Source organism: Carica papaya, chromosome 9 (assembly GCF_054855325.1).
Source record: "Carica papaya isolate Zhongbai chromosome 9, ASM5485532v1, whole genome shotgun sequence".
Taxonomy (NCBI): domain Eukaryota; kingdom Viridiplantae; phylum Streptophyta; class Magnoliopsida; order Brassicales; family Caricaceae; genus Carica; species Carica papaya.
The window spans coordinates 23,961,800-24,029,921 of record NC_142317.1 but is presented as its reverse complement, the minus strand read 5'-3'; the positions used below and the strand labels follow the sequence as shown (position 1 = coordinate 24,029,921).

Genomic DNA, 68,122 nt, shown 5'->3' with positions numbered 1-68,122 from the left:
TGGCAGCTACTGAAAAATTAGGGCGGCCACAATATAAGATATATAAATATATACATAATCTTTGGGGCCCACTGGAAAAATTATGGCGCAATAAATATACATAAGATATATATATATAATGTGGATGAAAAAAAAAAAACAAACAAACAAAGAAAAGGGAAAGTAAAAATTGGGGCTGTAGCCCCTACGCCAATATGTGTATATATATATATATATGATATATGTATAAGCTGTTAGAACAAAAAGTGTTGTAGTCCCTGCCACCAAAATATATGTATATATGAGAGATATATATATAATATGAATGGTAAAAAAAAAAATAAAAAGGAAAGTTCAAATTGGGGCTGTAGCCCCTGCTACCAACTTATATACATACGAGATAAGTATATATATATATATAATGCGTGGGTGGGAAAATTTTTGAAATATTTTATTTATATATATTTCAATAATTTTTGGAATTTTTTTATTATAATAATTGTAAATATATACCATTGAAATATTCAATTTTTATTGATACATGTATACTTATCATTTGTGTAATTTTGAATTAAATATCACATGTGATGTAAATTTATTAGGACTTCTTGTATGTAGTTAATTTTATACTAGTGATTTTTTTGCTATGACTTTTATAATTATTTTGATAATTATATTCTGTAATTTAAAAATGAGTTCATGATAATAAAATTTAAGATATTTTGTTAAATAACTTGCCATAAAAAAATAAATTTACTTATTTCTTTTTTATAAGGATCGACCTAATAACTAAAAGACTTATAGTTCGAAAATAAAATAAACTTATTTGTCGCATAACATGCATATGTGAAAAGAATTATTTTAATTTTATATTAATTTTCTGGACCACTCGAAAAATATGAAACTTTATTAATTCTTTGTCATTATGATGATTGAACTCAACTATACCAATAAAAACTAACTGACAACCAGATGAGTGTTTAGTATAAAGTTATTTATGGAAGTTGTATAGGGGTATTAGTATAAAGTTATTTATGGAAGTTGTATAGGGGTACAACCAGATGACTTTTAAAATATATGTGAGAATCGATTTGACCACCAAAAGGTTCATTTATATTATTATAGGATTCCTTTATTCCACTAAATTTAAATATAGATTTTTTAAAATTGTTTAATTTATTTTGTAAAAATATCACTTAAATAAAAGTCATTTCTTTGCGATATATATCAATGTGTTCTTATATTATTGCATTTTTTTTTCTTAATTTTAGATTTCTCAATATGTCTGTTATATCATTGCGTGACATACTTGATGTCAACATGTTGATTGGAACAAATTTTGATGACTGATACCGAAACGTGAGAATTGTTCTCATGCATAAAAAGTTTATTGATATGATCAATAAACCTGCCAGAGAGACCCCACCTGAGGATGATGCTGAGGCAATCACAGATTTTCAAAAATACTTACCATATTATCTTACTTCCAAATGCATCATTCTTACTTCTACGAGTTCTAAACTCTATAGGAAACATGAGAATATGGATCCTTGAGCAATCATCAAACATCTTAAGAAGATGTATAGTGCACAAAGTAGGATAACTAGATACCAGCTATCTATGTCCCTGTTTGGATCCAAGTAGACTATAACACCCCGAAAATCTTTGCGCTTAATTTGTAATTACGAACCCCTATTTATTCAGGCCCTAAGGCCATTTAAACTCTTTAAAATATTTCATGATTTTAATTTTTGCATAAATATCGTATTTCATATTTTAAATTTTTATTTATAATTTATTTAAATAATTCTTAAAATTTATCGTTTTATTTTGTCGTAGAAAAATTATATTTTTGTTGTTATTATTTAAAATAAATTTTTAGAAAAAAAAATGAAGAAAAGGAAAAAATCCCACGGGAAAATGCATGCGGGAAGGGTCCCCCTAGCGTGGGCATCGCACCCCGTGCGCGCGGCCAACACTGGATGTGTGCACTATGCGCATGTCCTATCCGTGCGAGCGCGAGGCTCGGTCTGCGCACACATCCAATCTTGCACAAAAGGGTGCAATCTGTGTGTGTTCCATTGCGCGCGAATGGGCTCAGCTCCGTGCGCTTTGTGCGCGCGCCGTTTGCATAGTAGGCTTGCACGCTTAGGTCCAGTGCACCTGCAGACTGGGCCTACAAATCACAGCTGACTGGGGCCGCGCGCTGCTGCCTCGGGCAGTGTGCGCTGCCCCTTTGGGCGTCGTGCGCCGCCTTAGGCGGCGAGCCACCACCAGCTCTAGCAGTGTGCTGTCATCGCTCGGGCGACATACTGCCATCGTTTGGGTGGTGTGCCTCTATTTTTTGTGCCACCATCACATCACGTTGTCCGTCTGTCGGTCACATCCATAAGTTATCACATTAATTCTTTTCTCATTGATTTTCTCTCTCCTTACCAGATTTTGCCACTTGATGCAAATCCAACGGTCTCTATTTATAAAAAATAGGGACCATCCCTTCACCATTTCCTCATCACTTCCATTTCATTCTTCCATCCTCTAAGAGTTTAGATAGAGAGGGAGTAATCTAAAGAGAGAGGGAGATGAAAAGAAGAAGAAAAGAAGCAGGAAACTTCAAGATTTCGGTAAAAAATTTAGTATTTACTTTTAAACATCCTAAGGAGCATTTCTAGAGTAAAATTATGAAGTTTGAATTTATGATTTGCATGATTAAGTTTAAATGTCTAAACGAAGTAAATTTTACTTGATAATGCGTGTTTTATGATTGTATATGAACTTGTTAATTTGCATGAAATTTAAATGATTTAATGCTTAAAATCAATATTGATATGTGAAAAGGTGATTAAGCATAAAATGGTATATAGACATGAGAAACATGTATCTATATTAACATGTATAATTCATAAAGTGTTTCGTTAGGCTTCTTATCTTTGAAGGGTTCCTATTTCCCGCTCCCCCACTTGATCTGAAAAGATGTGAGATGGCTGCTCTCTATGGATGACAGCGTACCCTCTGACGAGAGTGGTGATGCGATATTAGTAGGGGTCACCTTTGGCGAAGTACGACCTTGACCATAGTTTTACTGATAAGAGCACTATGGTTGGCACGACCGTGGTCATAGATCGTGTCGTGATTTGACAAGCCGCAAATGTGTTGTTGGCTTGTTAAGCCTCAAATTACTGTTATAACTAAATTGGTTATTCCACATAAGTAGTCAAAAATCCGTACTGCCCTCAATATATGAAAATTAGAATGACTTCGTAAAAAATGACACAAAAAATGGTGCATATAATGATTTATTTGATTTTTTCTATTATCAGTATGATTTATTTGATTGATATGAACATGACATGATGGATTTGATATTTTTTAAAATAAATAATTATTTTCATAATTTAAGAAAGAATCCTGACGTGATTCTTGATGGTAAGTGTTGATGATGTAATTATTTACTTTTAAAATCTTATGATGTTATTTAAATACTATTTTTCTTAATAAGTATATGGAACTCATCCCTTTCCATGCCCCTCTAGATGAAGAAGATAATGAGGAACCGATCTGTAACGGCCCTGGAAATTTAAAATGAAATGTATATTAAAAATATCAAATGCGGAAGCGAAGTCAAAAATTTGATTAACATCCCTTACACTAAAACCAAAAACGTGCTCACAATATAAAAGATCAAACTATCTAAAGGAGAAACTTGAAAGTAAAAGCTACGAATATGACTATGGAGTCTTTAGGCGTCCCCTTCGTCGTCCTCCTGCGGAACCGGCTCGGGAACAATGTCTTCCTGATATGAAATGATTAAATAAGGAATGAGCTACACTAGCCCAGTAAAGACATCACGATATCTCACCGTCACGGAGGTAAAGGTGGGTAGAAAACACAAAAAGACCAATGGAGCATAATTTACAACAAATCCTTTTATCAATAATAAAACCTTTACCATTCACTTACCTCGGTGAAATTCATAAAAACAATATACGAAAGCAATAACATCATCATCATCATGAAATCATATATAAACTGTATAACATAATACTTATCAAGCCTTTCGTAATTCAATCGTTACACAACATATTTTCCTCATTTACCAGCCCACTAGTATCCATGGGGATCCATAGGGGTCCCGCTACCCGTTAACCCTTAACACTTGAAATCATATTCCAGGGCCGTCCCCATACCCCGTCCGGTATGGGCGCCAAAACTATAAACCTCATTAGCCCGTCCGGTATGAGGGTGAAACGGGCCGTCCTCATACCCCGTCCGGTATGGGCGCCAAAATACATAAGATCTCCATACCCCGTCCGGTATGGGAGACCACAATCCCGGTAGGGTTCCCTACGGACCCGGTCCGTCCACCATCTCCCAGGATATCTAGTCAGGCTGACCACATTATACAATTACCCATTTACATAATCTATCATTCTCTTTTCCCTCAGTCAGCATCATCAATCCACATACAAACAAGCAAAACAGTAATTTATGCCAAACAGACAAACATACAGCATCAATATCTCAGTCATTCAATCCATAATCGGTAAAACAGTAAAATATGCACACGAAACTGTAAAATGAAAACATCAAACCTCATACTGCACTTAAAACTGTAAAACAGGCCAAATAACAGTTAACCGACAAACACACTAGACTCGGGCTCCATTAGTGACCTTAAGCAATTTCACACATTCGTTGATTCATGAAATACCGTTTTATCATTTATTGAACTTTAATACCGTGATTGGAAATAGGGTGAGGGGTCCTTACTCGCTTCGGGGTCCGAACACGGCTTCACAGTGCGCCTACAGGCTATCCCTAATTTTTCCTGAATTTTTCCCGGGGAACTGAAACGCACTACTGGTACCTGCACGTGTTCTAAAAAATCCCAAATTAGGCCCAGGGCCCCTTTCGGCCAATATCGCAATTCCGGCACGGCGGCTCCGCCGTGCTCCAACGACGGCGCCGCCGCAAACGGCGGCGATTCGCCTCGATTTGGCTGTTTTCAGCCGTTTCTGGTCAAATTTGGCCACACTTGCATCGATCCTTGCGATTAAACAACTCTAGGGCCCTTGGGGGGCCAAAAAATTACAGAAAACAGAAGCCTACCGGCTGCGGTGCTCTCGGGTGCGGCGGCTCTCCGGTGAAGTTCGTGTTTTGGTGATTCGGCTCCAATCAACCTATAGAGAAAGGAATGGTGATCACGGTGATATAAAAATTGCATTAAACGGAGGCCGGGAAGGGCCTCATCGGAGGCAAAAACCGAGGAGGGGCGCGGCAGCGCCGCTGGGTTTCGGCCGTGTTTTCCGGCCGTTTGGCCGGGATTTTAGCTCTGATTTGGCCACAGGGGAAATCAGCGTGGAAAAACGAGTCGGGGGTATGAAATTTACCTCGATCGGCGGTCGGAAATCCCTCTGGTGCGGCGGCGGGTGGCGGCGGCCGGCTTCTGGTTCGTCTTCTCTGGCGAGGGCAGGCGGCTAGGGTTTTGTGGTCTGGTGTGGGGGTCTTATTTATACCCTTTTGCCTTTTGATCTCAGCCGTCCATTTTGATTTAATCTGGGCCGTTCGTGCGGTTGCATCTGGGCCGTCCGATCGCGCATACGCGGATCGCCAAAGTGGCCCGTCCCGGATCGACGTGGTCTTGCCACGTGGTAGGTCCCGGTTGGCCAGGACTGCTGACGTGGCTGCTGACGTGGCCCCCCCCCCCCCCCCCTTTTTTTTTTCCTTAATTTCCCAGGCGCTACACGATCACTAACCTACCCTTTGAAGTCTTTGACGATCCCGTGGATTCATAAATCTCGAGTGCATGACTTGTCCCTCACTCTGATGAGTCCTTTTACATAGTGAAAGAGGTGGCCCTCCTTATATTTTGTTGCCACTTTTGGCCTCAGTTATTTATGTAATTGGAACTTATATATTTTGTAAGGAATTTGTAATAAATTGCTCCACTGCATACAATTAATTACTATGCACTTGTAATATGTTTTTGTATATGGGACCCTTATGTCTTAGTTAACATCTGGGATGTCACATAGACTACAACCTCTCCAGTTGGGCCCCATGTTTTGAACATAATTAGTCTTATTGAAGAACTTCAAAAATTAGGGCGCACTAGGTAAAGAGATTTCTCAAGATTTGATTTTGTAGTCATTACTTGAGTCCTTTTTACAATTATTATTAATTTGAACATAAATAAAATAAATTGTGATCTTCATGAGATGCTCAATGTGTTGATTGATTATGGGAATCAAATTACATCTGAGAAGAAGAAAAGAATTATCATGTTGGTTAGTAACTCTTCTAATAAGAAGGGTAAGGATAAAAACAAACCCAATAAGAAGCCCACTGCACCTAAAGTTGGTATGATCAAACCTAAAGGTAATGGAAAAACTAATCAATATGATGTTGAATGTTTCTTCTACAAGAAAAAAGGACATTGGAAGAGAAACTGCAAAGCGTATCTTGCATCTCTGAAAGATAAGAAACAATATGAGACCTTAATGAAAAGTATTTTCATAATTTCTTTAACTTCTATTAACCCATTTTGTACAGGTATTAGATATCAGTAGTCATTTTAACATTTGCAATACGTTGCAAGGACTACAAATTAGTAGAAGATTTAATAAAGGAGAAATTAATCTTCAAGTTGGAAATAGTGCAAAAGTTGCAGCCCTAGCTGTAGGATCAATATCTCTTATGATGTCTATGGACAAAATACTTTTATTGGAGGATTATAATTATGTTTCAAAATTTGTTTCGAATATAATTTCAATATCTTTTTTAGACCAATATGGTTTTTGTTTTATTTTGAATAATGGAACTTGCTCTATTTATCATGGTAAAATGGTTATCTCCAATATTGCATTTACGTCTTACTTGATATGAATGAAAATTTAGTTTCGTATATTTCTAGTCTTAAGAGAAAAAGAGATGATTAAGTAAATCATACATATCTTTGGCATTGTAGGCTTAGTCATATTGAAGAAAAAAGAATAAACAAGTTGTACAAAAAATATTACCTTCACAAACCTGATTATGAATCTTATCCAACTTATGAATTTTGTCTCAAAGGAAAAATGATCAAATATCCATTTATTGGAAGTGGAGAAAGAGTTTCTGAATTATTGGAATTAATTTATACTGATGTTTGTGACCTCATAAAAATTTGAGCCAGAGGAGGATAGTCTTACTTTATCACCTCCATTGATGATATGTCAAAATATGTATTTGTGTTTCTAATGTGAGTCTTTTGAAATGTTTAAAAGATTTCATAGTGAAGTTGAGAAACATACTGGTAAAAGTATTAAAGTGCTAAGGTGTGGAAGAGGAAAAAAATATCTTAGTGATGATTTTACTGGATATATAAAAGATAATAAGATTCCCTTACAATATACCCCTTCTGGAACACCACAACAAAATGCTGTGTCCGAAAGAAGAAATCAAACTTTATTAGATATGGTAAAATCAATGATGGGGTTTATAGATCATCCAATTAATTTATGGGGATATGCTTTGGAAGCTGAAGTATATTTGTTAAACAAAGTACGCACTAAATCAGTCTCTACAACACCACATGAGATATAAAAAGGACGTAAACTGAGTCTTAAGCATGTTAAGGTTTGGAGTTGTCCAATTTATGTTAAGAGATAGCAAACCAATAAACTTGACTCAAGATATGATAAGTGTAGATTTACTGGATATCCCAAAGAAATAATGAGATATCATTTCTATCACCCATATGACTATAAAGTGTTTGTGGCTAGAAGAGCAATTTTTTCAGAAAAGGAATTTCTTTTAGAAGGAAATCATTGTGAAAGAATTGAACTTTATGAAGTTCAAGAAACTAATGAATTGATATAATAAGATGATCATGAGAAACAGGTTGAACAACCTTTACTAGATGTTTTGAAGATGATAAGGAAGTTGCCATCTCCAATGGTTGAGGTTTAAGAAACAAATTTTGTTCAAGAACCAGTTACTGAACCTGTTCAAAATCATATTGAACAATAATCTAATCTAGTACAAGGTGAGCAAGTTGTATACAAACCTTTTATAAGGTCTGCTAGACAACATCGTACACCAGATCGGTTTGATATTGTGGTGCAACATGATGTATTAAATGAGGTTATTTATGATGATGACGACCCCAAGACCTATGAAGAGACTATGCAAAGCTCTGATTATGAGAAATGGATAAAGGCCATGAAATCTGAAATGAAATCCATAAAGGTCAACTAAGTTTGGATTTTGGTTGAAACTTCAAAGGATATAAAGCCTATTAGTTGTAAATGAGTTTTCAAGAAAAAGATTGGAGTAGATAGAAAGGTGGAGACCTATAAAGCCCGCCTTATTGTTAAGGGATATCTTCAAAAAGAAAGAATCAATTATGATGAAACATTTCCTCCTGTAGTAATACTCAAATCAATACGGATTCTACTTGCTGTAGCTGCCTACTATGATTATGAGATATGACAGATGGATGTGAAAACAGTTTTCCTAAATGGTGAGTTGGAAAAAGATGTGTATATGACACAATATGAAGATTTCATATCCCCGTCTGATCATGATAAAGTATGTAAGCTACAAAGATCCATTATGAATTAAAGCAAGTATCTCAAAGTTGAAATATTCGTTTTAACAAACCAATTAAAAAGTTTAATTTTGTTAGATGCAAAGAGAAACCCTGTGTGTATAAAAAGATTAGTGGGAGTACGATTATTTTTTTAGTACTGTATGTTGATGATATTTTATTCATTGGGAATGACATACCAGTATTATCAAATACTAAGATTTGGCTATTTGAACAGTTTTTTATGAAAGACTTGGGAGAAGCAACTTATATATTAAGAATAAAGAGCTATAGATATAGATTTAAGAAGTTGTTTGGACTTTCCCAATTTATATACATTGACACCATCTTAAAAAGATTTAATATGGAAAATTCGAAATGGAGCTATCTACCGATAGGCACTAGAATTACTCTCAGTAGAGAGAATTGTCCTAAAACCTCTAAAAAGAGAGAATGCATGGGTAGAATCCCATAACTAATGTAGTGGGAGCTATCATGTATATCATGATATGTATACATCCTGATATGACTTATGCACTAGGAGTAACTAGCTGATATCAGGTGAATCGTGGTGAGGAACATTAGAAAGTGGTAAAGACCACTCTCAAATACTTGAGAGAAGAACTAAAGACCAATTCATCATCAATGGAGAATTTGAGTTAAAATTGGACGGTTATCCCGATACAAGTTTTGATTTAAATAAATATGATAACAAATCTATATTTAGTTATGTGTTCACCTTAAAAAGTGGTACAGTAAGTTAGAAAAGTTCCAAACCAACTATGGTAGCTAATTCAGTGACCGAAGCAGAATATATAGCGGCAAGTGAAGCTGCTACAGAATCTATTTGGATAAAAAAGTTGTTAATTGAACTTGGTATGGTTCCTTCAATAGAATGTCTAGTTCCATTACTGTGTGACAATACTGGAGCTATTGCTCAATCAAAGGAGTCGAGATCGCATAAAAGATCCAAACACATTTTGCGAAGGTATAACTTGATTAGGAAAATCATTGAACGTAGGGATGTTAAAATTCAAAGAGTTGATAGAAAAGAAAATGGAGCTAACCAATTCACTAAGGCTCTTGGTGCAAAGGAGTTTGACAAGTATAAGTGGAAGTGGAAATGAAGTACATGACAAATTAGATCTAGTGCAAGTGAAAGCTTGTTAGGGATATAATTGTTATGCACAAGATCTAATTATTCGTGTAATGTATTGAAGATATTTTAATTGATAATTTATTTTAATATATGACAATAATATTTTTATTATTATATTTATTATCTTATTGTTTAATTTATACGATAAAGTTCTTGATTAAATTTAGAGACTTTACATCAATATGGAGATCTTGATAATTGTAGAAAAGTTTTTTTATGATTTAATTTAAAATATTCTTAGTCATTGGATCATTAAAATAGAACATTAATAATTCGATAAAACTAATATATACGTGATAGTCTCTATAAGATAAAGATTAATTGATCTCATTAACTAAATCACATATATAGATAATGCATATGAAGATATGATCATTGAACCAACCAAATTCAGAATTCTTAATAGTTAATATTATCTTAAACTATTAATAGAATATTCTCTTAAAATAATGAGATGTAAGAATTTTCTTTGAACTGAGATCATCATAGTAATTAATAGTCACTTATTATACTTTGATTCTAAACATCTATAGTTATAGAACTATAGTTGAAAGGATATTGGGTGTGATTAAATACTTATAGAATTAGTGATTAATCAGGACAAAATCTACCAACTTTGAAGACAAGTTTAAGAAATATGTTGTCATTTATTATAATGACTATATTAAAACCTTGGACAGAACAATTGAATCAAAAAATAAAAGAGTTTCTTATATTATTCAATAGTCAGTTATAATTGATATGAAATATAGTTAGTTACCTATTGGAATTTGACAATTAAACGATATTATAGGGTTAACCCGAAGCAATAATGAGGAAAAAAAATATTACATCATTCTTTAGCAAGTTCTTAAGAGTAATTATACATTTAATGTTATCTACTCATTAAGAAGTGTTGCTAGCGGCAACCTTGATTAATAAATTGGTTTGACCAATTCGCTACCGGTTTAGTATTGAACCTATGAGGTCGCATACTAACGAGTGTTCTAACTTTTATTAAATTAATTAATTATTTTAATTATTTGATAAATAAATTAGAGAATTTAATTCAATCAAATAAATAAAATATTTTATCTAAATCGAATATTATTATATTCTTTACTAGCACAGATGATATAATTAATATTGAAAATAAATCAAATTTTTCTATTTTAGAAATAGAAAATTAATGTTTATGTTTTTTGGTTATTATATTATTAACATAATAATATAATATGTGTGGCTATTATAATAATAGAAATTATTATAAAATCCAATTTAGAATTGGATTGATTTATGAAATTGTTTTTATTAAATAATAATAATAATAAAAGGCAACATATATATGAGATATATATATATGTATAATTGAGTGTTGAGAAAAAAAGGAGAATCCAAATTGGTTTGGACTTGTTGAGGAAGAAATTGGACTTTATATATGATATATATATATATAGATATAATTTGGTGAAAAAAAAGGGGCATAAGTCCAAAAAGGACTTGACAACTACCCATGCCACTTATATATATGCGATATATATAAGAAGGTGATTGCTAAAACCTAAGAAGAGAAAAAGAAAACCTTGTAGCCACACGCACACCAAAAGAAAAAAGGAAAAATTGAGTGAATTTTTCTTTTCAATTCTGTTAAAATTTTGTGAAAAAATTTTAGCACAAATATTATTCAATTTGTTGCGTGTTTTTTTTATTAATGCAAATGTCAGTTTCAGTGTGGATACACATAGAACATTCTTGTTTTCGAAGAATTTTAATTTAAGGACCCGCTGCTAGGTATGTTTTAGATTTTATCTTTAATCTGCAATATAATTTTGAAGTACAAATAAATCAGATTTGATTATTTTATATCTTCCGCTGCATATTATGAACACATTACAATCCTTCACTACCTTTGTAACAGCCCCGGAAATTCATAATGAAATGTATATTAAAAATATCAAATGCGGAAGCGAAGTCAAAATTTGAATAACATCCCTTACACTAAAACCAAAAAACGTGCTCACAAAATATAAAAGATCAGACTACCTAAAGGAAAAACTTGAAAGTAAAAGCTACGAATATGACTGTGGAGACTTTAGGCGTCCCCTTCGTCGTCCTCCTGCGGAACCGGCTCGGGAACGATGTCCTCTTGATCTGAAATGATTAAATAAGGAATGAGCTACACTAGCCCAGTAAAGACATCACGATATCTCACTGTTACGGAGGTAAAGGTGGGTAGAAAACACAAAAAGACCAATGGAGCATAATTTATAACGAACTCGTTTATTAACATAAAAACTTTTACTGTCCACTTACCTCGGTGAAATTCATAAAACAATATACGAAAGCAATAACATCATCATCATCATGAAACCATATATATAAACTGTATAACATAATACCTATCAAACTTTTTGTAATTCAATCGTTACACAACATATTTTCCTCATTTACCAGCCCACTAGTATCCATGGGGATCCATAGGGGTCCCGCTACCCGTTAACCCTTAACACTTGAAATCATATTCCAGGGCCGTCCCCATACCCCGTCCGGTATGGGCGCCAAACCATAGACCTCATTACCCCGTCCGGTATGAGGGTGAAACGAGTCGTCCCCATACCTCGTCCGGTATGGGCGCCAAAACACATAAGATCTCCATACCCCGTCCGGTATGGGAGACCACAATCCCGGTAGGGTTCCCTACGGACCCGGTCCGTCCACCATCTCCCAGGATATCTAGTCAGGTTGAACACGTTATACAATTTCCATTTACATAATCTTTCATTCTCCTTTTCCCTCAGTCAGCATTATCAATCACATACAAACAAGCAAAACGATAATTTATGCCAAACAGACAACATACAGCATCAATATCCCGGTCATTCAATCCATAATCAACAAAACAGTAAAATATGCACATGAAACTATAAAATGAAAACATCGAACCTCATGTTGCATTTAAAACTGTAAAACAGGCCAAATAACAGTTAACCGACAAACACACTAGACTCGGGCTCCATTAGCGACCTTAAGCAATTTCACACATTCGTTGATTCATGAAATACCGTTTTATCATTTATTGAACTTTAAAACCGTGATAGGAAATAGGGTGAGGGGTCCTTACTCGTTTCGGGGTCCGAACACGGCTTCACAGTGCGATTGCAGGCTGTCTCTAATTTTCCCTAAATTTTTTTCGGGGAACTGAAACGCACTACTGGTACTTGCACGTGTTCCAAAAAATTTTAAATTAGGCCCAGGGCCCCTTTCGGCCAATATCGCAACTCCGGCACGGTGGCTCTGCCGTGTTCCAGCGACGGCGCCGCCGCTTGCGGCGGCGGTTCGCCTCAGGTTGGCCGTTTTCGACCGTTTCTGGCCGAATTCAGCCACACTCGCATTGGTTCTTGCGATAAAACAACCCTACGGCCCTCGGGGGGCCGAAAATTTACGAAAAACCGAAGCTTACCGGCGGTGGTGCTCTCGGGTGCGGCGGCTCTACGGTGAAGTTCGTGTTTTGGTGATTCGGCTCCGATCAACCTGTAGAGAAAAGAATGGTGATCACGGTGATATAAAAATTGCATTAAACGGAGGCCGGGAAGGGCCTCATCGGAGGCAAAAACCTAGAAGGGGCACAGCGGCGCCGCTGGCTTTCGGCCGTGTTTTCTGGCCGTTTGGCAGGGATTTTGGCTCCGATTTGGCCACTAGGGAAATCAGCGTGGAAAAACGAGTCGGGGGTATGAAATTTTCCTCGATCGGCGGTCGGAAATCCCTCCGGTGCGGCGGCGGGTGGCGGCGGCCGGCTTCTGGTTCGTCTTCTCCGGCGAGGGCAGGCGGCTAGGGTTTGGGGTCTGGTGTGGGGGTCTTATTTATACCCTTTTGCCTTTTGATCTCAGCCGTCCATTTTGATTTAATCTGGGCCGTCCGTTTTTTATTAAATTTGGGCCGTCCGTGCGATTAAATCTGGGTCGTCCGTGCGCACAATTTATCTGGGCCGTCCGATCGCGTGCACGCGGATCTCCAACGTGGCCCGTCCCCGGTCGACGTGGTTTTGCCACGTGGCAGGTCCTGGTTGGCCAGGACTGCTGACTGGGTCTGCTGAAGTGGTTGCCGACGTGGCACGCGCGTTTTTTTTTTTTTTTGTTTTTTTCAATTTCTTCAATTTCCCCGGGCGCTACAACCTTTGTAATAACAAAGAGGGTTGTTCTAAGGAAGCTTCGACTTTAAAAGATACCCCAAAGGTCATATCCAGATGTAATGGTTTTGGGTCGAATATGATGATGAACCCCCTACTGGGTTCTAAATGTGTAGTAGCTAGGAATATGTGATGGATTCAAAAATGTAACAGACATAAAAAAAAAAACTGAATCTAAAAGAGAAAAGAATAAAAAATCTATTTGACTGTTATCTCTAAGGATTTTTTCTTGCTCCAACCTGTGAATAAATATTAGTGAACCTCCCTGTGAATGATTAGTAGTTTCATTTGACAAGAGCGAAATGATATATAGGATCACAGTGGCAAAGAACAACTATGGTCATAGATTATACCCAAGAAAGTTATGGAAGTGACCCTAGAAAGTTATGGAACTAACCTAATATCGTTATGGAACTGTTCCAAAATGGAATTGGCCTCAATGGAGAAAATGAAATAATTTGGTCATTCACAGTGGTAGTTGAGAATCTCATCTGCCCTCAGTAGATATGTTGGAATGGCTTTGTGCAAATGTCAGTAAAAGACTTATTAAAAACACGAAAATAGTCGAGGTTAATAGATGATGGTGTCTTTACTGTGAACCTTGGTTTGAATAGATTTTGTTAGATTTCTTGACATGTTCAATGTTATCTCTATCCTTACTGTGTTGTTATGATTACTTGTTTTCATAAATCAAGTTATGATTTTCTCTAAGTATTTAAAGTGTGCTCGTTCGTGGAAGCTTATGAGGTAAGTCAATTTTATTGTGAAATTTATGCTTTTTCTTTAAGGGTTAATTACTTTTTAAACCTTAGTAGTGTAGTTTAAATACTATTTCCTTATTGAGTTTACATGAAACTCACTCCCAATTCGTGCCCCCTCCATATAATAAAAACGATGACGCGCTTAATGTGTTGCCCTTTGAAGCTTTCCTAGATCCCTTCTCGAATCCTTAGGATAGTTACGAGTGTGTCGTAACACTTTCATTATGATGAATCTTCTATAAACATTTAGATGACTCTATTTTGTATACTCATATTTTGACAGCCATTGACCTCAAGTATAAAGTGAACCTTGATTTTTGTGTAATAGATTTTTATTTTCGCTTCAATGTTAATGTACTTATTAGCACTCTAATGTTTCTATTATCTAGTTCTCTTCTACCTTCCGGTATTTTGGATGTCACATGGGTTCTCCATATCTAGGTTTCAAGATTTTTTTCTCTTTTTTTTTAACCTCTTTTTCCTTTTTTCTTGAATAATGTTACCTGCATTTAAATTTTGCTTATAACTTGATTTTTTAACTCAAAATACATTTTAATTTATTATAAATTTAAGTAATAAGAGCATAAAAAATATGATAAAAATATTAAACATTAATATGTGATAGGAATTGTTGATTATATTATCAACTGTTAGAACCGATGTTTAGGATGGCTTCCACATTGTTTAAGATAATTTTATTTAATTTGAATATTTCAAAGTAGCATTTCCTAATTTTTAAGAGTTCATTATTTCTTGAATTGATCATGAGTAATCATGGCTTATTTTTAGGATCATGGACTTAGTGGTTGGTTAATTTTCAAGCATTTCTTATATAAGTTTTGAATTCAATGAAAAACTAACTTTTCCCTTTCTTCAAAGTTGTCTTTATTTTCTACTATAACTTCACAAATAACAATAAATAGTATCAAAGTGCTTTTATTAAGGGTCCTATAAGTGTTTTAGATTGAATCTAAGTGATTGGCATGGATGCAGAAACTAGATTCTCATCGATCACACCTCCAATTTTTTATAGTGAAAATTTTCAAATATGGGTTGTGAAGATAGAGGCCCATCTGGATGTATTGGACCTCTAGGAAATAGTACAAGAAAACTATGAGATTACTCTGCTACCAAACAATCCCATAATAGTGCAAATTAAAAATCACAAAGAAAGAAAGATAAAGAAGTCGAAGGCAAAGGCTTGCCTATTTACAAGAGTATCATCGATCATTTTTACCAGAGTCATATCGCTCAAATTAGGAAAATCAATCCAAGATTATCTCAAATCAAAGTACGAAGGTCATGAGAGAATCAAAGGGATGTAAGTGACGAATTTGATTAAAGATTTTGAACTACAGAAGATGAAGGAGTTAGAAATAATCAAAGAGTATTCTAACAGGCTTTTAAGCATCACCAATAAAGTGAAATTGCTCGTTTCTGATATACCTGACTCGTGGATCATTGAAAAACTACTGGTAACGGTGCCTAAAAAATTTAAGACTACCATTATGGCCTTAGAAAACACAAGGAACTTGTCTAAAATCTCTCTTATAAAGCTCTTAAATGCTTTATAAAGACAAGAACAAAGAAAGGTCATGAGGCAAGAAGGAGCAATTAAGGGAGCCGTGCCTTTGAAGCATCAAGATAATGTTAAGAATAAAAAGAATAAGAACAAGAAGATAAGTACTGGTAATTAAGCAGGTGCTAACAACAGTGAAGGAAAATGTGGAAAAGTTGGTGGAAATCAATCAACATGCCATCACTGTGGCAACAATGGCTACCCTTTTTTGTTAGTATTAGAGAAGATCTGATGAAAAATGCAGAAAATGTAATCAAACTGGTCATGAGGATGTCATTTATAAAATTAAGATTGAATAGTAAAACATGGAAGCTTAGGCCACTAATCGGGAGGAGGACCAACTTTTATTGCAATTTGTTTTATAAGTTGTGAATCAAGTGAAAGTTGGCTTATTGATAATAGTTGCACAAACCACATAACATATAACAAGAATCTTTCAGAGAACTAAAAAGCACAAGCCACGAAGGTCAAAATTAGAAATGGAGATTATATCGCAATCAAAGGAAAAGGAATGATTTCAATCACATGGTGTGCATGTACGAAACTGATTTTTGATGTACTCTATGTCTTTAACATTAGTAAAACTTTGTTGGCAAAATTTGATAAATAGAGTTTTAAGGAAGAGAGGTTTTGTAGATTAAGGACATACAAAATTATAGAAATTGCTATTTGTTATATTATTCCAGAACTGAAAATGCCTTTATATAGGTTTACAAAACAATTAAAATGCTAAAAGTCCTCACGAATCTCTAGAAATTCTCATACTAATAACAAATTGATAAAAATAGAAAAATAAAGAAAACTAATGTATATAAAATTAGGAAATATATGTAGAAAACTATTCTGCATAAAATGGGGAAAAATCTACAAATATTTGCAGCGTATTTTGACTCATTCTTGAATTAGTCTTTAAAACTCTCCCTTGATTCAAAATTGCACACACCAAAGAAATTTATGAAATAGATGAACTTGTATTTGGATAAGGCTTTAGTGAATATATTAACCCATTGCTCGTTTGTGCTGCAGTACTTCAAAATAATATACCCTTTAGCAACCATATCACAAAAAAAATAGAATCAAATACCAATATGTTTTATTCTATTGTGAAAAGTTATATTCTTTGCCATGGAAATTGTTGCTTTATTATCATACAATATCTCTGTGGCTCCTTTTTTCTTTTTATGTAATTCTGCTAGCATTCTCCTTAGTCAAATGGCCTGAAAAGTTGCTGAAATGACTACTATATAATCAATTTCTAAGGGAGACATTATTGTTGTGGCTTACTTCTTTGAGCTCTAAGTGATTACTTTTGATTTAAGAGTAAAAATATTTGCTAAAATATTCCGTCTGTTATCCAATGACTAGCCCAATCACTATTCGTGAACCCACATAAACTGAAACTAGAAACCTTTGAGTACCAAATGCCATAATCCATAGTTCCAGCAACATAACACAAGACTCACTTCGTTGCTCCAAAATGAAAATTTGATGGACTTTGCATAAACCTAAAAATTATACCAATAGATAATGCAATACCGGATTGAGTTTGAGTTAAATAAATTAATCCTTCAACCAAACTTCTAAACCTTCTAGCATCAACCATTTCTCCCCCAACTTCACATTGCAATTTTTTATTTACATTCATGGGTGTAGTTGTATATTTACAATTATCATGCCAAATTTTTTAAGAAGATCGTTAGCATATTTTGTTTGGGAAATAAAAATTTCATTTTCAGCTTATTGAACTTCAAGGTCAAGAAAATAATGTAGCTGACCCATATCCAATGTTTTAAACTCATGCATCATATGTGATTTAAATTCAATCACAAGAGAACTAGAGGAGCTTGTATAAATGATATCATCAATATAAAGACAAATAACGATAAGATCATTTTTACCTTCCTTCTTTAAATAGAGAGTAGGTTCATTCTCACTCCTCAAAAACCCATTTTATTAAAAATATCCATCAATTTTAGTATACCATGCACGTAACACTTACTTTAAACCGTATAATAACTTCCTCAACTTGTACACTTTCTTCTCTTTGCCTTCAATTATGAAACCCTCTGGTTGGATTACATAAACCTCTTCTAATAAATCACTATTCAAAAATGCAAATTTAACATCAAATTGATAAATAAGCCATTGTAATTGTCTACTTAATGCTAAGACAATTCTCACCATTTTAAAGCGAGCCACTAGAGAAAACGTTTCTTCAAAATCAACACCATATTATTGTGCATAACCTTTCGCCACAAGCTAAGCTTTATGTTTTTCTATACTTCCATGAGCAAAAAAAATTTTTTTAAACACCCATTTCAAACCAATAGTCTTTTCCCAGTAAGTCCACAATTTCCCACGTTATATTCTTTTCAATTGTTGTCAATTCTTCCATCATTGCATTTTACCATTCTTGTTTTTCTGTTGCTTCTTCATAGGTTATAGGATATTAAATAATAAAAGCGAATTGGCAAGATGCATATATGTTCCTCAAGGATCTAAACTTTATAGGTGGTGTCTTATCTGATGAAGAACTTTGACTTGATGATATTGAGTTTGATGAATTTGGTGACGCCATAAAGGAACCAACTGTTGAATTTGTAGGTGTTGGCTCAATAATTTTATTTGAAAAGATTCCAAAAGGAATTTATTGCGTCTTCTCATCACTTCCATGCTAATTCCAACTTGTATTTTCATCAAATACTATATCCCTTCTTATTAAAATCTTTCCACAATAAGGATTATATAATCTACGTGTTTTAGAATTAGTACAATAACCAATAAAAATACATTTTTTAAATTTCTCATCAAGTTTATGATGAAATTAAGAATTTACCAAAACATAAGCTATGTACCCAAAAATCCTTAAGTGACTTGCAGATGGTTTTCTATCATGCCAAGCTTAAAATGGAGTTTGATTCATGATAACCCTTATGGGAGATAAATTCAACAAATAAACTGATATTACTATAACTTCATCTTAAAATTGATTGAAAAGTCCATTTACTTGTGACATGCTCTGCACAATCTCCATAACAATTTGATTTTTCTGCTCGGCAATACAGTTTTGCTTCAAAGTATAAGGAGTTGTGAACTCCCTATCAATGCCATGTTCTTCACAAAAAAGTTTAAATTCTATGGATAAGAACTCTCCACCTTTATTGGTGCGAAGAGCTTTGATGTGAGTACCATTTTCTTTCTCAACTTTAGCTTTAAAATGATTGAATTTCTAAAATGTTTCTAACTTGTTTTCCTAAAAATAAACTAAACTCATGCGACTAAAATCATCAATAAAGAATAAAAAATAACGGCTTCCACTAAAAGATGCAGTATGCATAGGTCCACATAAATCAACATACATTAATTCAAGACACTTTGAAGCCCTCCAACCATTTTCTACTAGAAAATATTTTCTACTTTGTTTCCCATAGATACACCATTCACACAACTCAATAGAATCAAATTTTGGCAACCCAAAAACCACACCTTTGTCACATAGCAATTTCAGGTCTTTGATATGTAGATGCTCATATCGAAGATACCATAACTACAAGTCATTTAATCTGGCAGTGACTAGAACCATATCTTGCACACTTAAGGCTTGCAACGGGAACATCCTATTTTCAGTCATGTTGACATTGACCATCATCTGGCCTGATTTCTTATCTCTAATAACACATACACCATCCTCAAATAATATTGAATAGCCTCCAACTATTAGTTATCCCACATTTAATAAATTATATCTCAAAGCAAGTGCAAATTGAATATTATGCAGGAGCTTTACTTTACCATTACTAGTTTCAAGTGTCATTATACCTTTCCCTTCAACTTGAATTTCTTTTCCATTTTCAAGTTGAACCTTCACTTTTTGTGTTTCATCAAAATTTTTTAACAAAGATTTTGTGCCAATCACATCATTTGAACATCCACTATCTATAAATCACACATAACTCGAAATATTATTAGTAGCAAAATAAGCCATAAAAGCTTACTTTCTTCTCGATTCTCTGCTGTATAATTCTCTTGTTGATCTTTATACCAACAGTCAGCTTTTATATAACAATATCTCTTGCAATGATAACATTGAATGTCATTCTTGTGTTTTTTTTGCTCTCTAGACTGCCTTTGTTGTCCATCAGATCAACCTTTGCCTCTGCCTCGATCCCTGCCACGGCCAGGAAATCCTTTTCTTCATCGGCCTTCACTGGTTGAAGTTTCACCTTCTCTAATTTTTTTTGGCTGCCTTCTTAACTTGAAATTCTTCTTCTTCATTCTTTTGAAGTTATCGATTAATTTTGGCCTCATGTGCTTGTAAAGACCCCACTAATTCACCAAAAGAAAAATTTAACAAATCTTTTTATTCTTTTATGGCAGTAACTACATGGTCAAATTTACGAGTCAAGCGTCTCAATACCTTTTAAACAATTACTTGGTCCATAATCTTCTCTCTATAAGATCGCATTTGACTGATTATTGCCATAGTTCTTGACAAAAAATAAAAAATATATTGTCCATTTCTCAAAGTCACCTCGAAGTTATTATAACTTTACCACGATCACCCTTGAATCACCTTAAACTCTATCCATAGAATCAATGAAGCCTACTTCGATGTGGTTGTTGCTGCAACACATGAAAGATGCTATCATGGATAGCCTACTGAATGATTACTAAGGTCTTGGAGTCTTTTCTTTTGTTGTCCTTTAATTTATTTTCTTCATGTGGATTTGGATAACCATGTTCTTATTAAATATAATGCAGAAATTAGTAAATCACATGTTTTCTTTATTTAGTCACATGCTCTTCTATGTTTCAAATTATCTAAGCTAATTAACTTAATCTTATGGTTAATGGGTAAGTGGTAGATATTTTAGGGATGTGTTTATCATGGGTATGTAGTTGCTGATCTTGTGGGTTTATGGTTGCAGTTTTGGTCTATAAATTTGTTGGCTGTGAATAACAAAATCTTGTCAGTTCTTTAGCATCTTTTTGTCTGCTCACTACCTATTTGATAAAAGTTCTAAGTGAAGTTTCTAAGTTGTTGCTCTTCCTATCTTGATTTTGTAGTCAAGCAGAGAAGTCCTTTGTAATTTATAACCAGTTTAAAGTTAACATCTGGTATCAAAGTAAGGTTATTTAGGAGATGACAAACAACTCCATGAGTATGAGTTCAACTGTTCCCTCACTAACATTATTCAAAGGAAATGACTATGAAGTATGGAGCACAAAAATGAGGATTCTCTTCATTTCTCAGGACTGATGGGAGTTGGTTGAGAATAGTTATAATGAAGTAGGTGTTTCAGCTAAAGTTATTAAATAATATAAGAAGAAAGATGTTAAAGCTCTTTTTTCTATTCAACAAGCTGCTGATGACAGTAGCTTTCCACAAATTGCAGTTGCAACGAAGTCTTAAGGCATATGGAATGCACTACAAATGGCCTATAGAGGGACAATCAAGGTTCAATACTCAAATTGCAAACACTTCAAAAAAAATTTGAGGAGTTTTTTCATAAACAATAGTGAGATTATGGAGGCCTATTTTTGTAAAATACTAGAGGTTGTTAACCAGATACACAAATATGGTGATCAACTATAAAAGCAAAAGTTGTTGAGAAAGTGTTATGAAGTCCTCTAAAGAAATATGATCACATAGTGGCTGTCATTAAAGAATCCAAAGACTTGAGTCAATTAACAACTCGTGAATTTTTTGGCTTATTACAATCTCATGAAGGTAGGCTAAATAAATGTGAAGAGCGTGGTGCTGAAAATGCATTTCTTATAAAGATTCATTCTTCCAAAAATCCTAATGAGTCAAGTAATAAGCAAGGGCGTTGAGGCTATGCTGGCCATGGATAAAGAGGAGGTAGAGGTGGTCGAGGTGGTGGACATGAAAGCTATAATCGCAACCAAGATACCAAAAACAATGGTAAAGCTCAAAATCAGAAGCCATAATATTTTCATTCTAAGAAAATTTGTCATATTGCAAGGTTTTGTCGACTTAAAGTTGAATAATCAAAATTTATCCAAAAGAAGGAAAAAAAAGATGAGATTGAAAGCTTGTTTATGGCTTAGGTTAGTGGTAATAAAAGTTTGTCAAATATTTGGTATGTGGGTAGTGACTACAGTAACCATATGATTGTAGATTTGAATGCTTTCATCAGCTTAGATAAGAAAATCGAGAAGCGAGTGAAGATGGGATATGGTATAGTTCGTGAAACATGCGGAAAAGGGACTATCTAGGTAAATTTTAATCATTTCACCTACATTAACAATGTTCTTTATATACCTGATTTGGGTTCAAACTTGTTAAGTATGGGACAATTTCTAAAAGAATGGTACGCATTTGTTTTTGAAGATATGACACGTGCTATTTTTTCTAATAAAACTAAGAAGCATTTGATGTTCAAGATGTCTATGGCTAGTAACAACATGTCTTCCCTCTCTTTGGAGTGCAAACATCAAGCACTTGCAGTCTTCTTGATGATAATGATGGTTATGGCACAACAGGTATGGGCATTTAAACTTTAACAACTTGAAATCTTTGTCTAATCAAGCTTTGGTGGATGGTTTGCCTGTGATTCAGCATGTGAATGACAAATGTGAAAGTTGTATGTTTATATCGAGATGCATTTTTAAAAGGATTGGTAATGAGAGCATCAAGTCCCATTGAGTTAGTTCATGTCGATTTATGCGGGCCTATGAGAATTTTCTCTCTAAATAATAGCTTATACTTTATTGTGTTTGTTAATGATTATAGCAGGATGACTTGGGTTTATTTTGTAAAAGAAAAATTTGCCACCTTACCTGTCTTTAAGAAATCTAAAAATTATGTTGAGATATAAAGTGGGAATACTTTGAAGATTCTCATAACTGATCGGGGAGGTGAATTTATTTCAACTGAGTTTAATGATTTTTATGATGATTGTGGCGTTAAAAGACAATTGACAGCTAGTTACACACCTCAACAAAATGGTGTGGTGGAGCGAAAGAATAGAAGTCTAGTGGAGATCGCAAAGTGCATGTTGAGTGCAAAAGCTCTTCCAAGATTTTTTTGCGCTGAAGCTATTCACACGGCTACTTCTCTTCTCAATCAGAGCTCTACATCAACTTTGCGAAATAAAACACCTTTTAAAGCTTGGAATGGATGAAAGTCAAAGGTAACACACTTTAAAATCTTTGGTTGTATTTTTTATGTTCATATTCCTTCTTAAAAAAGACACAAACGTAATAAAAATAGTATTAAATGCATATTTGTTGGCTATAATGATGAAACAAAATGGTACTAATTTTATGATCCTATCACTAAAAAGTTAATTATCGTGATGTTGTGTTTGATGAGAAAAATTAGTGGAATTGGAATGAGAAACAGGGCTGTCCAGAATTGTTTGAAGTTGTTGATGATGTATGCAATACTCTAGCAGCTTCGGCAAATAGTAATGGTAACAATTCGAATCCTTTTAAACCATCTAGCCCAACCAACCCGTCAACAAATGCATCTTTAAATTCAAGCTCAAGTGATACACCTCCAAGAAAGTGGGGATCTTTGAAAGAGATTTATCAAAGAATTGAACGTTGTCAAATTGCACAAATTCAAGAACCTAACTGCTTCAAAGATGCTACAAGCTCAAAAGAATGATGTGATGCTATGGATGAAGAAATAAATGCCTTATAACGAAATTAGACAAGACATGGCAACTTGTTGAATTGCTTAAAGGTAAATAACTAGTTGGATTAAAATGGGTCTATAAATTAAAGTATAAATTTGATGGCTCAATTCAAAAGTATAAAGCACTGCTAGTTGCTCATGGTTACATGCAATATTAAGGTATTGACTTTAAAGAGACATTTGCACCGGTAGTAAGATTTGACACCATAAGAGTTGTTCTAGCTATAGTTACACATTATAAGTGTAGTGTCTATACATTTGATGTTAAACCATCTTTCTTAAATGGTTTTTCGGATGAGAATGTATATGTAGAGCAGCCACCGGGCTGTGAAATGAAAGAGTAAGAGACAAAGGTGTGCAAATTGAGAAATGCCTTATATGGCCTTAAGCAAGCTCTAAGGGCCTGTATGTGAAAGCAAGAGGAGTTGATGAGGTACTTATTGTTTGCCTTCATAGAGATTATTTAATCTACATTAGCAATAGTCCTTCATTGTTAGTTGATTTCAAAAAGTTTATGATTAAAGAATTTGATACGACTGATTTGGGTTTGACGAGATATTTTTTGGGACTAAAAATATATTAAAGTGATGCAGGATTTTTTATTTATCAACAAAAGTATGCAAATAATCTTAGCAAGCTTAAATTGTAAGATTGCAATCTGGTGAAAACTCTAATAGCAATAAATCAAAAGTTCAGTTCTAGAGATGGAGAAGAACTAATTGATTCTCATGTTTATTGAAGCTTGGTAAGCAGCCAACTCTATCTCACTAATACTCGGTCGGACATCTTGCAAGCTGCTAGTCTTTTGTCTAAGTTTATGCAAAAACCAAGAAAGATACACTATGGGGCAACAAAAAAAGTGTTAAGCTACTTAAAAGGAAAACTTCATATGTTTTATTTTATAGCACTAGTAATTTGAATTTGTATGGATATTCAGATAGTGATTAGGTATATTGTGTTGATAATCGTAAAAACACCATATAATATGTTTTTAGTTTGAGATCAAGTGTCATATCTTGGAGCTCAAAGAAGCAAACATCTATAAATCTATCATCATCAAATGCTGAATACATGATTGTAATTTCAGTAACTTGTCAGACAGTGTGGTTATAAATAATGTTAGAAGATATGAAGCAAAAGTAAGAGGTAACTATGATCTATTGTGATAATTAATCTACCATTGCCATGATGAAGAATCCTATTTATCATAGTCGCACGAGACATATTAAGAGTCGACATCATTTTATTAGAGAATTGGTGGCAAAAAGAAGTATTCAGATTGTATATTGCAATATGAATGACTAGCTAGTTGATATGTTTACAAAACCTCTTCTTTTGGAAAAGTTTGAGTATTTTAGACAAATGATTGGTCTCGTAAATTTTTGTATTATGGGAGAGTGTTAAATATAATGCAAAAACTAGTAAGTCACATTTTTTTATTTAGTCACATGCTCTTTTATGTTTTCAATTATCTAAGCTAATTGACCTAGTCTTATAGTTAATGGGTAAGTGATAGATATTTTAAGGACGTGTTTATCATGGGTATGTAGTTGCTGATTTTATGGGTTTATGGTTGCAATTTTAATGTATAAATTTGCTAGCTAGGAATAACAAAATCATATCAGTTCTTCAGCATCCTTTTTCCTGCTCACTATCTGTTTGATAAAAGTCTTGAGTGAAGTTTCTAAGTTGTTGCTCTATCTCTCTTGATTTTGCAGTCAAGCAGAGAAGTCCTTTGTAATTTATAACCAGTTTAAAGTTAACAGTTCTACCAAGTCCCAAAGATCTTAAGATTTGACTATAGTTCTTATATTTATACTCTAGAATTCATAAACTTCTCCTTTAAAAATGGGAATAAGTGGTTGTGCAACACTCATTGCATTACCATTACTTGCCATGAGTTTTATTTCACTCACTACTCACTTAATTTGCTTTTCTCTCTCTCTTTACTCACTTAATATTTTGGCTCTGGTACCAAAATTGTTGGAACAATTTGAGAAATAGCGTTTTAAGGCAAAAAGTTTCTACAGATTAAGGACACATAAAATTTCATAACTGAACATGCCATTATATAAGCTTACAACCAAACTGAAATGCCAAAAATCATGACATAATCTCTAGAAATTATGTATTTAATAAAAATTAACAAAAGCAAAAAAACAAGAAAAACTAAGCTGCATAAAATTAGGAAACATCTGCAAAAAACTATTCTGCAAAAATGAGGAAAAATCTGTAAAATATCTACAGCATATTTTAACTAATTTTGGAATCAATCTTCAATAAAATTTTCTCAGTGTTGGGAAACTAATTGAGAAAGGTTTCAAAGTGTTTTTTGAAGACAATCACTAGTTGACTAATGACACAACAAACCAGGACAAGTTCAAGGTCAAGATGAAAAGGAAAAGCTTTATTTTGGATTTCATGAAGTAAAAAGAATCAACTTATCCAACAAAGAAAAATGTCACTAAGAGTTGGCCATTACCACCATCGAGTAATGCGTAAGCTAAATTTGAGGCAAATGGTAAGGATTTGAAAAGCAGGACAAACATTTATTTCTAAAATCAACCTGAAGAACAATAAAAAAATTGCAGCTGAGACACACGGTTATTGCAGGTCCAATAAAGACTCTCTCTCTCAATGGTAGCTTATATTACATTATATTTATTAATGCTCTAACAAGAATGTGTTGGATTTTTTTTTTCTTGAAATTCAAATATAAAGTTTCTAGCACATTCTAGAAGTTCAAATAAGAGCAGAGAAGGAAAGTGGGTGCATAATCCAAAGTTTGAGGTCAACTAATGGCACTGAGTACAACTCAAATCAATTTAAGGCTTTTTGCAATAATGCAAGAATAAAGCAAGAATATAACATCAGTTAACAGCACCATACACTCTACAGTAAAATGGCATTAGTGAAAGAAGGAATAGGTTCAGCATGTGTGGTAAGATGCATGCTGCATGACAAAGATTTACCAAAGTCATTTAGGGCAAAAGTTACAAATACAGTTATTTTTCTCCAAAACAAACCTTCAACCACAACAGTAAAACACATAACACCATTTGAATCATGATTCGGTTATAAACCCACGATGAGCTTTCTAAAGTATTTGGGATCTTTTTTTACTTATGTTCCTCAAATGAAGTGCGAAAAACTGGATAGAAGATTAATACCTGGAATTTTTGTTGGTTACAGTATAGTTTCAAAAGCTTATAAGATTTTTCATCCTCAACTAAAAAGACAATCATAAGTCAATATGTATACTTTATGAAAAGTGAAAAGTGGAATTGATTTGAAGATAAGAACTCTCATCCAATCCCAACTGAGATGAAGATCCATTGTCCTATTTAAGAAAGGGAGAAATAGGGCATAGATGAATGGGAGGACAAAGCTGTAGATGATGTTCCAATCGGAGGCACTCATTTACTCTCTAATATTTATCAGAGATGTTGTGTGTTAACCAGCAAGTGTTGATGAAACAAAGTTGGATCAAAATTAGATGGTTGTAATAAAGGATGAGCTACACTTGATCGAGAAAAGTAAAATATGGCAACTTGTTGACAGACCTCAAGATAGAAAAATCATTGCGGTCAAATGAGTTTTCGAAACCAAGCTCAATGCTAATGGCTCCATCAACAAGTACAAGCAGAGGCTTGTGGTCAAAGGCTATACTCATATTTTTTTAGTGGACTACTTAAAGTCATTTGCACAGTGGCCAGACTAGACACCATCATATTGCTACTTAGTATTTTAACACAAAAAGATTGAAAAGTACACCAATTAGAAGTTAAATCAGCATTTTTAAATGATTTCTTGTAAGAAAAAATATATGTTGAGTAATCAGAAGGCTTTGTGAAGAAAGGAGACGAAGAAAAAGTTAATCTCCTTAAGAAGACTCTTTATGGTTTGAAACAAGCTCCAAGAGTTTGGTACAACAGAATGGATGATCGTTTATTAAGTTTAGGCTTTGTAAAAAACCTATTTGAATCTACTCTTTATGTCAAGTACTTTGAAATTGATATTCTTATTATCTCTCTTTTTGTAGATGATCTTTTAGTGACTGAAAATAATGCAACTTTAATTGATAAATTTAGGTTAGAATTGAAAGCTTCTGAGATGATTGATTTTGGATTGATGACTTATATTTTTAAAATAGAGATAAAAAAAAGTCAAGATAAAATGTTCATTTGTTAAAAGAAGTACAAAGGAAATTCTCAAGAAATTTTACATGAAAGATCGCAATTCAATTAACATTTCTATGAATCAAAAAGAAAGATTAAGCAAGGAAGACAAAACTAAGAAAGTGGATGAAGCACACTTTAAAAGGCTGATTAGGTGTCTGATGTATTTTACAGTAGCAAGGCCTGCCATCTTGATTGCTATGAGTATTTTATCCTGGTTCATGCACTCTGTAAGTGAAATGCACTTGAAGGCTGCTAAGAGGGTGGTTAGATACATTAAAGGTACAATTAACGTTGACATCAAGTTCAAGAAAACCAAGGAGTTTAAGTTGTTTGGTTTTTCTGACAGTGATCGGACAGGATCCATCGATGATATAAAAATGTATTACTTCAGTTTTAGATCTAAGATCTTTTTCGTAGGGTTTGAAAAAAATAAGAAATAATAGCTCAATCTAATACAGAAACAGAATTTATTCCAGTAACTACTATGGTAAATCAAGCCTTATAGATGAGGAAGATATTGAGTGATCTTCATCTAGAGCAGAAAGAAGATACACAGATTTTGGTTGATAATTAAACTGCAACAGCTCTCTCTCACAATCTAGTTTTCCATATCAAAACTAAACATTTCAATATCAACTTATTTTTCTTAAGGGAAGTGCAAAAGAATGGCTTTGTCACTTTAGTTTATTACATAACTGATGATCAAGTAACATATGTATTTACCGAACCTTTGCTAGTTAGTAAATTATAAATAATTAGAAAGAAACTTAGAGTTTGCAACATCTAAACAAAGAGTGTTAGAAGTGATGTTTAGGTTGGCTGCCACATTGCTGAAACTATTTTTATCTAATTTAAATATTTTGAAGATTTTCTAGTTTTTAGGAGTTTATTATTTCTTAAATTGATCATGTGTATTCATAGCTTATTTTTAGGATAATAAATTTAATGGTTAGTTAATTTTCAAGTCTTTTTAATGTAAATTTTGAATTCATGAAGAACTAATTTCTCATTCCTTCACAGTTATCTTTATTTTTTGTTATAACTTCACAAATAACAACAATCAACTATGTACATGCAAATTCTAGAATTCTCGAAGGTTTTTCCGGTAGCAATTGGGCAGAATGTTATGATGATTTTAGAAGTACAAGTGGATATGTGTTTACTCTTGGCTCAAGGGTATTTTTATTGATATCTAAGAAGTAAAAGGTAGTAACATAATCAATAGTAGTAACAGAATACATAGTTGATCCTGTTGCTACTAAACAAGCTTTATAATTAAGGAAGCTCTTGGAAGATTTACTACAACCTCGAGCCAATCCAACAGTAATTAGGGTTGATAAATAATCTTATCAATCATGATTGAACCAAACATATTCACATGCTATTAGACAAACACAAAAAGAAGACAATGAGTTTGATTCACTGTTGTTCAAATCATCAACTTGCTGACTTATTAATTAAATCATTGGGGAAATTAAGGTTTGAGGAATTAAGAGCTAAATTTGGTATATCTAAGAAAACTCTTAAGAATGAATGTTAATATATTCATGTATGCTTGGATGGATACATGAATTTAAGGTGCATACAAAGTACATGAATGTATATTTTACCATATGCATGTATCTTTTTTCCTAGTAAATTCCTTTCATATTTGAACACAATATGATAAAGAAAAATTAAATTTCTATCTATATTAATATATTTATCGTAATACATTATAATTATCTACTACATGGGTTTCTTTTTACTAAGGTTTATTTTATTTTTATATTAATTATTTAACATATAGAATTTTACTATAGTTCACGTTGTTTAAGTATGATATAATTAAATATATATATATATATATATATATATATTACATTCTATAGTAATATATTTGTTAAGAAATTTGACCGCCGAATACCTGAAATTGAATTAATATTATCTTTCTGGCCATTAATACTTTAAAACCATCTTACGCTAGTAAATATGAATATTGACTGGCCATATTATATACATGATAAGGAACGGCCATAAAAGTCGTGATAAGCCATAGTTGATAACTCTTTTTATATTTTGATTCACTACTGATGATTAAACAAAATACAGAGCTCACTCAAGATGTTCTTTCTATGTGTGCAAGAACACCTTAGTTGCTCCTACAGCTGTGTTAGACTTAAGTTTATCCACTGTTTTGTCACACGATTTACATGCAAGTCTCATCAATTTTCATCTTTATCACCGACATTCTTTTTACAAAAATATTGTAATTTTCTTCCCGGTCTAACATGCTTATCCTCACGTATTTTGGGCTAAACCCAAAGTGTTTCCCACTTCTTGTCAGGATTTTCTTGCTCCTTAGAAAGCTCTCACAATCTGTTATCTCCCCTTCGCATTTTAACCATGCAAAAGCTGCATGAACAAACATGGTAACGGTTTATTCAAGGCCAATAAAAAAATTTTCAATCATTCAGATAATGACGTACCAGGTTGAGGCTCAAATTTATAGCCAAGAAACTTGCAAAATTCGGAGGGAAAGTCTGGCAAACTGAAATGCCCACTTTGCTTCACTGCTTCTCTCAATTGCTTCCACCTTGAAGACATTTCATTGTAGCTGTATGTGAAAAAAGACTTGCCGTTTCTGTCAGAATGTTCGCTGCAGCTGTCAGAAACAGTTTTCAATACCTTTGCTGCTCGAAGTTGTGAATCCTTGGATACACCTATGGTGTTGATCTCTATGAACTTGGTCATCTTTTTTGCAACTTCTCGATCTTTAATAAGGGCCCATCTGCAAAAGGAAAGAAAAAGGAAAAAAAAAAAAAAAAGAGTGAATATTGAAAGAAAACCACGAAGAGGAATGAAGTCCTTGTAATGGAACCCTGCTGAAACATTCTGTGTTGTAGCTCTGCAGCCAGAATTATAAAAGGTTTTGACTAATGATTTTTGTATAAATATGTAACATCTATGTCCCCTCGAATCAAATAGCAATTGTGTAAAAAGAAGAATGAGCTAAAATAAAACTATACAGGAAGAAAATTTATTACATTCAACATACCCAATTCGCATCCCAGCATGGCCGGTGCTCTTGGAAACAGTGAACAGCATTAGGTCGTGGTCTGCTGGGGAGACTATAGGAGTATATTGTGGCCAGTAGTACGCGAGATCGTGAATCAATATCCCCTCACTACGGTTTACCACAGAATTCCTAACAAAACCATCTGGGTTGTTGGGGGATGTCACAAGTTCTATATATGGACCTTCTATATTGAAACTACCCGCATCTCCCGCCCATTTATAGAGCCCAGACTTCAGGCAGTCAGTGATCAATGGATATGACTGCACATAATTAACAATATACACATTAAAATAGATAGGTTATACAAGAAATGGATAAGAGTATTGCTTCATGGAAATAGCATCAAATTGAGAGCTTTCTCATATGTGGTTTGAGCAAAATCATGTTAAAGAAAATTAGTACAACAATTAAAAGAATCAGTACTAACAAATCAAACACAGCAAAACTGCAAAACATACTAATGCAGTGGGTTTAACATCCCACTGGCATGAAACAACGAAAAATAGAGAAGAGGGAATAGGAGGAAGTTAAGTTCTTTCAAATATCATAAGAAGACTTCATATTTAGTCAACTTTAGTTTCAATTAATGCTGCTTAATCACCTGTTTCGTTATGATTTATAACGTATTTGTTTACTATAGAACGATATTTTTGTCTTATTAAGTAAAACCTTACCTTATGTTATCCTTGAGCTAAATGAGAGTAAGGTCAAAAATTTCTTTTTTTACTCAGAGAAGAAAACAAATATTATAAATAAAGCGCCAAGTAGGTGCCACACATATAAGATAGCCTTACCTAAAAAAAGCAAAATATCTATAATATTTCTTAGATCCTCTCTTCCGTTAAACAAAATAGTCTAGGTCTGAAACCAATGGTCTCTAATAGAAGCAAAAAGGCAACAAAATGCTTTGGAAAAACCATCTTGTTCCCTTCTCCCAGATCATCCATATAATCGCAGAAGGCGACAAAATCCTAAATAACGTTTGATTGTAATCCTACTTTACTCTATTTTACTTTAGCAATCATACTGTTACTTTTCTAATCAAATTCTCCAACAAAATGTCAGTCATAGGCTCAGCAATATGGAGACTATTTTTAAATGCTTCCAAATTCGTTATTATTAAAAAGAAACCAGTTATATCAGTTTTTACAATGCCAATAGATGTGGTGAAGGATATCGAAGATATTTTGAGATGGCTTCTTCGGAGCAATATGGAAGGAAGCAGGAGTTCATTATGTAGAAGAAGATAGTGTGTCTCATACTAGGCACAATAGTGATCTTAGTTTCGAGGGATTTCAATAGCTGGTTATTGCTAAATGGTGGTGGAGGATGGGAGGATGAGGTTTCGCCTTGGAGAAAATTGGAAAGTGGGATCTATGGCTATCTTTGCTAGGTCCTAAATTAGGCCAATATGTAATTTATGTATATGGGTGGGTTCAAAATGGGAACGGGTAGGAATGTGTTTGATTGGGAGAGGGATATTTAATTATTGTTTCTTAGACCTTAGATCGTAAAGGTGAATTTATTTGCTTGCCTTCAATTTTATATTCATGAATTTGGGCTGCTAAGGCTTTATTGGATTCCAATATTCTAGTATAATATAGTTATTCCCATTACTGTTTCTAATATATACTACTAGCTAGTATTAATTAATTCTTTTTGCTGTCAAAAGCTTCTAGAGGAGATCAACAAAGTTAAATATATAACCAACACACTTGTAGGAAAGAACCTTTCAATAATAAAAGCAAATATGCACACAAATCCAGTGTATCCAGTCATTTATACAGGAATGGGAGCTAAGATTATCTTGTTCAATTATAAATAGTATAATGAATTCTGTGCAAGACTGAATTATTAACAATAAAACAAATCTGAAAAGACTGAACACTTAATACTGAACTTACACTATAGTATGGGACTGCAGAGACAACGCTTATTGGTTGAGGTGCATCGGGCGGAGAAAGAGCATAGAGTGCAGCCTGATAGAGCTGCGTTGAACCTGTCCCGACCACAATGTAGCGTGCATCAGTGATCGCATTGCCCACCACATTGTGCAATCTGACAATCTCTCTGCCAAATTCCGGCTCCAGAAACCAGCAAAGGTTACTGATATCAGAAAAATAGCTCAAGGATTGCCATCCAGGAATCACAATGGTGGTTTTCTCACCCATTTCTTGCCAATATTTCTCATACATTGTTGGATCCCCACTGCATTCACCAACATATAATATTAAATGTTACCATACAAAGTTACCATTCAATGTCTCTATTAACACTAAGTAATAATTTACTGTGAAATATTACTAAATTACTAGGAAAAATTAGAAAATTTCACCAAAACTATGAAACCTATTATAATTTGGAATAACTGGTAGCATATTTTGAAAAGACTCTTTTAAGTGGTAGGCCCTAGTTCTAATGAATGATGAGACATGGATGCAGAGCTAACATCAGATAAAGAAGATTAAGAGAAACCCCACTCTCTTTCAAAAAAGGTAAAATTAGTGTGCAAACCCAGTGCACCAGCTCTATTCTAGCCTTTTAGATCTTGTGAAGAGCCAAAAGGGTGGGTGCACATATCCATCTGGCCCCCCACAAACAAAAGTATACATACATTCATGAGCCACTTGCTATCAAATCTTGAATGGTTTTTTTTTTTTTCTAAGGTTTTAATTGTAGACATTACTGAAGAAGGATTTTGCTGGTTAAATATGCATAAAGTAATTAATAATTTTATTAATGAAGTAGTAGATGCACATAAATGGTCATACACTTTTTAAAGAAGACACACAAGAGCCATAATTCATAACTCTGAACTCACGCCTTGGTGACAATTTAAAGTAAACCATAATTGAATTTGTATAAATAAATTTTTTATTCTTATAAATAGATTGAGTACCAATTATGTGAATTTAGTCTTTTGGCAAAAGCAAGCACCACCGCCCCTCAACTTGGGAACAAACACAAGACAAACAAACAAACATAATTACTTCAACCACAATATAACAAAATCTCAACAAACACCCCCCACTTCACTCCCCTATCAAAACCCCAATAACACACTCACAATTTTTTTTTTTTTTAATATTTAAAATTATCAATTTTTAGGAAAAGAATATATAAAGTTTGAGATTAAAATTAGAGAGAAAAATTATATTATTATATATATATATAAAGCATAATTAAATAAATTGAGTAAATAAAAACAAAATTCTCAAGAATTATCTTCTGAAATCACAAAAGCAGTGAAGTAAACAATTGTAGATACCAAAATTTATTCTATAAAAAGTTGCAGAGACAAAAGGAAGGGGCTGCTGCGCACGTTAGGGAATCCCATCACTGCATCAGCAGCACTACTACCAAGCAGCGGCACCAGTACAACAGCAACCAAACCAAGCTTTGAAATAAGCAAACTATTTATTTGCCTTTTCCCAAAAAAAAAAAAAAACAAAATGAATCAGTAACTTTTATTTATTTATTTTTACTCTTGAATAAAATATCACTGACGACCGTATTTCCCCCTCCAGTAATTCTGACACTTGCCTTCACGTGTTTCTAATTTATTTATTTTGTGTCCTAAAAATATTTGTATTTTTAAAATGAAAATGAAAATGTTAATTTAATAAAATGATGCTGATTCCTTGCTTATTTAAATATCATTTTTTAAAAAACGATTAATAAATTATTCTTTTTATGTACACTCAGAATGAAAAAAAAAAATTAATTGTTCTGGTCAAATTTAATAATATTAATCTCAAATTATTGTACTTTTTTAAAAAATAAGGACAGACAATAAAAAAACAAAATATATATATATATTGTCATCCCCAACTTAAAAGTTGGTTCTTTAATTAATTAATAATAGTAAGATAGGATAGTAAAATGTTTTTGGAAATATTGCAACGTGTACGAATTTGACGTGGAAACATTTGAGATTTTTTTCAATATTCTTAAAGAGTGTATAAAAAAAAATCAACAGTGAACGTTATAGTAAATACATATTTATTTTTGTTATTAATATTATATTTATAAACCAGTCATAAATTTTGTTTAATCACTTTATTTTTTATTATTACCATATCAATATGATTTTTAACTAATTATTACGCTTCTCTTGTGCTAAAAAAAAATAAAAAAAAAAAAAAATAATACGTATAATTTTATCTCACTTAATTACTGAGTGATGAATTTTAAAAATTCTTTTCTTAAGTATTTCGTAAAGTTAATTACAAAATATTAATTTTGAAATTAGAAAATAAAATCCTTTTGACCTGACAAGACTCCTCTTGAATTGATTTGACTTATTTATTCAGTCAAATAGTTTATAAAATAACGACTTTTTAATTTACTAAAAAACAAAGTACTACCCACATAATCATATTAACTTAATTTCATGATTAATAATTATTATTATCAGATAATTCTATTTGAATATATTTACAAAGTAGTTATATTTTCTCAAAATTCTTAAGATACTAAAATTTTTACTTATGTTTTTCCCCATAAATTTTATAAGTTAAAAATTAGTACATCATTTTATTTATGTAGATTAATTAAACTAAGAGAATGAAAAATAAATTTAAAATAATATATATTTTTTAGTTAAAATTTTAAATTATAATGTTTTCAGACTCTCAGTTCATAATAGAAGCTTTTTTTTTTCAAGAATTAAGTAACTAATCGTTTTTTAATGAATTCCTGCGTCTGTTCCAATCCAAAAATGACCCTAACAAGAATAAGAAGAGCTGCAATGACTCCGACGAGCAGTCGCCGGAAAAAGGTAATGAAGAAATGAGAAAGGTAACTTACTGGTCAAGGTTGACGACTCGGCCATTATCATCGTCATCTCCCACGCCGGTACTGTTATCTGAAGAAAACAGAGGCCGCCTTCTCTTTCTGTTTTCCCCGTCTAAATCTGTTCCAAATTCTTGTTTGTGCCATGACAGAACAGTAAGCCCCCTTTCTCCATCTTCATTCATGAATCTCAAAATCAAGCTCAAATTCAAAGCGACTGACATAAAAAACAAGTTCCTCAACGAGAAAACACTCAAAATTTTAGCCATCTCCCTCGCGACAGACCTTATTCTCAGGAACCAAAAGCTTTATAGCCAAACAGAAAAGCAAGCAAGGCTAGAAAGCAGAGAGTATTGAAACAAAACAGAGTGCCATGTCGTTGAAAAGAGACATACAATGAGGAGTTACTGGAAAACAAAATCTTATAATGAAGACTGCTTTTGCGGTTTGGCTTCTCGATTATCTCAGCAAAATATGAAAAAATCGCTAGCAGTCTCTGATCCAGATTCCAGACTCCAGACTCTTCTGGTTTTTGTGCGCGAAAATCGAAAGTTTCTTTTCCGGAAAACTAGTTCGAATTTTGACTTGGTGTTACATTAAAAAAAAAAAAAAAAAACAAAATACGAACATGGATTACCATAGCAGTTTTAGAAAAAGAAGAAAGAAAAAGAGCAGAGTAATCCAAATATCAATCCATTGGCCAGGAAAACAACAAAGAAGAAAAAGAAGTTGAGAGAAAGGAAGAGGAGGAAATGAGGGGAGAAGAATCCGGATTGGAAATCCAAACTCTTCCGACCAAAACTGTCAGGGATCTCGAAAAGAATAATGCAGGAGACGATATTATGAAGTGAAATATTTATATTTGACTTACAGTTGATTTGACTAAAAGGAAGGAAAATGTCACAGTAAATTAAAAGTTTAAATGCTATTTTATTAACCATTGAAGATTAGTTTTTGAAAAATAGTGATTAAGTAAATTGGAATTAATTATCAAGTAGATTGATAATTTAAATAACTCATATTTTGACTATTATAACAGAGAGAGTTTATAATTTATAATTTATAATTTATAATTTGTAGGGTAACAACAAATCTGGATCATCCTTATGATGTTTAGATTTTTCATTTTTTTTTTTTTTTGAAAATATAAAGATTATGATTAATGCTAAATATCGGATCTATGTTTCTGTTTTTAGTTGGTATCACATTTCTAACATAAATTCATATGCCCTTATTTTATTTTATTTCTTTTTTAATTAAAATTCTCATTAATGCTAAGTTGGATTAACACTAAATAAACTCAGACATATTATTTAAGGGGAAAAAAACAAAATATATTATTGCTTACTTTTTATCTTGGGGGTTTATATGTTTGTGTTTGTTTGTTTGTTTGTTTTGTTGGGATTAAATTTCAAACATAACTTTTTATATTTTATATATATATATATATATATATATATTTTCTTTATAAAAAAAAAAAAAAGAAGAGAACGAAAGTGTCATTCGTATTAATTTTAAATTATTTTTTTAGTAAATTTTTTCAAAGTCATAAAATATAGAGACTAGATTATTTTTATTAATAAAATTTATTATTTATCTAATAGGTTAGATAAATCTTTGTTAGTATTCTAATACAATAATATGCGTACTTAATGAAAATTAGTTTGTTATCTTCTCACTAAACAAACTATAATAGTAGAGTAGTAATTATATGATCATTTTCTATCAAACTATATTGATAATCATAGTGTCCTTAATTATTTGATAAATGATAAATATTAATTTATTCTACAACCCTTAGACTCATTATTCATAAATGTATTTTTTATCATAAAAAAGTCCTTGAACTTTTTAATTTTTTTTTTTTCAAAAATATTGACATCATTAACTTTAACTTTAAAAAAAAAAAATTCAAAAAAAAATCATTCTTCTCATAAGACAAGCCTTCTCTCATTCTCTCTTAAGAATTCACAAAAATCTTTCTTTCATTATCTCAATCTTTATAAACACATAAAATATTCAACCCATAAAAATCTCCATGCCTTGTTGTCTTAGACGTTAAAAAAATTAAATTTTGAACTGCTTTTGTGATCAACCTCTTATATTAAATCAATAAAGACCTATATTTTATTTTCATTCTATTAACATAGTAAAGATATGTACCAGCAACTAAAATGTGAGTAAATAGAGTGATAAGGTGTCCCATAAATTACATGGTGATAAGGATGAATTTACTCACAATAATATCTTTATTAGTGGAGATATATTAGGAAATAACATATGTCGAAGTATAACAACTTCAGCCCAAGATGGTAATCTACTAAAAAAAAATTATTCAATTGACTAAATCATGAAAGATTATTCTAATAAAAAATAATTATTCAGTTGACTAAATTATGGAAGATTATTCTAATCAAAAACGATTATTCAGTTGACTAAATTATATAAGATTATTCTGCTAATTTCTTGAAATTTATTTTTTGAAGATCATTTCATTTATCCTTGTAACAGTCTTGTTGTTTTTTTCTGTAATAACTTTATTTTATTTGGCATATATATACAGAGTCAATTACTATTGTAAAAAGCAGTATCTCTTAATAAAAATACAAGAATTTCCTTCACTATTTTTCTCTTGGTATCAGAGCAAGTTATGTTCACCGAGCACAACAGCTCCGGTAATCATGATCTCACTATCCTTAAATGTTGGAAATTTCATTATACTTAAACTCACCTAATCAAATTACCTACTGTGGAGAGAACAAGCTTTAGGCTTAGCAAAGAGTCAAGAACTTGTAGGTCATCTTACTAATGGAGATCTAATTCCAACCAAATACACTACACCAAATCTAAATGCTACAGATACTGAAAACACCACATCAAAACTGATAGAAGATGGTTAAAATCTTATCGTTTTCTTCGAGGGTGGATCATTGGAACACTCTCTGAAGAGGCTCTTGGGCTTGTTATTGGTCTAGAAATAGCTCATGCTGTTTGGGAGGCATTAAAAAATGCTTATGCACAAGACTCACAAGAACATGAGTTCACACTACGTCAACAATTGATGTATCTCTGCAAAGAAGATGATAAAACAATTGGAGACCACCTTCATATTTTCAAAGGTTTATGTGATAATCTGGCAGTTATTGGAAAACTTGTTTATGATAAAGAAAAGGTATTTTGTCTTCTCACTAGTCTTGTACCACAGTATGAAACTTTTACAACTACAATGCTTAAACCTCCAAGACCTTTATACTTTAAACTAGTCTCACAACTTCAAAATTTTGATCAATGACACAACTGGTTTTCTAATCGATTAAACGTGTCGATCTCTCAACTCACTCCTCATCTAGCATTCTGTGGTTAGCAACAAAATAATCTTAAAATACATCTTCAAGAAATCGCAGCAACAGTTTCACATCTTTAGGCCGTGGGTTTCAAGCACAACAATCTAAAAACTAAAGCTAAGGAGACTCAAACGACTTTGCATTCGCTACACAACAACGACGTCCTCCACCACCGGGTGAGAGGCGTATGACCTTAGCAAAACGAAACTTATATCAAGATGAAAATGGAAAAGTATGTCACATTATAAAAATTTATTGGTGGGCACCAAAACAAACAACTAAGAATGATGATATTCTATAATCCCTTGCAGCTCTCATTTTACACAACTCTATTGTTGAAACTGAGTGGACTTTAGATACTAGAGCCTCAAATCATACGACAAATAAATCAGGTATGTTATATTCGTGATTATTTTGGACCTGACTCTATTGTAATTGGAGATGGCTCTTCTTTACCTATAACTGGTATTGGTGATTCCTTTGTCAAACAAAAAAATACTACTTTACCTCTCAAGGATGTTTTTTTAGTTCTTGATTTAAAAAGAAATCTACTCTTTGTAAGGCAACTAACCACTCAATTTTTTGTTGTTTATGAATTTTCTAATGTTGATTTTTGTGTTAAGGATTAGACATAGGGAAATCAATCATAACAAGGAGACAGAAAAATGACATGTATTTCTTAAATAACACGCCAGAAGTATACTTTTCCAATTGATTCAAATCTGGCACAATGGACATTTGGCATAAACATTTAGGACATCCTCAATTTTCAGCCCTACAATTATTAAAAAATAAAAGATTAATTGAAGTTTTAGGCCCTATAAGGCCTAAACATTTATGTGATAGTTGTCAATTAGGGAAGCTTAGTAAATTAACTTTTTCTCGTTCTGAAAATTCTAGTTTTAGTATTTTTTAAAAATTCATTGTGATTTATGGGGACTAGGTCCTATTTTATCTATTGAAAAGTTCAAATTTTATGCTTGTTTGGTAGATGATTTTTCAAAATATACTTGGGTCATTCCATTGAAACATAAATCAGATTTTTTTTTTTTGCAGCTTATTTAATGTTTGAACAGTATGTTGTTAGGCAGTTTAATAAAAAGATCAAAAGTTTTCACTCAGATGGTGGAGGTGAGTTTGTCAACTCAAAACTATCATCTCACTTTTTCTCAACATGTATCATTCATAAGAGCCCTTGTCCATATACTCTAAAACAAACAGGTATGGTTGAAAGACATCGTCGAATTATTCATGAACTGGGTTTGATTATGTTATTTCATAGCAATGCTCCACTTTTCTTATGGGTAGAAGTCTTTACTACAATAGTTTTTCTCATCAACCGGTTGCCATCGTCGTCTCTTAGATTCGACAATCCATATTTTACTTTACATGGTAATCACTCTAATTATTTGTCACTTGGTATTTTTGGCTCTAAATGCTTTCCATACACTTGGGACACACGAAATCATAAATTTACTCCTAAATCAGCCTTATGTATTTTTATAGGTTACAGTGAAAAATATAAAGAATACAAATGTTTTCATCCTCTTAGTAAAAAATTTCTTATTTCTCGTCATATTGTTTTAGATGAGAAATCTTTTCCATTTAAATCGGCTTATGTTTCTCCGACTATTTCACATGTTGTTAGTATTTTTGACTCATGGTTACCACAATCTAACTCTACTCTTGATACAAGTCCTTCGTCACAACCAAGAGAACCACCGTGCTTAAGTCCTTTACCACTGATTACTATGCATACTTCATCCTCAGTGCCAAATATGTGTCTAGCAAATGCTACTTCACCAATCCTACCTACTAGCATGGCCATAAATTCTTATGTTTAATCTATGTCGTCCACACCAACTCTTACATCAGAGTCACCTCCCATATTGTAATCAAAATTGTTACCACCCACTCAATCCATGTCTGTACCTGAGTCGTCCCAAATATGTCAATCATCACAACCCCAACAAGAATCAATATCACATCTTATGGTTACTTGCTTCAAACTTGGGATTATTAAGCCAAATTCTAAATATGCATTAGTTGTCACTTCGTCAACCACCATTCCACGTGAACAACAAACCATTAAATCAACTTTATCACATCTAGGTTGAAAGGCAATAATGGAAGAAGAACTAGTTGCCTTACATCGAAATCAAATACAGAGATTAGTTCCTCGTACATTAGACATGCATATTATTGGTTTCAAATGGGTCTTTAAGTCCAAACTTAAATCAAATGGCACTTCAGACCATCTAAAGGCCCGACTCATGGCCAAAGAGTATCATCAGATTGATGGCATAGATTACACTGAAACATTCTCTCCAGTTATAAAACCAGGTACCATTCGTATGATATTGTCTATTACACTTGTGAAAACATTGGCCAATCCGATAGCTAGATGTCAAGAATGCATTCTTACATGGTAATATCTTTGAAGACATATACATGCAATAATCACCTAGTATGGCAGACTCTCAATACCCAAATCATGTATGTAAGCTTCAACGTTCTCTATACGGACTCAAACAGGTACCTCGTGCTTAATTCGATAGATTCAGTATTTTTCTCCTTAGGTATGGTTTTTTTGTAGCCTAACTGATCCATCTTTATTTATTTTTCGTTCTGATCATGGCTCACTTATTTTGCTTCTTTATGTAGATAACATACTTCTTACAGGATCAACCTCTGAGCTTGTTATTACGTTTATTCAACTCTTAAGCAATGAATTTTTTATGAAAGATTTAAGAGCGATTCATCATTTTCTTGGCATTGAAATTGCACAAACATCCACTGGACTTCATTTATCCCAATCTCACTATGCTCTCACTATCCTTGAATGATCCAACATGGTTGATTGTAAGCCTATGAGTACACTGTTGGAAACAAAATTTAAACCACCATTAAATGACATTCTCCTTGATGACCCTTGCCCATATCAAGGCATTGTTGGTGCACTTCAATATCTTACACTCACTTGATCAGACCTCTCTTATTGTGTTAACTATGTTTCACAATTCATGCATGCCCCTACACTTGTTCATTTACAGATGTTTCGACGTATACTTCGATATATAAAAGGCACAATCGATATTGGTTTACATATTTCTTCACATACTACTCTTAATCTTTATATTTTTTCATATGCTGATTGGGCTAGGTGTCCCACTATGAGGCGTTCCACTACTGGCTACTGCACCTTCTTTGGAACTAATCTAATTTCGCGGTGAGCCAAGAAGTAACATACGATCTCACTCTCAAACACCGAAGCCGGGTATCGTGCCATGGCTAACACCACTGTAGAGATTACTTGGTTGACTTATATTCTTAAGGATCTTCGTATTACACTCCCTTCTCCACCTACACTCTACTGTGACAATATTAGTGCTTTGTACATGACAGCTAACCCTGTGTTTCATGCTCAGAGTAAACATGTCAAGTTAGAATACTATTTTATGCATGAACACATTGCACTTGGACTTTTGGTCACCCAACATGTTTCCACTGATAAACAAGTTGCTTTATTCCTTTTACAATAAACTTTACCTCCAACCCCGGCTTAGTTTGTGGGGGGATATTAATATAGTAAAGACATGTACCAGTAACCAAAATATGAGTAAATGGAGTGATAAGGTATCCCATAAATTGTGGAGTGATAAGGATGAATTTACTCATAATAGCAACTTTATTAGTAGAGATATATTAGGAGATAACAGATGTCAAAGTGTAACAACTTCAGCCTAAGATGGTAATCTAATAAAAAAGATTATTCAGTTAACTAAATAATGGAATATTATTCTGCTGATTTCTTGATATTTATTTTTTAAAGATCCTTTCCTTTATCCTTGTAACAGTCTTGTTGTTTTTTCTGCAATAACTTTGTTTTACTTCGCCTATCTATACAGAGTCAAGTATTATTATAAAAAATAGTATCTGTTAATAAAAATACAAGAATTTCCTTCACTCTTTTTCTCTCATTCTCGTTAATGCTTTCTTTATTCTCATTAATGCCATTATTTTTCTTGATAACTTTAAAGCATTGTATAAATTGAAAAAAACCATTGTATTGCCTTAAACTATCTCCAAGATCATAGTTTGGAAATTTCAGAAAGTTTATGATAGTGTTTGAATACCATTAACATAACTCTACAAACTTTTTTTTTGGAAAAAATATCAAGATGAAATTATTGTACTTATTATATATGTTGATGATATGGTTGTGATAGGAAATGATCTAGAAGAAAGAAAAGTGTTACAATAGCACTTGTTTAAGAATTTAAAACAAAAGATCTCCACTTATTTAAATACTTTTTTAGGATTGAAATATCCAAATCCAAGAAAGAATATATTTTTTTGTTTGAAAAAAATACGCATCAAACTTATTACAAGAAATTAAGATGATAATAGGCTAACCAATAGATTGTTAGGTCCCAGTTAGAACTAAAAGAGAAATTAAGAGTATTCTTTTGGGGATAAGAATAAACCACAGGTTTTTTATTCCAAAAATTATTTACCTTCATTGCTGTTTGGGAAGAGTTTAAATACATAAAAATAAAATTGTTAATTCCTACTTTTCAACAATTAAGGATAACGAAGGAAATGGGATAGTGCAGTAACTACTTCATGCAACAACTGTTTGTTGACCAATTCTGCAGCAATAGCTACATTATCCCTATGTTGTGGTGATCAGCTTAACATTACTCCTCCCTTTTTTAGGAACCTTGTCCTTAAGGTTCAGATTGCTTAATTTTTCTTGCAACTATAGTAGTTGTTCTAGATCTCTTGTTTTTCACTTGAGTTCTTTTATTTTTTTTTGCTCTTCTGATCCTCTCTCTCTCAGTTATATTCTTCTCCAGAGGCTGCAAAGATCTATTATATAAAATGTATTGTCCAAGGAGACATCCTCTCTTGAGATTACTTGTTGAAGAAATAAAATTGTAAAATATGCAACAAGTATTGAATCTATAGTAGAATGGGGAGCAGCAGCATGCCCACCCTTTCCTTCTATCCTGGCTTCAAATAAAGAAACAGAAGCTAAAACTAGCCTTGAAATGATTTCTATGCTTCTAGTGGGTAACCAGTAATCAGTATGCATGGTAAATATTGTTTCCACATTACCAAGAGCTTCTTGTATCATCTGAGATGCACTAGCACCTCGTTTTTTAATATATTGAAAGATAAGTCTTATAGTTCCCTTGAGTTTCTCCTTGCGTTGATTAACTAACTTTATGGCACCCAGAAGTGTAGTTGTGTGAGCATCATATCCACACACATGTATCCTGTCATCAATTTTGCTCCTATATCCCAATCAACAAGCTCTGCAAAGGGAGGTGATAGGTCTACCTCTAACAAAAGTAACATAAAACACTTGACCATAAAGAGGATCATGATCCATTGATTCTGCCTTTATCTTCCCATCTGTGTAGGTTGCCATATGCGTGAGTGATTTGGACTCATCGCAGTATGCTCGTGTTTGGCTAAGTTGGCCTGGCGTGTTGCTACTAGAACCTTCACGATTTACCAGCAAGGTGTTTGTTAGTCACTTGAGGGTGCCTTTAATCTAGTGAAACTTTTTGGTGAATCCCAGCTCCATCTGACTTAGGTTGTCTTGCAATCTACCTATGTTAACTTCCAAGTTTTCAATCATTTTCTTGTTAGTAGACATGACTCTGATACTAATTGTTAGGTCTTAGTCAGAACAAAAGAGAAATTAAGAGTTTTCTATTGGGGATAAGAATAAACCACATGTTTTTATTCCAAAAATTAGCTGCCTTTATTTCTGCTTTAAAAGGGTTTAAATACATAAAAATAAAATTGTTAATTTCTAATTTTAAGCAACTAAGGATAATGGAGGAAATGGGATAGTGCAACAACTTCTTCATGCAATAAGTTGACCAGTTCCGCAACAACAACTATGTTATCCCCACGTTGTGATGATCAGCTTAACATAGATACACCACTAAAGAAGGATTGAAAGATGTGTTGAATCAAACTAAATACCAGTTTATAAAGGGAGATATAAAAACTTATAGGGAGGTTAATGTACTTAGCACACACAAGACCAAATCTTATTTATGCATTAGGTACTATCATCTAGTTTATGCAAAACCCTAAAGAACAATATATGATGCATTTATATGCATTCTTGTGGTGTTCAAAGTTTGCTCTTGGAAAAGAAATATTATTCACAAAAAATATAAAAGTTTAAAGCATAAAAACATGTATTAGGGATAACTAAGTTGGATCAATAAATGATAGATGATCAACTTCTAGCTACTTTGCAATTAACTTGAGCCAACTTTGTTACATGGAGAAGCAAGAAGCAAAATATTGTTGTTTGATTATGTGCTGAACTTGGATTCAGGGAATGGCACTCAAACTTTGTAAAGCCTTATATTTTAAAGATTATTTTTACAGGATTTGGGTTTTCCGTATGGGCAACCAACTTGACTATACCATGATAATAAAGTTGCATATGATATCGCACATAATCCAATCAACATGATTGAACAAAGCATGTTAGGTTTATAGATTTCTTGTTAAGGGAAGGTTAAATGGAAATATCATAAAGTTGCCTAGAATTCAGTCTGAGGATCAATTAACTAATATTCTTATTAAAGCAGCCTCAAGTCGAGTGTTCTTAAAATCTCTTAGCAAGTTGGGCATATATAACATATATGCACCAAATTTAGGACGAATGTTAAAATATTTTCTCCAACGATTTAGGGACTGTACAATTAGATTAAGTTAATTTTATTCACTCCATTAATTTAGGAATTTTGCAATTATAGGTTCATAGTCTTTTCCTGATTTGGAGCAAGTCAATCTCTTATTTGAAGCTTTATCATACATTATAAATTATTATAAATATTCTAATATCAACATGAGTGAGAAACATATTCTTCTTAATTTTTAAGTAGAGAGAAAGAACTGAAAAAATTAGAGAAATTGAAAAGAGAAAAGGATATTGAAGGACTAATGATGAAAATATGGAGAGAGAAAGAGAGAGAGAGAGAGTAATGAAGATGGAGATAGAGTGTGTCTATGTGATAGATCATGGAGATAAGCTTTTTTGTTCTTTTTCCAAATATTTCCTAATAGAAACAAAATCAAAAGTTCGGGAACTAATTTATAACAAAAAAACTTTGAAGTAAAATGAAAAATATATAAAATTTCGGGAACTAGATTGGTAATTTCTCCTTTAACAAACTATAAAAATCATGTATTTTCATGGGTCTCATCCACAAGTTCATGTTTTTCCATACTTGATGGTTATAGCCCTTGTCATGCCAACGATGAACATCTCCTCCAGAATCAAAACCGCAAGGACCATATCGAGTCCATCTTCTCTTTGTTGATGTTAAGGTTTTGTATTCTACTTTTTTTAGTTTAAGTTCGTTTTATTTGAATTAATTAATTTTTTATTTTCAAATTTTTTGCATTCATTTATTTGACTAAGGAGTGACCATGTCTTTTTTTTTTTACTGTTAACAAAGCTCATTTATTTGTGTAACATGTGAAGTATGAGATGGTGGATTGTATAACAGTTAAAGTAAGGTCCTATTTTGAACAAAATATAAACCATGAGAAGCTAAAGTGAAATTTGTTTTAAATTTTGTTATTCAACTTAAAATTTTTCTTCCAAGCTATTAATGAAAATCTAGTAAAATATTGGCATGTACGCATTACACAAAATAATTTTTCATTGAATAAAATAATCTTTTCAAGTAAAATAAAAGATAACCAATAACCAATAACCAAAGGACAACTCATTATCTAATGTTTTGGTTGATAAGTTTATATCGCTTGTCTTGGTTGACTTGGTTAGTTAGATTCATAGCAAAGGTAGCATTAATATTTAATATTCAATTGTCGCATAACTATTCATGACAAATAATAAGGAGAACCATGATGTTTTTTCTAAAGATATTACAACGATAATAATGTGAATATTTTTATAAAGAATATAATGATAATAATAGAATATTTTGTTATAATTTATTATAAGCACGATTCTATCACAAATTATAACTTATAGATAAGTTTAACAGATAAGAATAATGAAAGTGATAGTTCTAATCTCTTTTTTTAACGAATTGGTGAAATAAGGTTGTCTTTTTCAAAACAATTATGATAACTGTAACGGCCTCAGAAATTTAAATGAAATATATGTATTAAAAATCTCAAATGCGGAAGCGTAATAAAAATTTTGATTAACATCTTTTACACAATAACCAAAACATATTCAAAACATGAAGGAACAAACTAACTAAAAGAGATACTCGAAATAAAAACTATGAATATAACTATGAAGTCTTTAGGCATCCCTTTCGCCGTCTTCCTGCGGAACGGGCTCGGGAACAACATCTTCCTGATCTGAAATGGTTAAATAAGGAATGAGCTTCACCAGCCTAGTAAAGACATCACACTATCTCACCGCCACGGAAGTAAAGGTGGGTAAAAAACAAAAATGACCAATGGAGCATAATTTATAACGAACTCGTTTATTAACATAAAAACCTTTACTGTCCACTTACCTCGGTGAGATCCATGAAAACAACATATGAAAGCAATAACATTATCATCCTCATGAAATCATATAAACTGTATAACATAACACTTACCACGCCTTTGCATTTCAATCATTAAACAACATATTTTCCTCATTTACCAGTCTACTAGTATCCATGGGGATTCATAGGGGGTCCCCGCTACCCGTGAACCATAAACATTACAACCTGATTCTAGGGTCGTCCCCATACCCCGTCCGGTATGCGCGCCAAAACCATGAACCTCAATACCCCGTCTAGTATGAGGGTGAAACGGGTCATCCCCATACCCCGTTTGGTATGGGCGCCAAAACACATAAGGTCTCCATACCCCGTCCGGTATGAGAGACCACGTTTCCGGTAGGGTTTCCTATAGACCTAGTCCGTCTACCATCTCCCAGGATATCTAGTCATCAATTCACATAACTTTTTTGCCTTTTTCTTTGATCTCAATCATCCAATCATACACAACATGTAAACCAGTAATTGACACCAAGCAAGATAACACAGTATCGGGTTCACCATAATACAAATCATAATAAAAGAAACCATGATTCATGCATACGAGACCATACATAATTACATCAAATATCATACTGCATTTAATACTGAAAATTAAATCAAACAATAATAGACCAACATTGTATCAGACCATTGGCAACCTTAATCAATTATGCATCTATAAAGTCACACAGTACAGTTTAATTATTTATTTAGCTTTAATACCGTGATAGGAAATAGGGTGAGGGGTCTTTACTTATTTCGGGGTCTGAATTCGACTCTACAGTGTGCCTACAAGCTGTCCCTAATTTTCCTGAATTTTTTCAGGAAAACTAAAACGCACTACCGGTACCTGCACGTGTCCTAAAAAAATCCTAAATCAGACCTAGGGCCCCTTTCGGCCAATATCGAAATTCTGGCACAGCGGCTCCGCCGTGTTCCGGCGACGGCGCCGCCGCTTGCAGCGGTGATCCACCTCGAGTTGGCCGTTTTCGGCCGAATTCGGCCACACTTGCATCGATCCCTGCGATAAAACAACCCTAGGGCCCTCGGTGGGCCAAAAAATCACGAAAAAATGAAACTTACCGACGGTGGTGCTCTCGGGTGCGGTGGCTCCTCTGGAGTGAGTCGCATTTTGATGTTTGGCTCTGATCAACCTGTAGAGAAAAGAACGGTTATCACAATTGTATAAAATTTGCATCGAATTGAGGCTGGGAAGGGCCTCATCGGAGGCAAAAACAGAGGGGGGGCACGGCGGCGGCGCTGGACTTCGGCTGGGTTTTTCGGCCGTTTGACCGGTGGTTTGGCTCCAGTTTGGCCATAGGCGGACTCAGCATCAAAAAACGAGCTAGGGGGAGAAAATTTACCTCGATCGGCGGTCGAAAACTTCCCCGGTGCAGCGGCGGGTGGCGGCGGTCGGCTCCTCCGGCGTTTGGTTCTTCTTCTCCGGGGAGGCACTCGCGGCTAGGATTTTGTGGTCAGGTGTGGGTGGAGTTATTTATACCCTTTGCATTTTAATCTCAACCATCCATCAAGATTAAATTTGGACCGTCCGATCGCGATTTAATTGAGATTAAATCTGGGTCGTCCATCGCAATGCAATCTGGGCCGTCCGTGCGCACGTTTGATCTGGGTCGTCCGTGCGCGCGGAAACGGATCTGGGTTGTCCGATCGCACGTACGCGGATCGCCCACGTGGCCCGTCCGCTGGTCAGCGTTTCCTTGCCATGCAGCGTGTCCTGGTTGGCCAGGGCTATTGACCGGGCCGCTGACGTGGGTGCTGACGTGGCACAACTTTTCTAAATTACGTTTTGACCCCTGGTTTCTGATTTTCTTTTCAAAAACACCCCCAGAATCCAAATTTTCACCCTTTTTTCCCAAAATTAATTTCAATTAAATTCAAATAATATTTTTACCCAATTTTATCATTATTATTATTTTTATTTTTATTAAATTAAATTAAATTAAATTAAATAAAAATCCAAAAAATTCAAATACAAAAAAAAAAGAAAAAAAAATTAATAAGAAAAAAAATAGAATCACTTGAGTGTTACAATAACAACATTAGAATCATTTCATTTCCCAAGTAATAATAGTAATTAAGAAGGATAATTATGACATAATATTTTAACAAAATTATAATGATAATAAAAATGTTTTCTTCTAATGAATTATGTTTACAACAATAATAATGATGTCATTTTATTATAGAGAACAATAACAATGACTATAACATTTTTTAAGTGAAGTATAATGAGGAATATATATAAGAATGTCCTCTAAATTATTAGTTAATTTATTTTAGTTCCTATCTAGTTAAATAAAATAGTTTAGTTCATAAATATTAATGAAAAAACATCTAAAACTTAACAAAAATAATACTTTTTAATCTTCCTTTAAAAATTAAAAAAAAGAGAAAAAATCCTTGTTATGAATTTATAACATAAATTTTGTATAATCACTTGTATAGTTTTGGCTTTATCAAAATATGTAATATAGAATAAAACACCAAATTAAATGATAACCAAACATAAAATATTGGTAACTTATACTATTTCATAGCATATTATAAGTAACAATACTTTGTGGTATTAGTAACATTTATAGCATACATGGTAACAAATTCATAAACCTTGGTACTTAGACATATGTAGCTAAAATATTTCAATATGGTAATATTTTGTAGCACATGAACTATCAATTATAAGTTTTCGTATAATTTTGTAAGGTCATGCCATAACAAATAACATATATTTGGTAATGCTATAAAAAAATAATTGATAACAAAATTAAAGAAATTATTACCAGTTCATAACATATGTGCCATTAGAAAATAATTATTGTTAGATTGAGTTACAATTTATTATTGTATATATTATTAAATTATATTATTAGAAAATATTGTCTCGTATTATATCAAATTATTATTTATCCCAAAAATACCATAAAGTTATTATGTATTCAAAGTTACTATTATGTATTTTAGGTTTTTTGGGTAGGTTGGAGAGCACAACCCCTAAATGGTACAATATAATACAAATGGGCATTCTGGTGGTAATCTTCATCCTATTACTGTTGGGGATCTTATAAGGGACAATCTGGGCTGATGGATGAGTGGCTTCATGAATAGCTTTAGTACTAGTCACTCTCTCCATGCTGAAGTCTATGACATCCTTCATAGCCTTAAATTTACTTGAGAAATCGTATTCATAAGCTCATTGTGGAATTTAACTCCCTCAATGCCAATTAGTATCTTTAGCATATCGATAGCCTCCACAATCCATCTATGGATTTGGATTTACAACTTAGAGATATACTCATTATCAACTAGAAGATCCAAATTTCCTATATTTACAATGAAAGATAACTCTTATGCAAACTAATTGGCTAAGTAAGTCTATAAGAGTCCCGTAGTGATATGAGCATTGGGGAGACAACTTACACTAAGTTACATAAGGTTTAATAGGCAAGACATAAATCAAATTCACATTGAAGATCCCATGGGAGATCATGATAATATTGGAGCTTATATGGAAGCTCACGACCTTAAGAGGAAACTTATGGAAGCTCATTGTTTCATGAGCTCAAAAAGACACAATTCAAGCCATGTAAGTTATCCAAGTCATCAAGCAAGCGACTAAGGCTATCAACACTTGATCCTTGCAATTTAGAGCCTAAACTACCCACAGATAAAGTCCAACAAGATAAATAAGGCTTGGACATGATGAATGATGGACTTTGACTACTTGAGAAGAATATAATGGTGATTAATGGCCAATCATAAGAGCTAAAGCCAAGAAACTCAAGCAAGTTGTTCAATTATTTGCCAAGAGTGGATTAATAAAGGAAACAAGCTTGAGTCCAAAGAGGAAGCCTATAAGGGAAGATAAATTAACCCATTCGGCTATGGATAGTCTCGGTCACACATGACCCTTGAATTATGGGACACTTATTCGAAAAGTATGCTTGGAGGAGAGTCCCACCCAATAGGGAATATCTTCTCACTATTCTTCTCTTCATGCAAATCAATTACAATGAGGCCTTATTCAAAAAAAAAAAACTCATGGGATCCATGTTTCAAGAATCCAAATCGGCTTATCTCTTCCTAAATCTCATCTTGAACGAGTGTTTACATCCAATTAAACAAGAATCAAAAGGACAAGTTCTCATCAAGGTTGCTTCTCTCCTAGAAATTTTCCTAGATTTTCTCCTAAACTTTCTCCTTGATTTTTTATTCATGGCTGATTGTTTTTTATTTTTTCAAAGGACAGAAGTTATTGTCTATCTCAAGTTGGTTGCATCTTTAGTTATCTATAACACTAAAAATCAGTAAAATAATAGAGTCTATTAGAATATTACAAAATATATTATATGATATTCCTATATAATTATTAGTTGATTTCGTAGCTTTAACGAGATGATTTACTTTTTCATATATAGATCCCTCTTCTATGTATATATACCCCTAACTCCATAGGTTGAAATACAAGAAATATTCAATATTTTCTTTCCTAATTATTTACATGGTATTAGAGTAAAGATTAGGGTTAGAGTTATGGTTAGAATTTGAGAGACTAGGCTAAAAAAGGGGTTGAATAACACATTCCCGACACTATAAGAAGTTGACAGAATCGATATCTAACTAGTTCAAAGTGTGGCCAACAAGGTGATATAAGTAGAAGAGGCAGAAGAGTAGAGGAAATCGGATCTGCCATTTTAGAACCAAATTTGACGTTTAATGTGTGATTTGGCACCAGAAGGCTTGCATGCCTGATTCCACGTGAAGACAAGCCAAAGAGAAGGTCGTTTGACTAGTTCTGAGTGCAAAACTAAAAGGTTGGATAGGAGAAAGCTACGATAAAGATACAGATCTTATAAAATTCGACGTGTCTTTGCACAAGTTTTTCCAGATTTGGGTGTGCATTTGGGTTCTGTGTTGATTTTCGATCGAAGGGAAGTCATTTGGTGGTTTTCCAATGGTGGCACGTAGGTTGCCGGTAGTGACGCGTGTGATGGTGTAAAGTTTTCGATGGTGGCAGTGAAGTTCTGGTGGGTCTGTTGGCAACCATGTGTGAAGAGGAATTCTGTTTTCTCATAAGTTCTAGTTTATTTGCAGTGTCTTCTGTGTATCTTTAATTGCTGTATTTTGGGTATTTTGAGTGACATTTCTATAGTTTCTGGATTAAAATGGATGATAATATTGTCTACTATTACTGCTGTGAGTAAGGACATATAAAGCAGAACTATAAAAAGTTGTAGAATTCCAATTGGAGGACACGTACTATTAATAGTGTTGTTACTACTACTAGCTCATCTTTTGAAAGAACTGTTATGATTTCAGCTGATAAATATGCTAAATTTTAGTCAATATTAAGAATCTTTGAATAATTTTTATGCTCTTGCTAAATAAGCGTAAAAATTTCTTATCTCCTTCTCGAATAGATGAATGATTGATGCTAGCGCTATATATCACATGATAGGTAGTCATAATATTTTTTCTAGTTTTCGACCATACAAAGCACCTTTTCCTGTAACCATTGCTGATGAGTCGACCTATAATATTGTGAGTTTGGAGGTCACAAAACTAATTTCATCTATTACTCTGTCATCTGTATTAAGTCTACCTAAACTTACCTTTAATATGATTTCTATGAGTAAACTGACTAAAGATTTGAACTATTGTATTACATTCTTTCTTGATCATTGTGTTTTTCAAGATCTTATGACAAAACATATTATTGGTAAAGGAAATATATCGAATGCTCTCTATATTCTTGATACTTAGATGCCTCGATCACTTGTCTACTATAATGTTATCTCTTCATTTGAAGTACACTGTCAATTAAGACATCATTTTCTATCTGTATTTGAGAAGTTCTGTCTTTAGTTTCACGATGTACCTTCACTAGATTGTGAGTCATGTCAGTTTGGAAAATTCACCATAGTCCATTAGGTCTAAGGGTCAATAGATGAGTTGAGTCTGCTTTTGAGTTAGTTCATTATGATATTTAAGGTCTCTGTCCTATTCTATCCAAAATAGGGATTAAGTATTTCGTTACCTTTGTAGACGATTTTTCTCGAATGACTAGGATATATTTTATGAAAATTATTCTAAAGTATTTTTTCACTTTTGTGCTTTTTGTGGTGAAGTCAAGATACAATTCAATGTTTCTATACATATATTGAGAAGTGATAATGTCAAGGAATATATGTTAGACTCATTTCAACATAGGATCCTTCACTAATTCTCGTATGTTGATATATCATCTCAAAGTAGAATCACTGAGAGGAAGAATAGACATTTACATGAGACAACTTGATGCAAACATAGGTTTAAAAGGCATTAAAGAGAAGCATGAAAAAGAGATTACAATTCCAGTTGGTCTAATAATAAGATTTCAAGCTAAGAAGCTAAAACATACATTTTAAGGCTTTACACAAAGATGAATAGAACAAGAACGTAACACATGTGGGCTGTTTAAAGAATCAAAGAAGCAAAAAAAAATTATTAATTTCATCTAAGTGTGTAGGCAGAATTTCGAATGAATGTCTAGAATCATTTTGGTTATTTTCTAGATAATTAAACTATGTTCATGTTTTTCTAGGTTATTTAATAATATATTTCTCTAGGTCATTTAATATTATGTTTCTCTAGGTTATTTAATATTATGTTTTCCTAGATCATTTAATACCATATTTTTCCTAGGTTATTTAATACCATATTTTCCTAGGTTATTTGATACTATATTTTCTCTAGATCATTTAAATTATGTTCATATTTTTTTAGGTCATTTAAGTTATGTTCATGTTTTCCTAGGTCATCTAATTATGATATTTTGGAAGAATCTAAATGTTTCAGCTTATAAATATCTCCTTTTCAATGTAATATGATACACTTCAATTATTGAATAAATTTCATTGCCTTTTGTAGAACTTTAATAAGTGAAAATTCTAATTCTTCTTCTTGCATCAAGAATTGAATTAATTTATTAAGTTATCTTGTGGCGTTTATTCATTGTTCCTTCTTTCATCCCAATCACTCAAGTTCTCAATTACAGGTTAGTTGTGGGTTTGGTAGGGAGGATTTGTCTAGGGTTCTAAGTTATTTATGCTAAATGTATATGTGGGGTTCTTGATATAATCTTTGATCCTCAAGTTCCGTATCAGTTTGGTATCAGAGCTTTGGCCTTAGATAAATCTCTAGGTATCATTTGTGTTTAATTTATCTAAGTTTATCTTCTTGTTCTTATTTGTTTAAACTGTTCAACTTCTAAATTTGTTATTCCTAATTCTAGTTGTACCTTGTTCTTATTCTTCAATTTTGTGTTTTTTGTCTTTTCATTTTTGTTCTTGTTAGCCAAATTTAAAAAAAAATCAACAGAAAAGTTAAAAAAAAAAAGAAAAGAAAGAAAAGAAATATCATAATCGGCTTCTATTGCAAAAGAGAAAAGGTGTGTCCATTTAACTCTCAATTCTGTCCATCTTAGTCAAAGTGCATCCACTTCACATATATTCTCTCACAATAGCATAGTTTTTATTATTTAGAGTGTAAGTTATATTGGGAATAGATTATAGGCTTACATATTCAAATTTCTTATTAGGAGTGATCTGAATTCTATTATCATTAGTCGAAAATTATTTTCTTGCATTCTTAGTTTCGTTCCTCTATATACCTCTTGTTTCCATTACACTAAAAATAGCAAACTACATCCTAGTTACTTTAATTAATTTAAAAAAAAACCCACCCACCTTAATTTGTATGTTTAGTTTCTGTTCTTTTTTATTTAATTTGCATCTAGTGTTAATTATTTATATTCTTATTCATTAGGATTCTTTGAAGTGTCACATAAACAACTATTTGTTTATCTTGATTAAGTTGCTTTCAATTCTAAAGAACAACTTGAAAAAGATAATAAAGTGGTAAAAGGCTTGAGGGTATGAGTGTAGAGAGGATAAAAGCCAAAATCCTGAGTGAAAACACGAGAAAAGTGACAAATCTGTTCAAGAGTGAAACACATATGGAAATGTTGTGAGGAATTTTCTTTACTAACATTTTTCTTATAGGTTTTACATCATGTCCAATTTTGTACGTGAAAAGCGTGAAATAACCATGAATGACATAGCCTTTATGTTAGAAGCAATGCAAAGGCAGTTTGAGAAGCGTAATAAGGACATAAACAACATGAAAGGTGATATAGATAACCTTTGAGGCCGACAAGGTGGTATTAATCAAAGGAGGTAAAATAAGGGAAGAGGAAATGTGTTGAATGATGGCAAGATAGAAAGGGAAGTAGATAAAGATAATGAAGAGTCAACGGAACAAAGAAGACTTGAAAGGAGGGACAATAACATTAATTCTATAAATATGAAGGTTCTTTTTTTAAAGATGAAAATGATACTGAAACTTATCTAGATTGGGAGTAAAAAGTAGATTTGATATTTGAATATCATAACTACTCCAAGGAAAAGAAGGTGAAGTTTGTAGCCATTGAATTTACTGATTATGCTTTGGTTTGGTGGGATCAGTTACTCATCTCTAGGAGACGTAATGAAAAGGAAAAGGCACCCATCACCACCTTGACTTTAATGAAAGCTATCATGAGACAAAAGTTTGTTCCATCATTTTACTATAGAGAGCTCCATAAAAAAATGGAAAGACTCACTCAAAGGTCTAAATCAATTGAAGATTGTTACAAAGAAATGGAGATAGCTATGATTCGAAAAAATATCGAGGAGGATAAAGAAGTTACTATGGCACGATTTCTAAGTGACTTGAATAGAGAAATTGTTGATATAGTTGAATTACATCACTATGTTGAGTTGGAGGAAATGGTTAATATGACTATGAAAGTAGAAATGCAATTGTAAAGTTGGTGAACAATAAGGTTGTATTCTTGTTCTAATAGCAATTGGAATTTAAAGTGGCCTAAAAAAGAGGAGAAGACCAAGGTGAAGAGTTTTGATTCCAATGAGAAGGGTACAGATTTCAATAAATGCAAAGATAAAGGTTCCTCATCATCTATTAAAGCTATTTTTGATCCCACATCAACTAATAAACATAAAAATATTAAATGTTTTAGATGTTTGGGAGTGGGATATATTGCCTCACAACGTCCAAATAAGAAGGTCATATTTATTAGGGACAATGGAGATATTGAGTCTGAATGTGATTTTAATTATGATAATATAACATTAAAAGATTGTGATGATAATGTTGAGTATGCTACTTGTGGAGAATCATTGGTTATTAAGTGAGCTCTTAATATGCAAGTTAAGGAGGAAAGTTTAGAACAAATGAAAAATCTGTTCCACATAAGATGCCTTATAAGTAGAAAGGTTTGTGTTGTGATCATTGATGGAGGGAGTTGTACCAATGTGGCTAGTACTATTTGGGTGGATAAATTAGGTATAAAATGTGAAAAGCACCTAAGATCATACAAGTTGCAATGGTTGAATGATTGTGGAGAAATCAAGGTGATTAAACATGTTATAATTCTATTCTCCATTGGAAGATATGTTGATGAAGTATTATGTGATGTAATTCCTATGTAAACTGGTAATTTTTTGTTAGGGTGACCTTACCAGTTTGATAGAAGAGCCATATATAATGGGTACACTAATAGGTACTCACTTACTTTGAACGACAGAGATTTTACACTTATGCCATTATCTCCTTCAGAAGTGTATAAGGATCAAATGAAGATGATACAAGCTTCTAATTAGGATTCGGGTGGTGAGACAAGTAAAAAAAAATGAGGAAAAAGAGAAAAAATAACAGCCCATTGGTGAGTGATTGCACTAGTGAGAAAAAGAAAGAGAGAAGTACAAAAGAGAAAAGTATAATAAGAGAAGAAAAGAGTGAAAACAAACTGGATTTATATTCAAAAGAAAGGGAATTAAGGAGTGCTTATACAAATAAGAGGGTTTTGATAGTGTTTAGGTTTAGAGAAGTTTATTTCTTTAAAACTAGCTTTAACCCAAATCTGCCTAGTATATTTGTTTCTTTATTGCAGGAGTTTGAAGATATGTTTTCTGATGATATGCCAAATAGATTACCACCTCTAAGGGGTATTGAGCATCAAATTGATTTTATTATTGGTTCTGCAAATCGTAATAAATCAGTATATAAAAGTAATCCAGATGAAACAAAAGAACTCCAAAGTCAAGTGGATGAACTCTTTGCACAAGGGTATGCAAGAGAGAGCATGAGTCCATGTGCTGCTCTTGTGTTGCTAGTTCTTAAGAGAGATGGATCACTGAGGATGTGTGTTTACTGTCGTACAGTCAAAAAAATCACTATAAAGTATCACCATCCTATTCCTAGATTAGATGACATGTTAGATGAATTGTATAGTGCATGTATTTTTACAAAAATTAATCTAAAAAGTTGATATCACTAAATTCGCATGAAACTAGGTGATGATGTAAGACTGCATTTAGAACTAAATATAGTTTGTATGACTTGATGGTTATGCCATTTGGTTTAACTAATGCACTTAGTACATTTATGAGGTTAATCATATTTTGTGTGAATTTCTTAGAAAGTTTGTTGTGATTTATTTTGATAATATTCTGATTTATAGCAAGTCTTTAGATGATAATCTTATGCATGTTAGAACTATTCTAGAAGTTTTGAGAAATGAACAATTGTTTGTTAACTTATATAAGTGTACTTTTTATGTTGATCAAATTGTGTTTTAAGGGTTTATTATTAGTGCAAAGGGAGTTGAGGTTAATAGTGACAAAGTGAAAGCTATACAAGAATGGCCAACACCTAGGAGTGTGTCTAATGTGAGGAATTTTTATGGGCTGGCTAGTTTTTACAGGAGATTTGTGAATGATTTATTAACTATAGCTATTTCTTTAACTGTAGTAGTTAAAAAAGAGGTTGGATTCAAATGGGAAGAGGAGGAAGAGCATGTATTCAAAACTTTGAAAGATAAATTGTGTTCTACATATGTTCTTTGTTTCATTGATTTTTTTAAAATTTTTAAAATTGGATGTGATGCTTAAATAGGTTTTGCAACTATTTTGATGTAGGATAAACGTCTAATTGACTACTTCAATGAAAAGTTAAATGGGGCACCAATAAACTATTCTACTTATGATAGTGAGTTATATGTTTTAGTTTGTTTATTATAAGTGTAGCAACATTACCTACTTCCAAAGGAATTTGTGATTCATATTAATCATGAGTCCCTCAAGCACTTAAAGGGACAAGAAAAGTTGAATAAAAGGCATGCAAAGTGGATAGAGTTCATTGAGACTTTTCCCTAGGTGATTTATTAAAAGCAAGGTAAAGACAATGTGGTTGCAAATGCATTATATAGAAGGTACACTTTAATTTCTACACTTAGTTCTAAATTGTTAAGATTTGAGAAACTTAAAGATATGTATGTCAATGATTCTAATTTTTGCAATGTTATGCTGCTTATGAACATGTTGCACTTAATAAGTTTTATAGGCATGAGAAATTTTTATTTCGTGAAAAACAATTGTGTGTGCCTACATGTTCATTATGTGAACTGCTTATTTATGAGTCTCATAGTGGGGGATTAATGGGTCATTTTAGTGTGCATAAAAATTTGGACTTAACTGAGCATTTTTATTGGCAAAACATGCATAGGAATGTTGAGAAACTTTGTTCGTCTTTTATTGTATGTAGACAAGCTAAATCTAAGTCCAAACCGCATAGTTTATACACTTCATTGCCAGTTCCTACTCAACCTTGGACTGGCATTTTTATAGATTTTGTTTTAGGTTTTCTAGAACTAGAAGTGGTAAAGATAATATATTTTTTATAGTTGACAGGTTTAGTAAAATGGTACATTTCATTGCATGTCACAAAACTGATGATGCAACAACATTGTTGATTTGTTCTTTAGAGAAATAGTAATGTTACATGGTGTACCTAAGACTATTGTTTCTGATCGTAATGTTAAATTCTTGAGTCATTTTTGGAAAACTTTATGGAATAAATTAGGAACTAAACTTTTGTATTCTAATACTTGTCATACACAAACTGATGATCAAACTGAAATTGTCAATAAAACTTTGGGAACTTTGCTACATGTTATGGGTAAGAATTTAAAAACTTGGGAAGATTGTTTATCATTCCTTGAGTTTGCATATAATCATACTATTAATTCTTTTACAAGTTTTTCACCTTTTAAAATTGTGAATGGTTTTAATCCATTAACTATTTTGGATTTAATGTCATTACTTTTAGGTAAAATTTCTAATTTAGATGGTAAGAAGAAGGCTGAAATGATTAAAGCTATTCATGAGAAGACACGTGAGTAGATTAAAAAAAAGAACCAAGTTTATGCTCAAAGGGCTAATAAAGGGTGAAAACAAGTTGTACTTGAACCTTGAGATTGGGTTTGGGTATATATGCCCAAAAGGTTTCCAAAATAAAAGAAGTTAAAACTAGACCTGAGAGTGATGGACCATTTCAAGTGTTGAAAAAAATCAATGATAATGATTATCATATTGATCTCCTTGATGAGTATTCTAAGTCTGCTACTTTTAATGTTTTTTATCTTTCTTCGTTTGATATGAATGCAAATTCGAGGATGAATTTTTTTGAAGAAAAAGAAATGATGCAGACATAGGTTCAAAAGGAATTAAAGAGAAGCATGAAGAAGATATTACAATGCCAGTTAGTCTAATCACAAGATTTCAAGCTAATAAGCTAAAACATACATTTCAAAGCTTTGTACAAAAGATGGATATAACAAGAACTTAACACATGTCGACTATTTGAAGAATCAAAGAAGCTAAAGAAAATTATTAATTTCTTCCAAGTGTGTGGACAAAATTTAGAATAAATTTTTATGATCATTTTGGTCATTTTTTAGATAATTAAATTATGTTCACGTTTTTTTAGGTCATTTAATACTATATTTTCCTAGGTTATTTAATACTATGTTTTTTAGATCATTTAATATCATATTTTTCCTAAGTTATTAAATACCATGTTTCTCTAAGTCATTTAATAGCATTTTTCTTTACATCATTTAAATTATCTTCATGTTTTTCTAGGTCATTTAAGTTATGTTCGTGTTTTCCTAGGTCATATAATTATGATCCTTCGGTAGAATCTAAGTGTTTTACGCTACAAATATCTTATTTTTAATATAATATGACACACTTCGATTGTTGAATGAATTTCATTGCCTTTGGTAAAACTTTGACAAGTGAAAATTCTTATTCTTCTTGTTGCATCAAAAATTGAATTAACTTATCAAGTTATCTTGTGGTGTTTATTCATTCTTGCTCCTTTTATCCCAATCACCCAAGTTCTCAATTACAGACTAGTTATTGGTTCGGTAAAGAGGATTTGTTTAAGGTTCTAAGTTGTATATACTAAATGTATATGTGTAGTTCTAGATGTAATCTTTGATCCTTGAGTTCTGCATCATAGCTCAAGCCCTCTTGTTTCAAACGGAAGTCCCTAAGCAATTCTAGCTTAGTGTTGTTTCCATGACTAATCTTATGATTAATCATACGCCATCTATTGTATGTGATGGAGATGTTCCTTACACACTTTTTTTTTCAAACAAGATGTTGTTTCCAGTGCAACATAAGATATTTGGCAGCACTTGTTATGTTTAAGGTTTATGATCTCGTGTGACAAAATTGGATTCAATGCCCTTGAAGTTGGGATATTCTCGCCTTCAGAAAGGATATCGGTGCTCCTCTCCATATCTCAATAAATATTTAGTATCAGCTAATATGGTATTTTCAAAGAATATATCGATTTTTTTCTCATTTTCCAATTCTACAAGTTAGAGGACAAACAATGAGTAGCTCATCTATAGTTTCACACTAGCTGCCTCTACTAAGTAAATAGATAATAGTATTTTTCCAAATGATGTGCCTCTAGCTTTAATTAAGCAAGTTGACGATAATGTTAGTGTACCTCTTACTCAAGTACCACCACCAATTATTCATATTTATTTCAGAAGACAACAGACTAATAAAAAATGTCATGCACCATGTTTATCATCATCTAATTCTACCTCACAGGACCTTGATCGTCCCATTGGTCTTCCTAAAGGTAAACACCAGTGCATCATTCCTAAGCTAACTTATTCCATTGCTAATTTTATTTCGTAGGACCATCTATCTCCCTTGTCTAGCTCTTTGATTATTTTTATAGATTTAATTTTTGTATCCAAAATAGTTATAAAAAAATTTGGATCATTCCGATTGGCATAATACAATGTTTGAGGAGATAAATGCTCTCAATGAAAATCAAACTTGAGATTTTATGGATTTACCCAAAGAAAAAATGATCATGGAGTGCAAATGGCTATTTTTAGTCAAAGTAAACTTAGATGGCTCAGTAGTAAGACTTAAAGCAAGACTTGTAGTAAAAAACTATACTCAAACTTTTGGGGTTAATTATTTTGATACTTTCTCTCTGGTGGCCAAACTTACATATGTCCGTTTATTAATCTCTATTACGGTATCTCAAATTGGCTTTTACACCAGTTGAATATCAAAAATGCATTCCTTCATGGTGATCAACTAAAAGAAGTGTATATGGAGCAACCACCTGGGTTTGTTACTCAACAGAAATACGGAAACTCTGTCATTTGAAGAAGTTTTTGTATAATTTGAAGCAGAGTCTCTGTGCGTGGTTTGGTAAATTTAGTAAAGTAGCTCTGTAATTTGGGTTGAAGAAGAGAAAATGTGATGACTCGATCTTTTATAGACAGTCAACAACTGGTCTTATATTTATTTTTGTATATGTTGATGATATTGTCATTACAGGAGATGATTGTGCAGGAATATCCTCTTTCAAATCATTATTACATACTAAGTTTCACGCCAAAGAATTGAGTAAGTTAAAATACTTCTTGGGAGTAGAAGTAACAAGAAGCAAGAAATTAATTTTATTATCTTAAAGGAAATATGTACTTAATCTACTTGCATAAATTAAAAAGTTAGGAGTTAAGCCATGTAACACACTAATAGTATCAAATATTTACCTTACTAAAGATGATGATGACCCCCTTGATGATCCAGAAAGGTACAGACGATTACTTGGGAGACTAAATTATCTCATAGTGATTCGTCCAGATATAACATATCCTCTTGGTGTTGTTAGCCAATTTATGTCTGTACCTACAATCAAATATTAATAGGCTTTGGAATAGATTTTGTCTACCTAAAAGGTGCTCTAGGACTTGGTATATTGTTTAGCAATTATGGGCACACTCACATTGAATGATCTATAGATACTGATTGGACTGCATCTAAAATTGATAAAACATCCACTACAGGTTATTGTATTTTCGTTGGCGGGATCCTAGTATTATGGAGTAAGATGAAGACCGTTGTATTCCGATCCAGTGTAGAATAAGAATACAGAGTTATGGTCTAGTCCACATGTAAAGTCTTATAGATACAACACCTCTAAGTAGAAGTGGGTTTGAATCCCGTATTACCTATAAAACTCTGGTGTGATAATCAAGCTATCATTCATATTGCCTCAAATCTGGTGTACCATAAAAGAACAATATATATTGAGGTTGATTGTCACTTCATTTGTGTGAAGATTCTGAAGAAATTGATTTCTACTAGTTATGTAAAAACATGAGAACAACTAGGTGACATATTTATAAATGTTTTGAATGAAATCCAAATTGAATATCTTTATAACAAGTTAGGCATAATTAATATATATTCTTCAACTTGAGAAATGTTAGAATATTATAAAATATTCTACTAGATACGACACCTCTTAGTAGAAGTGGGTTTGAATCCCGTATTACCTGTAAAACTCTGGTGTGATAATCAAGCTATCCTTCATATTGCCTCAAATTCGGTGTACCATGAAAAAATAAAATATATCGAGATTGATTGTCACTTCATTTATGAGAAGATTCCGAATAAATTAATTTCTACTAGTTATATGAAAACATGAGAACAACTAGGTGATATATTTACAAAGGTTTTGAATGGAACCCAAATTGAATATCTTCGTAACAAGTTGGGCAAAATTAATACATATGCTTTAACTTGAGGAGGAGTGTTAGAATATTATAAAATATATTACGGATATTCTTATGTAATTATTAGTTGATTTCTTAGCATTAATAGAGTTATTTATATTTTTATATATAGATCCCTCTTCTATGTATATATACTCCTAACCTTATAGAATGAAATACAAGAAATATTCACTATTTTCTTCCCTAATTGTTTATAAAGTCCAAATCCAAGAAGAATTTCCAAGATTAAGCCGACCACAACTCAAGAGAGAAAGAGCTTTAGTTTGTTTTAATTTATGAGTTTTTAAATTATGTTTTTTAGAATTCTAGATAAAATATTTAGATAGTTATCCTAGATTTTAGGAGCTTAAATCCTGTTGTAATTCTCATAATAGTTGGCTATAAAAAGGTTGTCGCATTAGTTGTAATCAATCAATTCAAATTAATAAAATTTCAAGCTTATTTTTTTAGGGTCTAACTTTTAGTTATTATGAGTGCTCTTTGAGAGAGTTTTTAAACCGTTTTGTTGAGTGTAGAATTGGTTGTACTCATCAAGATAATCTGATAGCATTTCATCAAGTCTTATTCTTTTTTTCAATTATCCTAATTTGTAATCACAAATTAATTGTGAGTTAAGTAGGGAAGGGTTGTTTAGGAATTAAGTTTTAGTATTAAATTGTATGTTGGGATTTTTAATCACATTAGTTGATCTTGAATTTCGTATCACGTAGGTTTCATTATCTTAACTCATCCTCTTGAAGAGATCAACCATTTGTTATATTTAAACTAGTATGATATTGTTTGGAATTGTCTTATTTGATTTTAGATTTCTGTTATTCTCTTTTTTTCTAATTGCAGTAAAAAAAAAAAAAAAAGCATATTCTAAATTATTCTATTCGTATGCTTTGTAAATTATATATTTTTTAAAAATATATAACCTTCGTCATCATATAAATCTTATCTAATGGTTTTTTCTTCTAAAAATAAAAAAAAAAAAAGAAAAAGCAAAATGAAGTGGCAAATCTATTTAATTCTTGTTTGCTCATACCTAAAAACGAATTTGAAAACTTGGATTTCCATAAGATACCACAACAAGAAACCTAATCAACTTATGATGATGACAACTACTGTTTAAATCACACTATAATATATATATATATATGTATATATGTTGTACACATGAAACCCACTAGCTCTGGTCTTTATTGGGCTTGAAATGATTTAAAATAATAATCTTAAACAATTGCGTCATGTGGGTACAAAAACAGATGGGGAGAATTTCTCGATGCCATTACCTCATTTAAAATATTATCAGGCAGCTTTTGGTTAATTCTTTTTCAGAAATGATTCCTTTTTTATCTATTAAATATCAAAAAGTAGACAATAAACTGGTAATAGAGCTGGCTTCTTCTCACGTGTCAAACTCCAATGAATTCTTCTTTTTCACATGCCGTTGACATATATATATATATATATATATATATATTATAGACTCAATTTCGACATTTATTCTGTGTAAGCTTTTTATATTTGATGTACTTAAAAAGAAATTAATCATGTTTTTAATGACCCACCAATGTGTTAATGGGGTTAGCTATCTACCCCCATTACATTAGTAGGCCAAACTAACACTAAACATTAAACTTACTAATGAACCTAAACTTTACTATTTGTTTTCAATACAAATTTTTAAAACATATTATTATTTTACTCCTTAGCCATATAATCTTTTCAATTAATTATGAAGATTAATACTTATATATTTACTTGAACAACTCTTTTCAAGTGATATTAGAGTTTTATTGATCATGAGTAGTATGTGAAAAAATAATATATATATATATATATATATATATAAAAGAGCACTTAAGAAAAGAAAAAAAAAAAAAAAAACTATGGAGGGAGTCCTTATCGCCATGATGTCAAACAAATCTTCATCAACATCAAAAAGAAAAAAATTTCATCATGCGACGTATGTAAGAAAAACAATTGTAATGAAAAAGATTGTTGACACAAAAATAAATCATAATATTTTTACTGTTAAAAATTTGGGCACATATAAAAAAAATTACAGATTGAATAATGAGCAAACAAATTTTGCTCAAGAAGAATAATTTTTTAGAAAAATTGGAGAAAAGTGCTTCAATAGATTTTGATGAGAAGTACATCAAATAATTGAATATTGATGAGAAGTGTATCAATAATCGGAGGTTAGTAAAAAATACATTAATAAATAAAGAGAAGTATTTCAAAATATGAAGATCAAATAAGAAATATTACAGAGAAGTGCTCCAATAAAAATAAATTTAATGATTATAATTTTTACACTAAGGGAGAGTGTTGAAACTTAATATAAAAATTATAATTTTTATTTATTAATATGAATTCAAATAAGATTTATCTTTAATTAGATTTAGAACATGTTTATTTTTAAAAAATCATGTTATTAGTGGGAGTTTATCTTTTAGGAGATTTAATTTATATTTATCTCTTAAATAATAATAAATTATTTTTAAAAAATTTGAATTTGATGTAAGCCTATTTAAAGTCACTTTAAGTTATTAATTTTGAAAAAAGTGAAGTCAATAAAAATTTAAATTTTTTTCATCTTTGAAAAAATCTCAACATATATGATTTTAGATAAGAATTTAACATGATATTATAGTAAATTATGTAGACAATCTTCTCAACACTATATCACCAGGTAAGAATTTAACAATTATAATTTAATTTTAATATGAATTTGTCTTCAAAACTAAAAACTTATTTAAAACAAAATTGTCCATAAGACCCTTAGAATTTCAAGAGAGAGATTATTCCAAGTTTTTGCATTATTTTTCCATATAGTTTTTGTAAGTGGAAACTGAATGAAATAAAATAGAACAACATAAGCATAACCAAAAATCATGAAAAATCAAAATCAAAATCTTCATAGCTTTTAAGCTTCAATGTTTTCTTTTTTATGGCTTAAAATATCTTCTTCAACTTCTTCCTTTATTGTTTCTGGTTGAAATTGTAAAACAATGGAATTTATAAATAATTCAGTGATGTGTATTTTTCTCTACTAACAGGCAATATAAAGGTATAATTACATCACAGAGAAGGAAATATAAATCACTATACAAAGAAATCAGCTCATCAAGTTCCTATAATTGTGATACTAATCTAGTATTTACAACACTAATTTAGCAATTAATCTAATAACTTAGAACATTAATTTAGTAATTTACAACTCATGTCAACATGCCCCTAATGTTAGAGCATAGATATCTATCATACCTAACTTGTTGGTCTTTTCAGAAAATCTCTTTCCAATAACTGTTTATGTGAGAATATCAGTTAATTGATTTTCATATTTGACAAAGGAACAATGTATAATCCTTTGATCCAACTTTTTCTTGATGAAGTGTCTATCAAGCTCAACATGTTTAATGCGATCATGTTGTAAAGGATTTTGTGCAAGCTCGATAGAAGTTGTATTGTCACAATAAAAACTCATATATTTCTCATATTTAATTCCCAATTCTTCTAAAATACTCTTGATCCATAATTATTCACATATGCCATGAGGCATTCCTCGAAATTTAGCTTCTACACTTGATCTTGTCACAACCTTTTGTTTTTTGCTTTTCTATGTGGTCAGGTTACCTTCTATGAAAGTAAAATAACCATAAGTCGATCGTCTAGCCATTTGATCACCTACCCAATCAGCATCTGTGTATCCTTCAATTGTTGATGAACTATATTTTAAAAATAACAAACCTTTGTCGAGAGCACCTTTTAAGTATCTCAAGATTTGGTACATTGCATTTAAATGATCTTCGCTTGGTGAATGCACGAATTAGTTCACGACACTTATAACATAGGCTACATCTGGTCTTGTGTGTGTCAAATAAATTAATCTCCCAACCAGCTGTTGATACCAACCAATGTCTGTTAAAGCCTGGTCTGAAAAAATTCTAAGCTTGTGATTCATTTCCATGGGTGTGTCTATTGACTTACAAGTAAGTATTCTAGTCTCAGTCAACAGATCCAGCACATATTTTCATTAAGAAAGGAAAATTTCGTGTTTCAACAGCTAAATATTCTTGTAATAACTTCATTTCATAAAAATCATTTTCTATTAAGATCATATCATCAATGTACATAATTAAAATTGTTACCTTTCATTTTTTATGCTTTATAAATAAAGTATGATATGAATTACTTTACTTATAACCAAAAGCTTTTATTGCTGCAAAAAACCTTCCAAACCATGCTCTTAGTGATTATTTAAGTCAACACAATGACTTCTTTAATTTACAAACTTCAT

General features: G+C 32.4%; 1 protein-coding gene across 2 annotated transcripts; it reads right to left on the bottom strand.

The window, feature by feature from the left end:
* Positions 1-30,097: 30,097 nt before the first annotated feature.
* On the bottom strand, positions 30,098-36,748 carry TAR2 (tryptophan aminotransferase related 2). 2 transcript variants are annotated; one of them, XM_022045205.2, is made up of 5 exons: positions 35,927-36,748; positions 33,022-33,325; positions 31,097-31,377; positions 30,528-30,829; positions 30,098-30,453 (listed from the first exon to the last, which is right to left on the bottom strand). In XM_022045205.2, exons 1-5 carry the CDS (start codon positions 36,178-36,180, stop codon positions 30,248-30,250), a joined length of 1,347 nt encoding a protein of 448 aa, XP_021900897.1. In that variant the 5' UTR covers positions 36,181-36,748; the 3' UTR covers positions 30,098-30,247. The 2 variants fall into 2 exon arrangements, with proteins under 2 accessions (XP_021900897.1, XP_021900898.1); XM_022045206.2 differs by lacking the exon at positions 35,927-36,748 and adding an exon at positions 34,386-34,525.
* Between the last annotated feature and the right edge of the window lie 31,374 nt (positions 36,749-68,122).

Excerpts from the sequence above, each read along its gene's own strand:
- TAR2 (XM_022045205.2), bottom strand. The coding sequence starts at position 36,180 with ATGGCTAAAATTTTGAGTGTTTTCTCGTTGAGGAACTTGTTTTTTATG. Across the intron at positions 33,326-35,926 it reads CGAGTCGTCAACCTTGACCA|TGGGGATCCAACAATGTATG; the intron begins GTAAGTTACCTT and ends TGGTGAATGCAG. Across the intron at positions 30,454-30,527 it reads TAAATTTGAGCCTCAACCTG|CTTTTGCATGGTTAAAATGC; the intron begins GTACGTCATTAT and ends TTGTTCATGCAG.